General features: G+C 40.5%; 1 protein-coding gene across 1 annotated transcript; it reads right to left on the bottom strand.

The window, feature by feature from the left end:
- Positions 1-19,748: 19,748 nt before the first annotated feature.
- LOC145397517 (uncharacterized) lies at positions 19,749-55,916 on the bottom strand. Its single transcript, XM_080270588.1, has 3 exons — positions 55,889-55,916; positions 20,769-20,879; positions 19,749-20,524 (listed from the first exon to the last, which is right to left on the bottom strand). The coding sequence occupies exons 1-3, from the start codon at positions 55,914-55,916 to the stop codon at positions 19,749-19,751; spliced, it is 915 nt and encodes a 304-aa protein (XP_080126714.1).
- Between the last annotated feature and the right edge of the window lie 16,173 nt (positions 55,917-72,089).

The raw sequence follows: 72,089 nt of genomic DNA, 5'->3' as shown, positions 1-72,089 counted from the left end.
CACACCCAGCACCACACACTCTAGCCATCCCTATTACTACATTCACTCTAACCATCACCACTACTTTCCCTACCCCCACAAACACACTCTAAATCATCACCACACATACCACAGTCACCACACCATCACCACACACTACCACAATCACCACACACCTCATACCATCAACACACTACACTTCTACACACTCACCTCCCCCCTCTTTCCCCCCCACCACCTGTATACCACTTCCATAATTACACACACTATGTCTCCCCTCCAGCACACACACACACACACACACACACACACACACACACACACACACACACACACACACACACACACCTCCTTTGAGACTGCCAAATCTCCTCTGTGCACTGATTAAACCTGACTGAACCTCTCTCTCTCTCTCTCTCTCTCTCTCTCTCTCTCTCTCTCTCATTCCAAGCTCTATCACCCACACAGCAAAATACAGTAATATTATGGTTATCTGATTGTTCTCTCTCTCTCTCTCTCAGGCATTATGGTTTATCGGCCCTTAATTACCTGGCCGTGGGAGTAATCAGTGAATTTACCTGGGCATACCTGATCGGGGGTCGGATGCGCTTTGTAATTAACGTTTATGAACTCGTGTGTGTGTGTGTGTGTGTGAGAGAGAGAGAGAGAGAGAGAGAGAGAGAGAGAGAGAGAGTTAATCAAGGCAACACATAACCAGCTACAGAAAAAAAAAAAGAAAAAAAAAACAGCAACTTGACTAAAGAATCTGAAACAAAGAAAAAATAAGTAAACTAAATAGGGATAAAAAAAGATAATAACACCAATTTTTCACTTTGTATCGATCACGTTTTTTTGATGTGGTGGAGGGTCGTGTAGGTGATTCTGGGGTGTCCTTGTGCCTTTTCCTGAGCGATTTATTTTGCTTTAAAGCCCATTATTACAGCCTGTTATTTCAGCCTTTTATTACTTCCTATTATTACAGTCATTTACTCTTGTGTGTGATTGATGCAGTTTGTATGGGTATTGAAAAATGTATAAATATCATACGGAGAGTGTGAGGTGTGGTATGCAAAATAAATCACTTGGGGAAATTTGCTATGGACCTCTCCTGCGCCTGAATAGTTGCGTAAGATATGCAAAAATAAATCACTTACGGAAATTTGCTACGGACCTTCCAACACTAGAATAGTGTCGTACGATATGCACAATAAATCACTTAGGGAAATTTGCTATGGACCCCTCCTACGCCTGAATAGTTGTGTACGATGTGCAAAATAAATCACTTAGGAAAATATGCTAAGACCACTCCCACATAGGAACCCCATGACCCAGGCTTTGAAATGCAAGTAATCTCGTAGCTCCTTCACCCAGGGCTTCCTTTCTCCTTTGATTCACGTCCCCAAGAGAGATCAAAGGGCCTTACGAGAGATTCGCTTAGTGTGTGATGTGAACGCGGCCAATGGAGTAGGAAGGATGATGAGATGAACATATAAATACGTACTTAACAGGCTGACGATAAGGTGAACATACTTAAGAGACTGACGAGAGGATAAACACATACTTAACACCCTGTCGAAAAAATAAATACACACTTAACAGCCTGACGATAGTATAAACACACACTTAACACCCTGGCAGTAGGATAAACACATACTTAACACCCTGACGACATAATAAACACATACTTAACACCCTGACGAAAAAATAAACACACACTTAACACCCTGACGACATAATAAACACATACTTAACACCCTAACGACATAATAAACACATTAACAGCCTCACGACAAAATAAACACATACTTAAACACTCTATCTAAGAAATAAACAAACACTTAACAGCCTGACGATGAGAAATGGAATGTGAATTAAACTTTGACCATCTCCAAACAATATTATTTACAATAAATAAATAAATAAAAAGGAATAAAAACTCCCATCATACAAGGGTTCAATACGATGTCGATTCGCACCACGATTTCTGTTTACCGTGCGATTTTGATTCAGGACGAATTGTGATACGATTTCTGTTCACGATACGATTTCTGTTCATTATACGACTTTCATTTACGGTGAGATTTTGAGTCACTACGATATCCCATACGATGTCTGTTCGCTATACGATTTTTATTTACCGTGCGATATCGATTCAGTACGATCCTCTACATGATTTCCATTCTCTGTCCGATTTTTATTTACTGTGTGATTTGGAGTCTGTACGATTTTTGCAGTACCATTTTTGTTCGCGATACGATTTTGGTTTACTCTGCGATTTCGATTCAGGACGATTTGTTATACGATTTCCATTCACCGTACGATTTTTATTTACCGTGCGATTTCGATCTAGAACGATTTGTCATACGATTTCTGTTCGCCATACGGTTTTTGTACACGATACGATTTTGGTTTACGATAGCGATATATGCTGATTTCCTAAACATTCTTCCTCAGGGGTATAACCAGCTGTCACTACTCTTCTGCTATGGGTCAGTCCTGTGGTATACCTAATATGCGCTGATAGACACACCTTCAGTGCAGCCTAACATATTGCAACTTACTCCTGTTTTGAAACGTAATTTCTTTTTTTGCAAGTTATTTCGCATTCCTGCAACGTGTTTTCCCTTCTTGCAACTTATTTTCCCCTCTTGCAGCTAAATTCACCTTTCTGCAACCTAACTTGTTTGCAACTTATATCACTCCTACAACTTAATTCATCGTTTTGCAACTTCATTCATCGTTTAGCAACTTCATTCACCTGCATGCAACTTCATTCATTTTCTTGCAACGTCATTCACCGTCTTACAAATTCATTCACCTTCCTGCAACTTCATTCACCTTCTTGCAACTTCATTCACCTTCTTGCAACTTCATTCACCTTCTTGCAACTTAATAAACCTTCTTGCAACTTAATTTACCTTCTTGCAACTTAATTTACCTTAATGCAACTTGATCATCCTATATGCAACTTAATCAACCCATATGCAACTTAATTCACCTTCCTGCAACTTGATCATCCTATATGCAACTTAACCAATGTGCAACTTGATTCACCTTCCTGCAACTTGATCATGCTATTTGCAACTTAAACCAGGCTTGCTCTTAATTTAATCAAGCGTAGAATTCAACTCCTCACTATTCAACTCTTGTAATTCAGTCCAATCTCTTTTCACGCCAGTGCAACACCTCGCAACACTACGCCTCCTCACACGCTCTGTTAATGGAGAGAGAGAGAGAGAGAGAGAGAGAGAGGGCAAGAAGGACGGAGAGGATGTAATGGAATGTAAACTATGGGAGAGAGAGAGAGAGAGAGAGAGAGAGAGAGAGAGGAGGGTAAGAAGGACGGAGAGGATGTAATGGAATGGAAGCTATGAGAGAGAGAGAGAGAGAGAGAGAGAGAGAGATGATAAAGTGAGATTATAGGATTTGAGAAAGAAATGGAAAGAGGAAGGAAGCGAAGTAATAAAAGAAGATTGAAGGCTTTTAGAGAAAGTGAGAAAATGGGGAGAGAGAGAGAGAGAGAGAGAGAGAGAGAGAGAGAGAGAGAGAGAGAGAGAGAGAGAGAGAGAGAGAGAAATTAGCTGAATAGGAAGTGCAGAGAGAGATAGAGAGGAGATTGTAAAAGAGAGAGGAGAGGGTAGGAAAGAATTTGAGAGAGAGAGAGAAAGGGAGAGAGAGAGCATGAAAAAGAAAATTGCGATGGAGCGATTTCATTGAGAGAAAGGGGAAAAAGAGAGAGAGTGAGAGAGTTAGTGTGTGAGACGAAATGGAATCAAGAGGCCAAAGGATTTTCTTGAGAGAGAGAGAGAGAGAGAGAGAGAGAGAGAGAGAGATGGGAGGTAGGGGGGAATATGTAGGTTCGTGATTATAGTGTGTGTGTGTGTGTGTGTTTTCTAGTTTATCTGTACAGTATATCCAGTGTGTGCTTGTGTTTGTATGTGTTTGCAGTGTGTGTGTGTGTGTGTGTGTGTATGTGTTTTCTAGTTTATCTGTATATCCAGTGTGTGCTTGTGTATGTATGTGTTTGCAGTGTGTGTGTGTGTGTGTGTGTGGTGATTTTCAGGCCCACTAGCGCTATAAATTTCTCATAACAGCCCCGCCGGAGGGGTGGGGCGATGGTTAGGGGGAAGGGGGGAGGGGGAGTGTGTGTGTGAGGGGGAAGGGTAATATGTATGCGTGTGAGGTAGGGCACTCTCTCTATCTCTCTCTCCCTCTCCCTCGTGTGTGCGTTTAGAATACACACACACACACACACACACACACACACACACACACACACACACACACACACACACACACACACACACACACACACACACACACACACACACACACACACACACACAGTCAATGGTGTATGCAATCGCCGTCATACACAATGCACACACATATATGCATACAACAGGACTCAGTACCCAGTAGGTTGTGTCCAATATTACACACACACACACACACACACACACACACACACACACACACACACACACACACACACACACACACACACACACACACACACACACAGTCAATGGTGTATGCAATCACCGTCATACACAATGCACACACATATATGCATACAACAGGACTCAGTACCCAGTAGGTTGTGTCCAATATCACACACACACACACACACACACACACACACACACACACACACACACACACACACACACACAAAAAGGACCTACATCTTCTTCCTAATTACATAAGCTCTTATCATCATGATCATCATCATCATCTTAACCCTATCCATCATCATCATCATCATCATCATCATCATCATCATCTTAACCCTATCCATCATCATCATCATCATCATCATCATCATCTTAACCCTATCCATCGACATCATCATCGTCATCATCATCATCATCATCATCATCATCATCATCATCATCATCATCTTAACCCTATCCATCATCATCATCATCATCATCAAGGACGTATAATTAGCCGTATTTCAAATTTACTCATTACATTTTATTTTTATTTCCTCTTTCATGTCTAAAAACCTTGTCTCTCAGGTGGCATTGACCCCTGAGCCTTCATGTCGGTAAAGGAAGCTCCCTAACACCCTTTCCTAAGCGATTTATTTTACTACACTTTGCAATCTGATCTCTTCCATGTTCTCGTTGGTTCAGGAAGCTCCCTAACACCCTTTCCTAAACGATTTATTTTACTACACTTTGCATTTTGACCTCTTCCATGTTCTCGTTGGTTCAGGTACTTCCCTAACACCCCTCCGTAAGCAATTTATTTTATTACAGTCTTATATCTGTTCTTTTCCGTGTTCTTGTGGGTTCAGGAAGCTCCCTAACACCCTTTCCAAAGCGATTTATTTTATTACACTGATATCTGTCCTCTTCCGTGTTCTTGTCGGTTCAGGAAGCTTCCTAACAGCCTTTCCTAAGCGATTTATTTCATTACACCTTGCTATTCTCTTCTGTGTTAAGTCATTTTAATATGCCCATACTCTTTATAAGTAACGTACAAAATTATATAAAGTGTCCGTATCCAAAAATAAATCGCTAAGAAGAGGTGTTAGGGAGCTTCCATGCCCCTCTTCCTTATAACATTCTTACGACCTTCTTAAGTCAAATTTAAGAAAGGTCTCTGGAAGGCTGCCTGTACCCAACTTAAGTTCGAAAAGTCCTAAGCATTAAAAAGAAAATAAAATAAAAACAAAGGCGTCCTCGTAGTGAAAGGGTTGTCTTGAGTGTTACTTAATGGCTCCTTAAGAATTTTGGCTTCTTGTATTTCTATTTTTCCTTTTTTTTTTTTTTTTTTTAATGGATAATTTTAAGTGACAAAAATTTCAGAGTAATGTATAGTTAATTCCGTTTCACTCATATTTAATTGTTGAGTAAAATAAGATGACGACCAGGTGTAATAAGCAAAATAAATCGCTTAAGAAAAGACGTTAGGGAGCTTCCTCAACCTACGAGAATAGGAAAGAAAGACGCTGGATGATAAAATGTGATTCAGAATTCTTCGTACTCTTTCAAAATAGATCATAGAGGTAATAACGATGCTATATTAACATTGTTATCGGCGTTATTATTATTCGTTATTCCCGGTACCACATAACGAATTTACTTTATTTGGGAGAGAGAGAGATTGGAATTTGAGGGCTTGAGATAATGAGAATTTTCCCGAAACCAGTAAATAAATAAATAGATAAATAATATCGTGGTAATAGCATCGTAACGTAATAATACAACATCGTGCTGACGGGGTTATAAAATTATTCTTGTATTTTCAGAACAAAAAAAAAAAAGTCTTTCAAAATAGCAGACTGATGACGAGCCTTATCAGACCACGTGGTTTTGTTTACATCCAATCAGCTGACTCCATCTTCGACCACGTGGTTTTGTTTACATTTTTTCAGATGATCCTTCTTTGAGCACGTGGTTTGTTTACATCCAGTCAACCGATCTTTGTTTGGGTTGAGTGAGAGGGAGAAGAATGTGGAAGGAAAGCGTCTTAGAGAGAGAGAGAGAGAGAGAGTAAATGTGTACCTGAGATGCACTTGTGGTCATACAGAAAATGGAGGAAACCGATTGAATGGTAAGAGGATCGTACTCTGTGTGTGTGTGTGTGTGTGTGTGTGTGTGTGTGTGTGTAACGAATATTTTCACTTGATTGTACACCAGAGAATAAGATGAAGGGTCAGTCTAAGGTGGTGTATGAGGGAGGATGGTGTGTCGTGGGAGGAAAGGTCGTTAATGAGCAGTGACAGGTAAATAGTGAATCATTTTATCCGGTCATTTCAGGTAGCCGTAGATTGATGTATTGAAATGTATTGGTCATAAATTTACCTCAAAATAAATGAACCTTTTTTTAATATGGTAACGATAATTTACTGTATCTTTAGTTATCTGGTATTTTTATTTATTTATTCCTGTGACTTGACGATTATTTTTTTGAGATCATCAGTTACTTTCTTCTCTCTCTCTCTCTCTCTCTCTCTCTCTCTCTCTCTCTCTCTCTCTCTCTCTCTCTCTCTCTGTCTCATGTGCCATTTACTCATTCTCGATTCCCTGTTTCTCCCACTCCCTCTTCCACACACACACACACACACACACACACACACACACACACACACACACACACACACACACACACACACACACACAAAACATTACTCCTCAGCCTCTCTCTCTCTCTCTCTCTAACCTTAAATTACAATCCCAGTTACATACCATCATTATAAAGGTGTTTCCTATGTACACAGTGTATTAATTCGACTATATATTTTTTTTCATATAAATCATCTATCATAAAATATCAATATAATCCCTAAAATCCTCCTATATTGGTGCTCAAGGGGCTAAATCCCCCCTCCCCTCCCCCCCGGATTTATGTAATTACGTGTGTTGGGATTTTATATGCTCTTATTAACAGAATTAATCCCATTGCCATTCTGAGTGTGGAAATTAGGGAAGTGTGTGTGTGTGCGTGTGCGTGTGTGTGTGATTGCAATTCTGAATATGCTAATGTTAATTCTGGATGTGTGTGTGTGTGTGTGTGTGTGTGTGTGGATATAGGAAACGCGACATGTACACACAGTAACAATAATTAAGCAAAAACGTTCCAGCAAATAGTAGCATAAAAAGATCTACTTGGGTTACCCCTCTCCCCCTCCCACCCCCTCCCCCTTACCTACCCTCTATCTATCCACACTAACACCCTCTCTAACACCACACTTTTCTAACACCACTTTCTAACACATTATAGTCCTTTGATTCTCGGTTTCAACACTTGTGCCTTGTTATTCAGTCTAGCACCATAACACACCTCCCTTTACGCTTCCAAGCCTGTGTCACCATCACTTATCACTTCTCTTCCTTCTAACACACTCTCCGATACGCATCCAAGCCTCTAACGCCATCACTTATCACCTCTTCTCGTAACACAACGCATCACCCGACCAGTCATTCATTCCAGCTTCCTAACACAAGTCTCAATACGTTTCTGTCTCCTAACACCTCCAGTCTCTTTCTCCTCTTCACCCTAACAACCTAACACACTTCTCGATACGGTTCTAACTCTCTAACACCACACCTTATCACCTAATCCCTTGTTAATAGTACTGAACACCCTTTTATAACAGAAACCACAGTAAATATTCTTGTATAACACCATCCTCCTCCAAATATAAGATTGGAAACTCTTTTCAACATCTCTCTTTAAGCATTCAGACACCTTTATCCAGGAATCCAATTTCTGCTTCATTATCTTCAATACCTTATAATATAAATCCAATGCTTTATCCTTGCATTCCTGACACCATCTTATAACAGGTCAGCGTAAGTCATCATCCTCTCCTGACACCATCTTATAACGGGTCAGCATAAGTCAACATGCTTTCCTGACACCCTGATACTGTTTCCTTATACCGTATACCCCATTTCAACTTCCTGATGTTCCACCCTTGCACCCTAGCACCATGCCTATCACCTTACCTTCCTCTTCCATCCTAACACCATATTCTAACACTTCATCACCTTCATTTGCCTTTATGAGAGTTGTATTCAATCAGTTCTTAACCCTTGTTCCTTAGCGATTCGTTTTGCCTCTTGGGTCTCGTATTTTCTCACTATTTAATGACACGATATTTTTGCATCAGTGACATGAGGATATAGAGGCGTTTTGTGCGGAATAAATCGGTAAGGAAGAGGTGTAAGGAAATCTCGAAAGCTACTTAGAATCCGGCCATATTTCCACTCAGTACACTAGCTTACAACACCTTTTATTAACGATCTAACAGCCTAACACCGCTTAACACATTTCTCGAACCTTTAATACCTTACCCTATTCAAGTACATTACACCTACACCAACACCTAACACCATAACATCAAAATCCCTCTAATAATCGATCAACACCGCATATAAACAATCCAACACCTTATCCTAGCACCGTAACACACTCTTGGAGATCTTACCCCCTGTCTTAACTCTTCAGTCCCCTATCTTGACCCTATTCCAGTCCCTTAACACAGTATTTTAACACTAGCATAATGTTGTGGCTTTCTAACACCTTATATAAACAATCCAACACCTTATACTTTCAATATAAACAATCTAACACCTTATACTTTCAATATAAACAATCCAACACTTTATACTTTCAATATAAACAATCCAGGACCTTATAATTTCAATATAAACAATCCGGCACCTTATACTTTCACTGTAACACCACCTTTGAACACCTTATACCTCATCCAAAGTCCATAACACCTTCACCAATTCCAACACCCTATTTTAACATCAGAATATCACTCTTTATTAGGCAACACCATGTATTAACTATCCAACACCTTATCCTAGCACCCTAACACCAATTCCAGACTCCCTTCACCCTGTCTCATCACTCCAGCACTACCTTTTAACACCCTAACTCCTTTTTTCAGCATCAAAATACCACACCTTTACCCATAACATCAGAATTTAATACCAATCACCTTAACATACATCCAACATCCCCCCATAACAGGTCTCTCAAAAAACGCCACATTACCCACAAAAATATCCCCAAAATTACCCCCTTCCCCAAAATGTAACTTTTCAAAAATGGAACTTGGCCCCCCTCCCCTCCCCCCCCCCCAAAAAAAAAAAAAAAAAATGTGATTCCCAGCCCCCAACATCTAAAAATTACTATCACACTCATTTAACAACGACATAACTCTCTCTAAAATTACGGACTACGGTCATTAAAACACGTACAGTGGATGAACAGTGGTACTATATTTTTCTCTGAGTAACCCCCAGTAATATAATTTACTTTGAGTTACCCCTTAAGGTGCTGTGGCGTTCTTTCGTTTTCTTTGTCATCCCTTCTTCAGAGGACATTGTTTTGATATTTCGTTCTTGCTTTTTTTTCCCCCCGAAAATTTCAAAGTAGAGGAGTTTTATGTATTTTATTTTTTTTACTCTGATGATATTTAATAGTGGAGAAAATTATTTATACTTTCCTTTAACCATTATAAAGGTCCTGCCAAGAATGGAGGAATTATATTTATTATTTACCAGTTTCTGCATTATTATGACCGCTGCCACCACATGTATACAGCTTTACCAAGATCAGTCCAGGTGTACAAATGTAGTGAATCTTGTTATGTTTCCAAAATTTAATAAAATGATCTGGATGTAGCAGTGAAATCCTCCGAATGTGTCTTTCAGAATTGACTGTCTTTCAGAATTGACCGTCCTTCTGAATTGACCGTCCTTCTGAATTGACCGTCTTTCTGAATTGACCGTCAGCAGCAGGAACGAAATACAAATGGCGTCCTCTGGTAAGGGTTCAGGCATGAGTAAAAGTTCGTCGACAGTCCTCTGCCAGCATCGTGTCCTGCCTTCCAAATTTCTCCTTCCTCCCCAAACGACAGGGTATCCTTCCGTCTCATACTTTTTTATTGTCCGCGACTGTGTGTCTGTCTGTCTGTTCCCATAATATCTCTAAATCAAATGGGCCAATTGTATCCAAACAGTGTGGGTAGTGTCCCGGGATATATGGCTTGTTTGTTAAGAATTTTGGTGAATCTGCAATTATATGCCTCCAATCGCCAAGGGATTGCTGATCTAGTTTTTTAGTGATGGCGGGCGACATGCATTCGTGGGCGGATGCTTTGGCTTTTTTAATTTGTTGTGTGTGTCATATTGCCTTCCATATTTCTCATTCTTTCCCATGCTTGGGGTTTCATTCTCTCGGGATTTATCATGGAAAGATCATATTACCTCTTGTAAAATCTGCTTCCAGGAGATTAGGTGTGCTAAGCCGACTCTGCACCTTCTTTACCCCTGCACAGTTTTTAGCTTTATTCACGGGTTTTAGTCGCCCCTGTGTAGAATTCAACTCTCATGTGTGGGGAGGCTCCCCACATAGGCTACAGCTCTTCTCAACAAGGTGGAGTCAAAGGCTTTTCTTCTCATTAACTCTCCTCCTCTTATTGGCTCCTTTCAACCTCTGTCTCTTTGCCACACTGTTACATCTTTATCTCTTTTCTATCGCTACTTCAATGGTCACTGCTCCTCTGGACTATCTGTTTTCATCCCTCCACTACTACGACTGGCGCAGAGCACCCATCATGCAACAAACTCATCCCTTTTCTGTCCAACTCTGTACTGTAAGAGTTAACTGTTACTTCCAGTCCTTCATTTATGCAACAGGTCAGCTCTGGAACTGTCTTCCTCTGTCTGTATTACCTACTGCGTATGATCTCCAGTCTTTCAAACGCAGTGTGTCCAGGCATCGCGAAGTGAACGAATCTGGAATTTGGTTCTTTGTTATCTTGTTTTTGTTTTTTTCTTGGAGGGAACAATCTTGCCGGCTTCTGGACTTTGGTTCCTTCTTCCTTGCACTTAAAAAAAAAAAAAAAAGCAAAGTATCCTTCCTTCTCATACTCATTTGCTGTGTCCTCCATATTGCTGTCACAAAAATACTGAAGCTCATGTACCACCTTCCATCGCCACAGCCAGCAGAGGTTGTCCCTGAACTTTTCCTCACGCCTTTTCATAACACGGGATTTGATGTTCATTGGTCATTGGTCCCTTCTTCTGTGTAAGGTCGATTGTTCCAGAGAGATAACACCCCGGACAACACTGCCTCGACTGGGTTGGCTTGTCTTGGGTTTGGTGTGGTAGGACGTGATGTAGTTTGTGTTGGGTTAGGTTGGTTTGGGTTGAGTTAGGTTAGGGAAGGTTGGGTTTGGCTAGACTGGGGTGAGTTGGGCTTTTTATATGTAGGAATTGACCTTGATGAGGGTTGGGTTAGGATAGGTAGGGTTAGAGGTGGTTGGGATTGGATTGGTTTAGATTAAGCTGGGTTGGGTTAGGATGGGTAAAGTAAGAGTTGGTTTGAACTGGGTTGGGCAAGATTGATCTGGGTTAGGTTAGATTTGGATGGGCTGGGTTACATTGGACTCCATGGTTGGGTTAGGTTGTGTTTGGTCTGGATTGGGGTATGGTAGGTCTGGTTTGGTTGGGTTAGGTTAGGATGGGTTGGGTTGAGTTAGACTAGGCAGGATCAAAGTAGGCTAGACTGGATGGAATGGGATTTGGTTGGGTTAGGTTCGGCCTTGATTGAGTTGGGTTTATGTCTGGGTTTTGCCTGGTTTTATTTTCTTAGTATGAGTTGGGTTGATCATGAGGTTTACTGGTGTTTGGTTGAGATTGCTTGGTTAATTTTAAGTAGATATATAAAGGTGAAGTTACAATACATCACGATGGTTTAGATTAGGTCTGCTTAGGTGACGTGAGGGTAGAATAAGCTAGACATAATTAAACTGAGTTAGGACTAGATTGTTTGGCCAAGTTAGCATAGTTAGGGTGGATTAAGTAGGGATTTATTTATGGCTAGTTCAATGAGGATAGTTTGAGGTTAGGTAAGGATAGTCTGAGGTTAGTTTAGGTTAGTTTTTAGTTAGGTAAGGTTAGTTTAGGTTAATTTAGGTTAGTTTTTGGTTAGGTAAGGTTAGTTTAGGTTAATTTAGGTTAGTTTGAGGTTAGTTTAGGTTAGTTAGAGGTTAGTTTAGGTTAGTTAGAGGTTAGTTTAGGTTAGTTAGAGGTTAGTTTAGGTTAGTTAGAGGTTAGTTTAGGTTAGTTAGAGGTTAGTTTAGGTTAGTTTGAGGTTAGTTTAGGTTAGTTAAGGATAGTTTGAGGTTAGTTTAGGTTAGTTTGAGGTTAGGTTAGGTGAGCTTCGGCAAGTTTGAAGTTAGTTAAGGATAGTTTGAGGTTAATTTAGGTTTGTTTGAGGTTAGTTTAGCTTAGTTTATGTTAGTTAAGTTTTTTTGTGAGGTTAAGCTGTTTTAGGTTTGGATTATTTAAGTATTATAATGATGCTTAAGTTAGGCTGAAAAGTCACACTATCGTGACCATGAAATAGGATACAAAAACCCACACTGGCAGACGAAAAAAGATGTATTCCAAACAGTTTCGGCGACAGCTGTCGCCCTCTTCAGTGGATCTACAGACCAAGAGTGGTACATGCAAATGCTGAGAAGCTGTTTATATGCAGAGCGAGGACACGTTTTCCCAACCACACCTGATGTGACCTCACCTGACTCTCCCTCTACTCTGTCCACGACCTGAGTGAGGGATTACAAGGGGCGGCAAGGACCTTGCCACTAATCCTCTCATCACTGGATCTAATTTATACATTCCTTCACTATGGTTAAAATTATTATATCTCTCTATACATACAGCTTCCACAATCCTACGTTTCTTATAGTTACTACATTTGTACAATATTTGGCTAGAATTCCAGTCGATTCTATTGATGATGTGTTTTCATTTTGGCCAGACGTATACGCTAACTTTGACGAGTTTCTTACAAAATTAAATGCCCTGGTTCCCTCAATTGAATTTAAAGTTGAATGGGAAAATAATGGTTCCCTTCCATTTTTAGATGTATTTGTGCACAGGGATGAACTTGGGACACTTAGCTTTTCTGTATACAGGAAACCAACCCAGTGCAATTTGTATATAAATTATTATTCATATCACCACAGTTCCACTAAAATGTCAGTTATTTCTTCTATGTTCCTTAGAGCACTCAGAATTAGTAGTCCCCAACATCTGGATACGGAAAACGCCAAGATATGGAAAATATTTTTAGATCTAAAATATCCCAGTTGGTTTATAAGGCAAGCGTATTTTAAAGCCAGAAAAGCCTTTTTTGTACCTAGACCAACATCACAAAGTCAGCAAAATAAGCCATACATCACAGTTCCGTATGTGTCAAATCTTAGCTTGGTGAAGTCTGTGAGTCATGATTTGGATGTAAACATTGCATTTAGATATACTTCCACCTTAAGATCAATGCTGGTAAAGAATAAACCAATTAGTAACAAAACTGCAGGGGTATACAAAATTCCATGTAGAGACTGTGTTTTGGTTTGTGTTGGTGAAACGGGAAGGGATTTGGACACTCGCATTAAGGAACACAAGTATGCTTGTAAGATAGGCAACATAAATAACGCAGTGTACGTTCACTCTTCGGAAAACGACCATAGAATCGACTGGAATTCTAGCCAAATATTGTACAAATGTAGTAACTATAAGAAACGTAGGATTGTGGAAGCTGTATGTATAGAGAGATATAATAATTCTAACCATAGTGAAGGAATGTATAAATTAGATCCAGTGATGAGAGGATTAGTGGTAAGGTCCTTGCCGCCCCTTGTAATCCCTCACTCAGGTCGTGGACAGAGTAGAGGGAGAGTCAGTTGAGGTCACATCAGGTGTGGTTGGGAAAACGTGTCCTCACCCTGCATATAAGCAGCTTCTCAGCATTTGCATGTACCACTCTTGGTCTGTAGATCCACTGAAGAGGGCGACAGCTGTCGCCGAAACTGTTTGGAATACATCTTTTTTCGTCTGCCAGTGTGGGTTTTTGTATCCTATGCTTAAGTTAGGTGAAGTTAGATTAGGTGAAATCAGATTAGGCGTCTTTGAATTAAGGTTGATTTACAATATAATCAGAATGAATCAAGGGAGTAATGTAGGGTAGGTTAGGACAAGGGTATGGTTGGTTAGATTTATGGATGTTAGAATTAGTTAGGTGAGTTTGTTAGCCAGGGATAGGACGATTTGTGCTCAGTTAAGTTAGGAGGGAAAAATCTCTAACAGTCTCCATGTTAGACAGATAATAGCTAACAGGGACGAAGTGTGTTAGACAGGGGTAGGATAGGTTTGGTCAGGTTAGGATGAGGGGAAGCTCTGTGCTCATGACTTGTAAGAATTATTTAACCATTATATGAGAGGGAAGAGTATGATGAATAAATTATATATACTGGGTGAATATCGATGAGGCGGAAAGATTATTGCAAGTGTATAGTTGGTAGGGGCAGAAGACAATCTCAATAAAAATAAGAATAAAAAATAGACTGAATAATTGCGCGGAAGCGACATCCAGGAAGAAGAAAAAAAAAGTTATATATAAGTAGAGGAAAATTTGGACTTTGAAAAAAAATATCAAGACAAAAAAGATAAGAAAAGGTAAGTTGTATGAGGTAAAAAAAAAGAAAAAGAAAAAGAAAGAAAACGTGAGGTTAGAGGGGGGGGGGGAAGAAGGAGGGGAAACTATAGGCAAAGAATTGGTATTAAAATGGGGGGAAAAAATGGAAAAAAATAAAGGAAATCGATGAGCTAAGAAATGGTCCTGTGAAGGGAATAGAGAGCAGGAAAAAGGAAATTATAGAGGGTGAAAAAATAGGGGAAAAGAGGGATATTAAGGCAGATAAAAGGTACAGGAGAGAGAAACTGGGAAGGAAAAAGGAAATGCAGAGTGATACCAGGGAAATAAGCAGGAAAATGGTATGGTTAAAAAAATACTGTAGGGAAAAGGAAAATTACACAGGATGAAAAATTAGGGAAAAAGGGAAATTTAAGCAGAAAAATAGAATTATGAAGGAAACAGAAATTGGGAGTGAAAAAGGAAAACGGGATGCAGAGTGATACCAGATGTAGAAAGAAGGAAAACTGGGCAAAGAAATGCTGTTGTAAAGAAAAAGAAATGCTGTTGTAAAGAAAGTGATGACCAGGAATTTTGAAGGAAACAGAAATTTAGTGGAAAAATGGAAATACAGTGTGATACGAGGGAGAAAAAGAAGGAAAAATGGACAAAGAAGTGCTTTTATAAAGGAAATGATGTCCAGGTATTTTGAAGGAAACAGAAATTAGGAGGGAAAAAAGGGAAATACAGCGCAATACCAGGGGAACAAGGAAAAAAATGGGCCAAGAAATGCTGTTGTAAGTTAAGGGATGTTCATGATATTTAGTGATGTCCAGGATGTTAAACTCGAGACCCAACATCGACAGCGTTGACATCTTTACCTGCGAGGATCCCAATTCACTCACAAATTTACGACCATTTCCCTCTTGTTATTCGATTTTTTATTTTGTGCGAAGAACGAGGGACTTGGAAACAGCTTTCATTCTCCTTACCTTATTCTTCCTAATGGGTAAAATATATATGTAAAATTTCTCCCGTAACTCAGAAAATACCTCGTGATTATATTTCTCACGATTAAGATTTCTTTTCGCTAAAACAAGATGTATTTGAAGGTTCTGAACTCTTTCCATAGTCTCAACTCTACTTTCCTAAATCTCTCTACAGACGAAAAAATATATATAATTTTTTTCTCTTAATGAAGGGTGCGTCCACACAATATGCGTACTGGTGCGTGCGGGTGTGGGCAGTAGTTCCACATTACTGTAAATAAGATAAAGTCTCTCCCACACACGCCCTCGTCAAGTAGGGTCACCTGTATGCGTTAAAATGATGCAGAACGCCCTCCTCCACCCGCCCGCACCAGCAAGCATATGGTCTGAACGCTCACTAAGAGGACAAGAGATATTTGATGATTCTGAATTCTACAGCCTCAACGGGGAATCATCGCAACGTATGTGCTTGTGAATCGGGAACAAGGCTCGTTGTATGCGAAGTGTATTTAATAGTCTCACGAAAATTAGCGCCATTGGTGTAGAAAATACCATGAAACGACAACCACAAAAACCACAAAAATGCAATGAATGTAACCATCTTTTTTTTTTTTTTAATCCATTTCAGTACGGTGACGCCTTATAGTTATTCTTGCAGCTTCCAGACGATTTCATACAGTTTACTACTACCAGACGGTTTTATACAGCTCAAAAGAACCCCCTCATAAGTGATCGTTAGTAATAGTAGTGGTAGTAGTAGTTGTGTTGTTGTTGGAATCCCATCTCATCTGAATCTGAATCCGGTTGACGGCAGGCAAAAAGTTTCCCTTCTTTTCCAGTCCGGACCTGCTCTTGGATTTAGGGACGTTTGTATAACCGGGCAGCTCCACCGGCCGCTCATATCAGTGCCACCACGTGAAGGTGTCGCTCTCTTAAGTTAAGGTCAAAGAGTGGTATATCAAATTCCCCATGTTGGAAGTCAATGCGAAGCTGAATGAAAATGGTCTGGGAATAACAAGAATCAAACGTCATCGTACTGAATGGATGAACACTCAACACACTACAACATCCGCTATATTATTAATCTGTACAGTATTAACATTAACAAAATATCAGTCAATATATATATCATCGTTGGCTATTTCTAACCTTTCTCATCCTGAACCCTAAGCTAACACTAGGATTCATCTAGCTATGCCATCTCTCTCTCTTTCTCTTTCTACCTCTCTCTCATTCTCTTAAATCTACAAATCCTGGAAAGCCTTAATTTAAAGCCCTCCTCTTCCCAGCTTCCTCTTCTTCCTCTTGATCAGTGTCATCCTCTTGTGTGTCCTCTTCCTCTCCTCCTTCCAAGAGTAGTCTCACCCCCAATGTGTTTCCAAAGACAGACAAAGAGTTCAAGAGTTGCATGACCTCCTGAAGACTTGCATTGGTCCCAAGAATTTCAGGGAATAAATATACGTTTTTATTTAAGGAGCTTGTGTCAACCTAGGTAAACTCTGTATGACCCGACCTCCCTTCCAGCCTTGGATTATAGATTTAAGTCATGAAGTAATTATGTAACTCAAAATTAGCTTGTGTGTTCTTTTAAGCACTGTATTCGTCGCCCTGAACACAAACACACACACACACAAGCAACTCAGATTGAGCTTTGTTTTCTTCTAAGTTTAACAGCAACAGAAACACACACAGCAGCTTAAAGTTAACAGGGTAATATTTTGTGTTTTATTTTTTTTTCTGAATTATGTGAAACTCAGTACCGTTCCACCCAAAACAAACACAACACAAAACAACAACACACTGGGCGGCCAAACTGAGCACTTGAGATGAGAAACTGCACAGACGGGTCGACGCTTGAGCACTGAGGGACCTCTTGTTGATGGGACCCTCATCCTGTCCTTCCACATTCTTTCCTCCACTCCTTATTTTCCCTCCACTCCCCTCCTCCTCCCAGCCGCTGCACTAGAAGTTTTTCTGGGTTTGTGTTCGTGGTGGACTGGATGTGTGTAGGTGGTTAAGTGGATTTTGTAAGTAGTAATGAACTTCTCATATCTCTTAGTACTTTAGTTTCTTTGGTGCAATAAGTAGAAGATACAGTATATTTAAGCGATGGTAGTTTTGTATACGTGTGTAGATTGTGGGGATGATGTAGAAGTGTATGCAGGTTTTTTGTAGGTGTAGGTGAGATGTGAAGAAGGGAGGGTGTCCTTAAGTTGGTGGTTTTTGTATCTGTTGTAGAGGTTGGTGGATATGTAGACGGGCACAGCTGGGTCTGGTGCGGAACTTATAGGTGGTTACAATAGGATCCTGTACATGAGGGAATAGAAGTGTAATATGGTGTTTAAGCCTGTGGAATACCCTTCTGGTGTGTTCTAGATCTGTGTAAATATTGCATTGCGTGTTCGGGATGACGACAAGTGTAATGTAATTAGATGTACACTAATGATTCACAGCTTCTGCATATCTTGTAATCCTGCTTCTGTGTGGACGGAAGTAGTCGGGTTTTCACACCGAATGAAGGCTTATTGTCCTGTGTTAAGGTGGTTTTTCGAAGCTTTCTAGACGGCACTGGGAACGGCTCATGATGACAGGGTTAGGGTGCGTCCACACTAAATGCTTGCTGGTGCAGGTGGGGGCTCTGTATCACCGTAGCCCATAAAAGTTCTCGTTCACTTTCGCCCACGTCCATTGGGGTCACTTGTTTGCGTTTCAGTGATGCAGCATCTCCACCCACACCCGCAGTCATTTGGTGTGGATGCAGCCTTACTCTTGCGATCTAGAGAAGCTTCAGACCACCAAGAACAGGTCTTTATTTGGTGTATAACCCTGGCTTTTGACTTCCCTTCCTCATGAGACACAGGTAAATGGTGAGCAGGAACTGTAGATCACGACTGTACTTCTGTAACTCTGTGTAAAATACTGTAATGGTGAACTAAGCCATGTACCGACTTGGATAACAGGATTTTGTAATGGCTGTGTTGATATTTATGATTATACACTGTAATTATACGGGATTTTCCCCTGGCTCTGTTAGTATATTCGGCAAGTCAGATAAATGTGAATGATGTAAAAATGATTTGTGAATAATGTGTATAATTTTGAGAAACGAATTCCTTGAGTAAGAAGATGTCTTTTTCAATCATTCAAGCCACAAATCAGAGTACTGGAAGAAGGATTCATGAGGTCTTAAGTGGAATAGAATCGCCAGGCAAAAGCTAGAAGGAATTTTAAGACATCCTCAGACTGTAGGTGTATAAGGCTTATGAAGACAGGTGTGTTTGTTGATTCAGTGTGGTGTAGTGGTATTGGATGTGGGTTGGTAGATTGGTCAGTGGTGTGTTGTCAATTGCTAATTCCCTTCAAACATGGTGGTATATTGGAGTACTTTTGTGTGTTTTGGTTAGGGCGTTGTTTTCTTATGTAGGTACTTGGTAAAATTTGAAATGTATAATAATCTAAACGTCAACTATTGGAATTTTAAAAGAGTTGTTGTAATCAGGTCATAATGCTCCTGGCTTGTTAGGTGAATTATGTAATTTAAATGATAACAGTTTTGTTCGATCCTATAATTTTTTTTTTTTTTGCTATTCCAGTAGCAGAGAAAGAAATATGTAATCAAAAACACATTACTGCCTTGAACAGTTTGCATTCACCCACTCATTCTGCCACACTGCTGCCTTGAATCATGGTTGGCTTGCCCTACACATGCATAGGATTGGTCGTGGTGGAATATAAGCTACATAGGTAATTCTAGTGTCATGTCATGGAAGGTAGTGTGTGTGTGTGTGTGTGTGTGTGTGTGTGTGTGTGTGTGTGTGTGTGTTAGACAACAGATGATGATGTGTGTGGTTCAGATAATGATCGGTGTGTGTATGAAAGGGAGGGTATGGAGGCAGCTGCAGCACGGGCCAGATCTAGTGTGGAGCTGGTCTGGTCATGTGCTGCCAGCCTATTGGCAGCGCCACGCCCGGCCACCTCCCGCACTGCCCGTGAGGACGTCATGGCTGACAGTGTCAGCAGCCGTGGCCGGCCGCCCTCCTGCATACAGTTCAGATTCATTAGACGCTGTGGCCGGTACACATCAGCACGGGTGTTGGGTTGACTGGGAGGGGGGCGGCGGGGTGGAGGCGGGGTCAGCATGTGGGGCAGCTCTCCACCTGGAGGGCCTCGTGGTCGCCCATTAGGCAGGTGTGAGGCCAGCAGTGCTCGTGGCAGCACTGTCTCTCGCCTCCCAGAAGCTGACCTGAAGCCACCCTCCAACACACTGCCCACTGACACTGTACGCCCAGCGTCCACCAGGCGGGGTGGGCGCATGGCGGGCGTGTTGGGCTCTGTGAGGCTGTCCCGCTGCACGGGTGGCACGTTGGCCACAGGTGCTGGCTGGGATGGTGGGCGGGGGGCTGAGGTGGGCAGAGTGTAGATTTCCCGCAGGATCTCTGGCGTCAGGCGCGGGTGGTCACTCTTGATCACGTGGTAGCGTGGGCTGTAGTCGATCTCCTCGGCTGGACCACAGATCTTGTAGGCGCAGCAGGCCACCACACACAGCGCCAGGAGGGCACCGAAGCACATGGCGGACAGCTGCATGGCCAGCACGATGTCTGCCGGAGAGACACACCTGCGTTAGCACACCTGACACACACCCGGCAGGTAGGGCAGGTCCACAGCACTACCACCCGCCCGCTACTGCAGTAACTTCCACTAGCAAGAATAAAGAGCATTCCTCGAACTACGGGAGGTGTCTTGTGGTCCCGGCCATGTGTCAGCCAGCCAGGTGGGGCCGTGGCAAGGCAGGTGCATTTATTTTTCTACACTTTTTGTGAGGATTCGAATGTGGGCGCTCACCTTCCCACGTCATCTCCCGCGCCCTGAAGTTTGTGAAGCCATGAGTCCCGCCGTAGCCGCCTCCTGCTCCCTTGGCCGCCTTGCCGCCCCTCGCACCACCCGTCGGCACACCTAGAGGGGGAGACGGAGGGGCAAGTCGCGCGTCAGCTTTCTCCACACCCTCCTCTCCCTCCGGTGCTCTTCCCTCCCTCTCTCTCACTTGCCTCATTTTTTTTAATAATACACTGATAGCCAGGAGGAGGGTGGGAGAGGATAATGAAGTTTTCAGAGGAAGGGAAGATTACTAATGGAATACTGACAAAAGCAAATGAATGGAAAAGTGGAATAGTACAAGGCTAGAAAGAAACAGATTTGAAAAACGCAAAATAATAAACTGAAATTGGGAGAAAACTGAAATTAGGAAAAGAGCACGTAAAGGAAATATGGGAAAACCAGGAGAGAGAGAAAACACTGCACTCTGAGGCACCGAAAGTGAGAAAACAAGGAGGGAAGAAGAAACTGAGAGGGAAGGAGGGGGGAGCAGTGGGGGGAGGGAGAGTGTGGGGGTATATTGGAGGGGGAGGGAGAGGGGAGGGAGCTGAGGGTAACATTGGGGTAAGTTGGGGCAAGGGAGTATTGTAGGGGAGCTGCCAAAGTAGGTCTATCCTTCAAGGTCCTGTATGTTTTGTGAACTGTCAAAAGTTAATAGAGTTTACATCTGTCCTTAGTTACTTGGGGACTTGGTAATTGTCTTAAGTTATGAGGGGCTTCTTAAGTGAGTCTGGAATTATTAGGGAGCTTGGAATTATGCTAGAAGTTATTAGTAGATTAGGAACAGTGTCAGTAGTGATTAGGGAGTGTATATTTTTTGACCTGTTACCTGAGATTGTAACGTCAGCTAGTATTACGAAATTGTGTCAAGTGTAATTGGACGCTAACTAGCTGTGTTGTCATAGTAGGGTCTTTGTGTCGTGTTCTCAGTCACTTAGAAGGTAAAAGCTGTCAGAAATTAATATAGAACACGAATGGTTCTTAGGAGACTGTTCAGGAAGTCAGAATGAACATTATCAGAAGTCAACTGTTGGAACTGAACTGTCTGAACATTAAGTATTAGGAAATGTCACGTAATTTTGTTCCGTATTATGACTGTGTGTGAAGCAATTAGGGAGTTAGTATGTGAGCAGAGAAGGCCCTGAAGTGTTGGCATGAAGTGTGAGATCCCTGAAGTGTTGGCATGAAGTGTGAGATCCCTGAAGTGTTGGCATGAAGTGTGAGATCCCTGAAGTGTTGGCATTAAGTGTGAGATGAGAGAAGATCCTGAAGTGTTGGCATTAAGTGTGAGATGAGAGAAGATCCTGAAGTGTTGGCATTAAGTGTGAGATGAGAGAAGGCCCTGAAGTGTTGGCATTAAGTGTGAGATCCCTGAAGTGTTGGCATTAAGTGTGAGATAAGTGTTGGCATTAAGTATGAGATCAAAGAAGGTCCTAAAGTGTTGGAATATTTCTCTAGTGTCCAATAGGTTACAAGATCATGGCGTCACACAGTCATGGTAATAATATAATAATAATAATAGTAAAAACGTATATTCGTCTCCCTATGTAAAAAAAAAAAATACTAAGGCTAAAGGATGTCTCAAGTATGTGGTGTAGTGTCATAGTCAGTCTTGCATTTATACTTACAGTTTAAAACTTATAATTTAGTAGTGAAGTAGGGATGCTTGGATATATAAAAAATTTAAGTGTAAGTGTAGTGTGTTTGTGGTGTTTGAGTATTTAAATGATTATTTCTTGACAGGTGGTAGTCAGTCTTGCCTATATACAATTTAAAACTTATATTTTTAGTAGTGTAGTGGGTATGCATAGGTATATATAAAAATTTAAGTATATAAGTAGTGTGTTTGTGGGGTTAGAGTGAGCATTTAAGTGACTCTTTTGACAGACAATTAACTTACAATTTAGTAGTGAAGTGTGTATGCTTAGATATATAAGAATTTAAGTACATAAGTAGTGTGTTTGTGGTGTTTGACTAAGCTTTTAAGTGTCTCTCTTGACAGGCTGGTTAGGTGCCGTTAAGCTGGACAGGCAGTGTAGTGAACAGCAGCTTATTATACTTGACAGCCAGGGTGCTATTGTTATCAGCTGTTTAGTCCGTCTGACAGCTGTGTAGGTACATTTAACACCTGGTATTTGACAGTTGGGGGGGTATATTTAACTGGTGTAGTGGTATGTCAGCTTGAGTGGTATATTTGACAAGTGTAGTGGTGTGTCAAGTGGTGTATTTGGCAAGTATAGTGGTATGTCAGCTTAAGTGGTATATTTGACATGTATATTTAACAGCTGGTATTTGACAGCAAGGGTGGTATTATGGACAACTGAAGTGGTATATCAGCTAAGGTGGTATGATTAAGTGCTGGGTGGTATTAAGGACAACTGCCTGGTCATTTGGGCAGCTGATCTGGTATATTTGACAACTGAGGTGGTGTACTTAACTGCCTGGTATATCTGACAGGTAATGTGGTGTAACTGGTATTTTTAACAGCGAAGGTGGTATATTTGAAGTGGTATATCTCACAGCCACTTGGTATAATTGACACCTGGAAGGGTATTTTTGAAAGCTGAGGTGGTATATTGACAGCTGGTGTGCTATTTAAAAGTGGTATATTTAACAGTTAAGGTGGTATGATTAACATTTACCCGGTATTTCTAACAGATGAGTGGTATATTCGATAGCTGGGTTGATATATTTGACAACTGAGGTGGTATTACTGACAGCTTGAGTGGTATATTTCACTGCTGCTATATATGTATGGGTAGAGGTGGTATTATTGAGTTTGTGTGTTATACCGGAAAGCTCTTCTGATATATTTGATAGTGGAGATGGTATATTTGACAGCTGGAGTGGTATAGTCAGTGGCAGAGGGTGGTATTTTTGACAACAGGGATAATATATGTGAAAGAATAGCGTACTGTAGTGGTATTCTGACGGTAACTGGTATTATCTGGTAGTTAACGTGGTATATATAAAAGCATCTGGTGTGTTTGAGAGCTCGAGTGGTATTCTGACGGTAACTGGTATTATTTGATAGTTAATGTGGTATATGTAAAAGCAGCTGGTGTGTCTGAAAGCTAACGTGGTATATTTGATAGCATGGTATATGTGTACGTCAGCAGCTGGTATTTTTGATGGTGGTATTTCTGACATTGATGGTGGTATATTTCCAATGTGTTGTATATCTAAATAATGGGTGTATCAAAGCTGGTGTATGACAGAGCTGGTGTGTTTATATTACTAAGGTGGTATATTTGACTTCTACTGGACATCCAAGGTGGTATAACTGGTATATGTTTGACAGCAGTTGACAGGTATAATGGTATATTTGACGGTACTGGTATACCTGGGAGTCTGGCTGGTATTAAAGCTAGCAAGTTGCGTGCCTGGGAAGTAGAGTGGTATATTTTAGTTATTTGGCGGTGAGAGTGGTGTAAATAGCTCTTGTGGGTTGTTTGATACCAGGTTGAGTGGTATAGATTATTCCTGGTGTGTCTGGTGTGGGTATATTGAGGGTATATCTTTAGCAGGATTGGACTGAGTGGTGTATTTGAACGCAGAGTGGTGTACTTAACATTATCTGGTATATTTGACAGCTTGGGTGGTATATATAGTCATTTCTAGTGTATACCTGAGCAGCTGGTATGATTGACAGCGTGGGTGGTATAGGAGTGGTTGGATGTTGTATAGTGGCTAGTGATATACCTGACATAAACTGGTATATCTGACAGTTTGGGCGGTATGAACAGTCTAATTGAATATACCCGGCATGAACTGGTATAACTGACAGCCAGGGTGGTGTGTTAGTAGTCTGGTATTACAGCCCTGATACTATATGTAGAGCTGTACCTGGCATTAACTGGTATAATTGACAGCCTTTGTGGTGTGTTAGTAGTCTGGTATTACAGCTCTGATATTATATGTGGAGCTGAACCTGGCATTAACGGGTGTATTTGACAGTTTGGGTGGTATGTTAGTAGTCTGGTATTATCATATGTAGAGCTATACCTGGCGTGAACTGGTGCATTTGACAGTTTGGGTGGTTTGTTAGTAGTCTGGTATTATTATATGTAGAGCTATACCTGGCATTAACGGGTGTATTGTACAGTTTGGGTGGTATGTAAGTAGTCGGCAATTCTGTAGTCATGCTGGAAAGAGTAGGATTAATAGACTCATCCTGGAGCACAAGAGATGCCAAAATTCATACAATAAGACACAAGCGTTTTATTTTGTCATGAAACACTTGCCATTCTAGCCAGAGATTGAGCAAAAAATCGTTCACTGGTCAAAACACACACGTACATCGAGAAAATACATTCCAGAAAAAATATACAGCGATCGAGAGCATGCAGAATCAAAAAGTTGCCTTCAAGATGTTCGAAAAAGTAAACAGGAGAGGTGGAGGCTGAAGCACTTTGATATGGAGGTGCATTTATCAAAGTGCTGGTGACGTTAAAGGTAGATTAGTTGTGTTTATGCTTCAGTGCTTCATCCCTTCATTCAGATGGCCTGTTATTCATTGCTTCTTTGCTCTCTACAGACGATTTTTTTTTTTTTTCAGCCACAGAGACGTATCTGAGTTAATGAAGGCTGTATCAAACCCCTCCATTTTTTTTAATATTTTCCCAGCTCCAATGTAATCGTCTTGAAGTAGCAATAGAAAAATGAAAAGGCCTTCTCTGTCTGAAGGGATAATTTGAGAGTATTTATGAGGAGTAAATTAATTAGGGCAAAAATTAAGAAAAAGTGCCAATTAGTCTTGTGAAAAGTGCACTTCCAAAAAACGGATGATTTAACTAAAGTATTTATTATAATCATAGTGGTTAATAATGGTTTAGGAAGATGCTGTGATTACTAGTGAAATTCCAACTAAGATTATTTAATGGTGAAGATTAAGATGCTGAGTTACAAGTGTTTTAGGTATGGTTTAAGTAATCAGTAGAGCTTTAGTTACGTTTATAAATTCAGTTAGTTTATTATAGAGTTACATGACTGAATTATGCTCTTGTTCATGAAGGGTTGCGTGAAGGGAAGCTAACTAGATGAAAGTGCACAAAAGGACAGCTTGCATCATCGTTATTTAGACCCACAAGCAGTGTTTATTCATTTTAAGCCATATCAGTATTTGGTGTGTTAAGATGTATATTCAATGTGGATAGGGAAAACAGGCACAGAATGTTAATTTATGTTCAATAATATTGTCTAATTAATGGACTGTAATTGTTAGGTCTTGCAAAAATACAGACCATGGGAAGAAATGATTTTAATATCAATGCGATGACTTTTTAAACATTCCATCTATATCCAGACTATTTTATTCAGCTCAGGGAAAGTCTCTGGTACTGAAAGAGTTCGTGAAGAGATTTAGATATGTTGATTTTCTTAAGCTGTAAAAAAAATGCTGATAAAAGTCTGGAGGTAGGAAGTTTACAGTAGAAATGCCATCGTCGAAAGCAGTCATTGGCAATTACCATACAATTGTTACTTAAGAAAAATTGTGGGTAAGTAAGGTAAAAAGTGAGATATGAGAAGGTTTGCATTTATGAGTTCTGTGTAAAGAGTGTGGCTTGAGGTTGGCATGAGTTTGGTTTATTTAGTTCGTTTGAAAATATAGCAAAAAGGAAGAGATTGGATTTCGTAAAGTGGTGCAGGTTAGTTTGCAGCTTGGTTTAGTTGTGAGCTTCCATTATTTAGATCGTGTGAAAATGTATGGATGGAAAGATTTGTGTTATTTAGTAATGTGGGAATAAAGGACTGTTTGTTTTAAGTTTCGTACATATTGTGGGTTTAGGATTAGGTTTAGATTATTTAGTACAGCGTCTGTCACTTGTCGAAATCAGAGTCCATAATTACCACCGTTATCACCAGGTTAATTAACAGGTGGAGGAGGAGGCTGGAAGGAAGAGTAAGTCCTATTCTAAGTGGCTTTGGAGGTTTCGTAACACTTGTTCCCCAGTGATTTATTTTTCACATTACACCTGTATTTCCTCTTTTATGTTAATGATACCAAATGTGTCAATAGCAAAGATCAAACAAGTCGATAGTAAATAAAGACAATGCTGAGGTGTAATATGCAAAATAAATCGCCAAGGAAGAAGTGCTACCAAGCCTCTGACGCCTCGTAGAATATGGCTCTAAGTTACATAGCATGACAGTATCACCACACGTGGAAATCAGATTGGCGGAACATACTATGGGCAGGCCTAAACACTAGACACTAAGAATCTCTAGGAACAACACCACTAGAGAGAGAGAGAGAGCTGGCTAGATGCTATGGTGATAATTGCTAACTAAGACTCTAGGACACTGTGAGAGAGATATCTAGTAAGGATCTGTGGCTCTGAAATGATAACAGTAATTGCTAGCTATGATTTGAGAGATGGTGTAAGCTTAACTACTTTATAACTCCTTTTTTTTTTAATCTATGGAAACACTACTTAGATCACTAGTAATTAAGTACATTTAAGTCGACAACATCAGTCAAAAAATTTACTTAATGGGGATTGGAATGGAGCATTTAAAAAGAGTACATAGTGGAGAAGTTACAGTGGTGGAGTACAGTACACACAAGTTGATATAAACATGGACACACTGAAAGAGAGATGTTGAAGTGAAGGTAGTACATATCTACGTAGTCTACAACAGTCTAATTAGAAGAGTCACAAAATCATGTAAACATCCTAGTATGATGAGGAGCATAATATATCTGGGTAGTAGTAGTAGTAGTAATACAGTACATAAAACATAGTACAAGTGACACCAGTTTGATAATATAGTACTTGAGGATGTAAAGTACCAAAGGCTCGAAGAGTACATCACTGAGAGTCAACAGATGGCGGAGCAGATGGAAGCGTAAGGCGAGAATGAATCATCAGGTTGGAGGTTGGACTACACGGAAGCACAGACACTAACTTAGGCCGGTCACGACGTTAGTTGCACGAAACAGGAGTACCACACCGACCACGAATGACCAGACACCACACACAACACGGGTCCTATTCGTGAGACCCGAGAGGAATACAAAAATACAAAAACAAGGCCATAAATCATGTACCGAAACCCAGCTCTTTAAAGTGAATCATGGAGTTAAGTGAAAGAAAACGACTTTAGCAAGGGGAAACTGAAGCAGAGTTGTTTAGGCATTGGGTTATTTTTTTTTTTTTAGTATTTTGTTTTAATGGTGCTGTCAAAAGTGGCCCCGTGGATGGAAGAATTGTTGTGCCGTCATGACCTGCCAAGCCACGAACAGGCTACTACTAGACACTAAAACAAACTGTCCAGCTCAACCAAGAGATGAAGATATTAGAGTACACACCTTGACCGTACGGGACGGCTGTGTGGCGATGTTTTTCCTGGCTATGGGAGGAGAGGGGGTACCTTCTCTCCCACTCCCTCCCTCCGATGATTTGACACCCCCCACACACACCTCTCCCCTCCTCTTCCGGCCTCTCCTCCTCCTCCTTAACCGCTCATACACTGGCATGCACATCAACAGGCACAAGACTGACCAAGCACAGACAAACAGCAAGCCTCCATCAATACAGAAAGCACCTTCAGTTTCATAGTAAAAAAAGGTTTAAAGAAATATACGACACGAAAAAATTACACCAAAAAAGGTAACACTGAGTCAAAAATGCCCATAGACCACAGTAATGGTAAAAAAAAAAAAAAAAAATTATAGCCTAACAAGCTCACCACAAACGACCTAAGAAGAGTGAGTGGGAGAAGAAGCTACAGAACGAGTGAGACGGATTGCAAGAGAGATTGAAATTATTACGAGCAATATCGCTTTCCATTGCATCCTGAAAGATTGAGGACTGAACGGACTGCAAGAGAACTTAAGAAGTATTTACGACTGTTTTGCTTTACATGTCCATCCTAAAATATCGAGGACTAACGACTGTCAGTTTCTCGCCTTTTTAAATTGTTCTAAACTGGGACTTCTCATGAAACGGCACAATTATTGGCGTTGCGTCGCTTCGATATATTACGATGAAAGTAGAACCAGGGTTGGGTTATGTGTTTCTGCAGTTAATTGGTGTTCTTTCTGCAATGCCTGACTTCCATCATTTATAAATGGTTAGTAACGAGGTCAGGCCATGATAATTTTAAGTATACAAAGCCCACAGCTACTCAATCCAAGCAGTATTTGTGGTAAGTGTGTGGTTTTCTATATTTCCCATCTTCAGTGGCTAAAATCGAAGCAGTCTTTTTGGTCATGATTTCAAGTACACGTAGGACTTGTGATAATATTAAGTATACAGTACGCAGAACTACACATTTATGAATATCTGAAAAAGTTTCCTGTTTGTACATAATATCATTCTTCATCGGATCAGTAGGAGTGGTTCAGAATAGGCTAATGATTTCAAGTGCGTGTAGGGTTTTTCATAATACGCGTACGGAGCCCAAATTACATATCATTATTCAGAGATATTAGAAGGATAAACTTCAGATCTGTAAGGCACTCCGCTGATTTTACAGGGTACTGAAGCACAAATTCGCTTTCCAACAATGTCTTTCCTGGAAGTGGCATAATTAGATTTGCCTAATAAAGATCCCTTGGGGCATATTAGAATTTCAAGAGATTGTTCCTTCACGGTAAATGAACAAAGATTTACTTTCACAAAGTTGGCCTTGGTTAGTAGGTTATTATTATTATTATTATTATTATTATTATTATTATTGTTGTTGTTGTTCTTGTTGTGAAAATCATATCTCGAAAATCGTTGAACACTTTTTTGTCATGTAGTTATGGACAAAATTTCCCCCCGTCTTACACCTCATCTGCTTCCCACTTCCACCAGAGGCTGATATTCTTAAGCTGAGAGGAGCTTAATGTATTTTTTTGTGATAGACAAATTCCTTTAATATGATCGTCAGGGTGGAAAGTGGCGGACATGCTGTAAGTGTAGATGCAGTGGGATCAGCGTCGATTGCATCCATAGTTTTACATACTTGACGATAATTTTTAATGTATATTTTACATAGGTATTGCACTCTTTTTTCTAATAACGAAGGATGACATACAGATTCCTGGAACAGTACAAAATATTCCTCTCTTCTATATTTTTTTTTTTTTTAACTTATGATTTGCCACTTAACAAGGTTATATAGTTCAGTTAGTAAAAAAAACTTTGTATATATTTGCTGTAGTAGATAATAAATGGATATTGCTTTATGACTATTGCCTTTAAATTCTGTGTAGGCCTACTCATGAACTTATAAGTATGCTCTCACATTTCATTGTAAGTTGGCCATGAAGTACTAATCTGACATTTAAAATCTGTCTTTAAATTGTTACCCTTGAAGCTAAATTGGATCCATTAGCTTTTATAATTCTTAGTTCCAGAGATGAATTTCATTTGGTCATATCATCACAGTTTTTACCTTAAGATTTCATACCCTCCCAGATGTGTGGCATTTGTTGACAGTAGTTGTTCTGTTGTCATAGTTAAGATTATCTGCTCCTTTAAGTCTTGTTAGTTTAAAGTATCTGTCGACTAAAAATCATACCCTCCCAGTTGCGTAGAGTAAAAAATATTTTAACTTACGAAATATCTCCACTCAAAGTTTGACATCATGCAAATTCGTGCAGAATATCTACTAAAATTGTATGGCTTTATTCATAAGCATAGAATCTCAGTTCACACTTCAGTTAATCCATCGTTTTTTGTTTTAATCAGTGTCATATCATGTGTACCTCAGTAAAAATTTTTGGACGCCAATACTTTTGTCTTTTAATATCTTTCTTGTTCAAGTTCACCAAAACTGATTACAGCTTATAAGTCGCTTCACTCCCCCCCCCCCCCTTCTTTTTTTTTTTTTTTTTTATATATATTCAATATTATTTTTGCTGCATGGTTGAAAATTTGCCACTGTTGACTCGTGTATGGTCTTGAAATTTTAGGGAGAGATATCAATATATATCTTATTGTTATTTCACCTGTATTATAGGTTATTAGTAACTGATTAAAAGTGGTGGACCTTTACAATTATTTCTATTATTAATGTGCATCTTATTATAATTGAAAGACAGAAATATTATTATATTACAATCCGTTTAACATTGCACTTTCCCAGACAAAGGCCCAATTGTGCCGTCCCTTCCCCCACCTCTCCCAAACCCGACCCAGAGGCTCTACGAAGCTGTTTCTCGCGATTTAATGCGTCTTGGGCCAGAATACTAGTAGCCTAATTACGGAACGCCGTGTTGGGAATGTAAGGAGGCCAGAATATTGCCAAGCCACTTCCGACTGCTAAGTGCGTTGGTGCTTGAAATGTCTGAAGTACTTTGGGAAACTTATCTCGTTTATGATTTATTTTTCCCTTGCCAATATTTCAGAATCTAAATGCCATCTTTCACCGCCTTGATATATACCGATAGCTGTATTATTTCTTGAAAGGCCTTTGATGATAATGTAATAATACCATGACTTTTGTTCAGGAAATGGACAAATTATGAAAATTGTACATAACTGCATCTCGCTATATTGTGCATCTCGCCCCAGAATATTAGTGGCCTTATTATGAAGCCACCAGTTGGGATTGCAAGGATGGCATTATTGCCAAGTGAAGATAGTGATCACCCTGCCATATCTAATTAATGAGCAAAATCGTGCTTCACCCAATTTCTCATTACTGAACAAAATCGTGCTTCACCCTGCCATATCTGATTACTGAAGACAGTTGTGCTTCACCCTATTTCTGATTAGTGAATGAAATTGGTCTTGAAATGGATGAAGTAATCTTTGGAATATTTTAAAACTCTCTCGCTCGGTTAACTTTCTGAAACTGTCTCTCACTTGGATGACTTTTCAGAACTATCTCTCACTTCGTTATTTTCTTGTCTCAGGTACTCCATTTTTTTTTTTCAACACCTTTATTTACATCTATATAATGCCACCTTCATATACTCGTATGCCTATACTGTATGATTGAATCAGATTTTTAAAAACTGATATTACACTAAAACTTTTGTACTAGAAATCCATTACAAGTGAGAAGTTTGATCAACAGATTAAAGGATTTTTTAATAATCAGTTGAGTTACTGAGAAATGTGTAGCAGGCATGACTTAATGGAAAAAAAAAAAAAAATGCTGAGAGTAGATCATGGCTTGGAATCCTGAACTTGAAATCAGTTACTTAGCCGTTGGTTCTACAAATGGATAAGTACTGACAAATATGCACAAGAAATTTGAAGCAGTACAGTACAATCCATGTTATAATGAAAGTATTAAAAAAACCCACATTGAAACACGTATACCGAAGCATATCAGATGTTCCGAGATTTTTGATGCTTGAAATAGCCATAGTTTTTAATCTTGTACATAGTTTGTTTGCTTAGAATTTTGTGTTATGATCAGTTAATATAATTGCGATTATCGATATTGCAAAATGTCACCTGGCGTTGCCATTATTTCTGGTAATTGTCACAACTAAATTATTAATAAACTTAACTTTTTCATATAACAGATTTCACATACTTTACTTTTCCAGTGTAATCAGCTGATACTCTTTACTTGCGATACATTAGCCATTTCTGATTATTTTTACTTATTGTGAAATTATATAGGTTCATAATGGATCTGTTTTTTGTATTATTATTATTTTCACCACAAAAGAGTCATGTTTTGCACACTGTGGTAAAGAGTTAAATATTGTTTGTGTTCTATGGTCAAGAGTTGAATATTGTTTGTGCTTTAGTGGACAACAATACCTTTTTTTCGAAACCACTAAAAAAATGCTGTTAGTGTCTTCATAATGCTAGAAGTTTTCATCTTTTGCATTACGGCCAAAAGTCGTCAGATATTGATAAACCATAAATTCTTTACTATAGTTAACAACTCAACTACCCAGTTTATATGGAAAGTGCTTTTTGTTTCAGTTACATTTTTTTTTTCCGACAGCTAGATATTGAGATGGCTCTAAATTTGTGACCGTCCTATCGAATATCACAGCTTTTGATATTTGAAAGACCTTTTTTTTTTTTTTTTTTTTTTTTTTTTTCTTCAGTGTCTGGTGATTCATTCTGTTACTTGTGCTATATTATTCAATGTGTCAACTTAGATAAAGGGTTACATAAGAGGAAATGGTTTCAGTTCGAAGAAATTCTGTCTTTCACTACTCATATATGTTTTAGTTTATTGTTATTATTATTATTATTATTATTATTATTATTATCATTTATTCTTTTAGGATTAGTTCAGTATCATTTACATCAGGCAAACGTTTTCTATTTGCTTTACAATGGGTGTTATTTAATCCTTTATACACACTGTAAATGTACACGTAGTGGTGACATTTGAATAGCCTGTTTAATTTAGGTAACTCTGCATTATATTATTTGCCTTACTCTAAACAGCTTCATAACCATTAATACGGAAGTGAACCTCGACAGTTACTCTCTGCAACATTATTATTATTATTATTATTATTATTATTATTATTATTACTAGCTAATTTTTAGAAATGTCACTACGTACCTTGCATTGAGTAACTTTCTGTCACGCGTTTTTGATTAAGCAACTCTTTGTCGTTGGTTATACACTTATCTTTTTATACTTGGTTTTAACATGTGTCTGAAGTACTACGGTGGTATACAGTGTGAGGTGTGGTGTGCGGCGAGGCAGTGGTGTGGTGGTCATCCAGTGCGGCCACAGACAAGCACTTACTAACACCAGAGCACCTACACTAAACAGAGGAAGGAGAAGCTTGAGTCACTGTGATGTGTCAGCCTCCCGTCGAGCCATTTAGCCATATTCATCGGCAAAGGACATTCGTAACACCTCTTCCTCAGTAATATATTTTGTACAGTACACCCTATTCTCCTCTAGTACGTTACTGATTCAGCAGTTTCACTGTAGATATAACTAACATTCCAGAGAATATCAAGGATGTGCAAAAACTCGCTAAAGAATAAGTGACGCAAAGAATCCTGTGTGAATGAGGACGTAATTTATTTAAACCGTATGCTCGTTCACATAGGACTCACTGTGGCACTTTTTCATTCTACTCCTTAATATTCTCATGTATGTCAGTGTGCATCAGTACCATGCCAGAGGGTAAGGCATAATAATAATAAATCACTGAGAAGAAGTACTACAGAGTCTCATAAGCCAAGTGTATTGCCTTATGACTCCACGTATGACACACCGCAATGACTGTAGGATCTCCAGCTAACTCTATAACACTACTAACAATCTTCTAGAACTAGCACTAGCGGCCACTACCTAGCCAGGCCTGAGAGAGCCACTAACAGACGCTACGACCCGCATCCTCATCGGGTAAAGAGGCTTCCCGGCACCTTTTATCTTAATGACATGCTTCTGCGTATGACACACGAACATTCTCTTGTATGTTATTATTATAAAATATGTCAGCTGTAGACAGAAGTAACATACAAAAAAATATTGGCAGTAAAGTATGCAAAATAATTCATTAAGAAAAAAGGTGCTACAAACCTTCATAGGTCAAAATTTAAGTCGTTTTGAAAGATTCTGTGACATCATCTCCCTGGTGATATATTCTGTGCATTGCACCTCAGTTTAGTCTTGTACGTTAATGTTTTCGGAATGACAAGTAGCACACAAGAAACTGTTAAGGTGAAATGTGGAAAATAAATCGATAAGGAAGAGATGCCACAACCTTCCAAGCCGCCTAAAACCTCCTGTAACCCTCTGAGAATGCGGATTTGAGATGATGGTGGTGGTGGCGGCGGCACGACTTAGCCAACTCATCCTAGACATTCTTTGACGACAGCTTAGAATGCACATATAAAGGAATCTTCTTTTATCTGTGCATTGTAGGAGAGACCAAAAAGACAACACGATATATACACACATGATCACTGCTAAGCTAAGGGAGAAGTGCAAGCAGGGAAACCGGAAAAAATCATCGGACTTAAAAATCAGAATCCATCTCGTTTGCTTCCTTACATTTCCCCCAAAGGACAACAGTGATCATGTGTATAAAGTTAATTCTCTGGCATTGTTTGTAATCCCATGTACATAAACACACACACACATGTACACATTCAAGGAACTATATGTGCGTGATTATGTGCAGGGTAACCATGGTAACAGAATAGGCCATAGGAAGTAACCAGCGCTAATACATTCACTCTGATATCTCCTTGGCCAGCACACGTGAAGCTTGGGCTAGTGTCTGATATTAACTGGTTAGAAAAGATAGGACGATAAACAAGTCTAGGTAATATTTTAGTGATCTGGGTAATAACAGACCTGTGATGAAATTATGATTGATGTAAATACACTTCAGGAGGGTGTAGTTAATACTAGACTAATGTAATTGCAGTTAATATCACCACCAGCTAGCTAGTAACCAGGACTAACCACAAGTAATTTGAAGGAGCATTTGGTTAACACCTGATTACTGTATTGCTGGCCAGTAGTCGATATTACCCACACTATAGTCAAGCTTTTGTTTTAGTTAATATCAGCTCTAGTATATTGCATGCCTAGAAAATATTAATCTTGCACTGGTGGTGGGGGGTGGGGATATGAGGGGAGGTGAGCCAGCTCCCCACACTTAAACACCTGAGACACAGATATAGTAAAGTTAACATCACACGGGTAAAACATCGGGCCGTATATCTGTTGGACACGGAGAAGTCGTAACCTCTCTTCCTAAGTGATTTATTTTTGAACGTCTTGCCTTAGTCCTCTTGTATATTACTGATTCAGTGTTGATATTCAGTAAAGTCTATAATATACAAGAGATATATAAATGTAAGATAAAAATAAATCGCGAAGGAAGAGGCACTACGAACTTTGCAGTCAACGAGAGTACGGCCATTACAGCACACCATCATGAGAGTAACACAGTAACGCTGGGATGTAACATGTGACGTGATGTGACGATGCAACAGAGGCACGACGGACAGTAGCAGTAACAGCCTAGTGACGCCACAACTAATTAATTCAAACAAGGCACAGGCAAAATCCACAGCCATTAATGACATCTGTAACATTGTCTAAAACCTTTATGCACCTAATATCTTGTTAGTTGGTAATTGATGGTACTTAGGTCATGCAACTCAAAGTTTTATGAGAATTTGTTCCATATTTCATTAAACTTCAAAATAATAACAAATCACTTCAAACTTACTTGTGATCTTAGTGTATTTATGGATTGCAGTTATGTATGTCAGCTTAACAGTAGCTGCTTTATAAAGGTTTTTGTGTATAATTAAAACATAAAGACGTTATGCCAGTAAAAAAAATGCATTAATGTAGAGGAGAACAAAATCAAGGGTAGTACTCACACACAGACACCCATACTCACATAGACACAGCACTTAACAATATCAACATTCTTAACATATCCACACACACATACACAACGTTTTCAGCTTAAGCTATGCATGTCCAGCCCATAACAACAACACAACACTGCTCTAGAGAATACGAGACGATTTAATGCAATATAACAACACATCCTCTTCAGCGCACGAAATACTTAAGGCCATCACAGCACGACAAAATAGTATAGTCAATATTTTCCCATGCACTTATTTGTTTCCCCTTTGTGAAATTAAAGAGATGGATTAAAATTACCCTGTATGTCCATTATCCTCAAAGTACCGCCATAAAAGTGAACAGAACTTGGTATGTAAGCTAATAACCTGTAGTGATGGGAATGTTATTGAAGAACTATAATCCTGAATAATAATAATAATAATAATGAATTAATATACGGAACATTTAATTAAAAAGAAAATTGTAGATTGTATACCTGATCCATATGAGTGTAAATTAAAGTGAAAAAAAAAAAAATGTATATATATATGGTATTCAGGAGACTAGCACACAGTGTGTATTTAACTCACATAGGTCTTCAAACAACTTGTATTATGAAAACAGTGTATGATAAAAGTATGCAATATTTTAGTCCGCAACAAGGCACACAGCCACAGTAAATCACCCTGCCCTTCATTTCACCTACCCACCCCTTCCCAGTCTAATCACCCACCCCAGACCACACACCTTACCTCTCCCATTCCACCCACCCACCCATTCCCATTACCCCATTAATCTTCACCTCTTAACACTCTCATGCTTATGTGACTTACTCTTGGCAGTATAAAATCCAGTGTTGTCAGTCGAAAGTGTTCACTAGAGAAGTCCCACCCATGGCATACTTAATGTTACTAGTATGAAAATTCACAAGCTCCTATGCTCATATTTGGTTAAAAATAATTATCTGGCATGGAATATAATAAGAGTAGATGCAACCATGAGAGAGTTAAATAGGTGTCTGAAAATGTTTTAATGATGCAATAGTAGACTAAGGAAAAATCTTATGCTCATGCTGAAACTGAAGATGGTAATGGTATGTGGCCACGAGAAGCGATAGTATAATAAAAAAAAATGCAGATATATTAGGCTTGCTTGGCCTTAGGTATGTGCTGAGTAGTTGATGTTAATAATACATTATTGGGAGAAGGTAATGAATTTGTTTGTATTAGTATTGCATTTACTGTAAGCAACTGTAAGAAAGTATGCAGTGATTTCTTGAGTAGATTTGATTGAATTTTGAATATTTTCTTGTGAAATTTTTGCAGATGGAAAGCTCAACTTAACCCTTAAACTTCAAGGAATAGTATTTTGTCCCTGCTGTCCTGTCCTGATTCTGCTTTACAAACCTGTGTGACAGTAATTATGTTTGCGTATTTTAAGCAAGCCTAAGCAGAGATGGATTTAATACTGTATACTGACCACAGGCTTAACATAAAGATTCCTTTATTATCGTTAGCTATTCCGATTTTTGTCCCAAAACTGAGTTATATAATGGTGACAGGAAATGTTTAAGCTGTTAATTGCTAGGATGACTGTCATCTGGAGACAAATGTCCACTGATTGAAAACATCTATTGATGTCAGTAGCAGTAAAAAAAAGTGTTTGTATATATATATATATATATATATATATATATATATATATATATATATATATATATATATATATATATATATATATGTGTGTGTGTGTGTATTTCTGTATGTATGTATAAACAGGTTTTCACCACTTTCCATCCGTATGCTTAATTTAAAAAAAATAAAATAAGACACTATACATTGAAGATCTTACTAAGTCATGGATGATATTTTGGCAAAACTGTGTTAAAGTACAAATGCATGCTGTTGCTGTCAGTAGGAGAATACAAGATGCTGCTTATTAGATTGAAAATATGAAGGCTGTTTCCCCATAAAGATATGTATAATACGGTTGACATTAGCCACCTGACTGAAGCATGTGCCTATCTCCTTTACCTTTGGAATGACTGGGTCTTCCTCGGGTGAGTGACGTTGTTAAGCAGAAGGCATATCCATTAGTGAAAGTTTAAGGGTTAGTATTGGTTTGAGTGGACCATGTCATCAGCTACTCCACGCGTACCCTTGGCTTGACACAACACTCACTGCATCACACATCAAAGCAAACGATGATAGCGAGTTTCCGTGCTACTTCTTCGAATTTCTGTGTGTATATGTATATGTGTTGGCCTGTGTATGTCTGCATGTATGGCACAGTGTAAGTATCTATGAAGCACAATCTCTGTGAAATAAAATTGTGCATTTATGATTTGTATGATTATGAATAAGACAGTATGTATGTATGTATGCATGATGCACCATGTATGTTTATGTGGTTTTGTGCATGTATACAATACCATGTATGTATGCTTGAAAGATCATGTATGTATGTTTGTATGTATGAAGTTTTTTTTTTATTATACAACACCATGTATGCATGCAATACCATCTTTGAAAAGCATATGTATTGATGTATGTATGTGTGCGTAAAGGACTGCAGCAACATGTATGTATGCAGCACAACACACACAGCCCCAGTAACAGCCCACATGCGCTATTTAAAACTCATTGGCGCAATTAGAATGCAAATAAGGAATGTAAAAATGCAGAGTTGAAAAGGAAAAATGATTATTGGATATCACGGGCTGCCTTACCGGAATAAACATTTTAGGAGAGTATACGCAGTTAAGACAATTCCTGTTAACTGTTGCAATGGATAATAATTGTATGGATGTGGCAGTCGACAGGTGTGCGTGTATGCCAAAATATTTACAGCTGCATACACTTCTGCTGTGAAGGATGGGGTATAATCTGTTGCATTGGTTACCATAATATTTACCTACAAACTACGAGACGGATGAATAGTGAGAAGGTTATATGCTGTGTGATATGAAAATTGAAAAATGATGCTTAAGCTTGTACCATTTCAGTTTAATAAGATTTCCTGTAAGTAATGAAAATGACTTAAATATATACATTGTGATCATGCTGTTACTTTTTTCGTTTTAATTATTAGTGTAAATAGTATGATACGAAAGAATAAACATGTGACACAACAGGTTATGGTTACTTCATGAAAATTCACCCTTATCACCGGTACTCATAAATTCATTAACCCCTCACACACTCCCTCAGTCTATTTTTTGCAACTCTTGTCTCAAATAACCCTCATTAGCATAAGAGCAATTTGCATATAGATGAGGTTAATGTTTGCAGAAGTGGCAGTTGGGGTGTGGAAGTTACAGCCTGACTTCAGATGCATGAATGATCAAATGCAAAAGTGAAGTGGGAATGAAAAGATGTCGGCTTACTTTTGCATTATATGAAAAAGGTAATCCATCAAGACTGGCAGTTTTAGTAAGATGTAAAGTAATATCTTAAAAATTATTGAATCCTCCCAGGAATTACTAAATGCATGATGTTTAAAATTGTAAGTCCGTGTTTCAGTCACTTGTAAATCAATGCTAGCAGGTTCAGTTCAGAAGAAATATTGATAAAAAGAACTTTCTGTCATCAGTGTGGAATGGTAAGAAGTTCTTTTTCTTGCATGAATTAATCGTAGTTCAGGTTGAAATAGATCGATGCTGACAGGTTTCATATGGTGAAAGTCAGGTTATTAAAAAAATATCAGACATCATTTAATAACTGGATACTTTTTTCCAAATTCATATCTAGTAATGCAATGTAAAGAGAAAAAAAACAAAGAGCATCTTAGTAAAATACCAAGCACGTGTTGTATAATTTTTCGGTTCATTCTAGACTAACAAGGTAAGATATAAATAGCCTATTTCTCCTGAAATTGTGTATTATTGGAAAATATTGAAATACAACAGGTCTTCATTAAAAGCAACAATATAAAGACTCATACTTACATTTTTCATTTATAAGGTTTTGGTGAGTCATGTGTGTTGTCATTAGGTTTTGGTGAGTCATGTGTGTTGTCATTAGGTTTTGGTGAGTCATGTGTGTTGTCATTAGGTTTTGGTGAGTCATGTGTGTTGTCATTAGGTTTTGGTGAGTCATGTGTGTTGTCATTAGGTTTTGGTGAGTCATGTGTGTTGTCATTAGGTTTTGGTGAGTCATGTGTGTTGTCATTAGGTTTTGGTGAGTCATGTGTGTTGTCATTAGGTTTTGGTGAGTCATGTGTGTTGTCATTAGGTTTTGGTGAGTCATGTGTGTTGTCATTAGGTTTTGGTGAGTCATGTGTGTTGTCATTAGGTTTTGGTGAGTCATGTGTGTTGTCATTAGGTTTTGGTGAGTCATGTGTGTTGTCATTAGGTTTTGGTGAGTCATGTGTGTTGTCATTAGGTTTTGGTGAGTCATGTGTGTTGTCATTAGGTTTTGGTGAGTCATGTGTGTTGTCATTAGGTTTTGGTGAGTCATGTGTGTTGTCATTAGGTTTTGGTGAGTCATGTGTGTTGTCATTAGGTTTTGGTGAGTCATGTGTGTTGTCATTAGGTTTCTCTTTCACGCGCCGGTCATAAAATTACTTGAAAATGTATAATCGGTACAACCACGAAATGTCGGCAATGTCTGTGGCGCGAAAGGTGGACTAGAGCAACAACGATTTGCTTTGACATATTTTTATTGTATGATCCCTATGACAAAGACAGTACAAATGGTACAGAGTACACAGTACTTACAGAATTCTTGAAACACTTTGGGTGGCAGTCAGAACCTAGTCAAGTCAAACTTACGCTAAAACTTACAATTTAAAAACTGCATTTGAACTAATCCTACTCCACTAGAAACCATTTTTAGAAACATTAGAGGTGCCACTACGAGAACACTGACTGGTGAGAACGGCAAAATCTAAGACCCTACAGGCAGAATCTTACACAGAGATTGCAAAGATGTATACAAGACCCAGCTTCTGACAGTCATTTGTGAAAACATAGAAGAGAGTAAAGTTTGATTGGTTTCTGTACTTTGCTGCTGGATGCACTGAGTAACCTGGATTGTAGACAGACTCATTTAATCCTTTACTTTTGAATAAATACTTTGCATAAGCATCAGAAGACTTTACTATGCTCCAAAGAAACCTAGTGCACCAAAAATGAAACTCTCAGTTAATGTTTCGATCTGAAATAAGGAAATTATCATGTTTGGGCATTCTCCAGATGATTTGCTTAAATTCATAGATGTCAAAAACTATCCCCATTATTGTTTCACCTGTTTTAGTTGATGCCCAAGGATTTTCTTATGCTCATATCAACTCACCACAACCAGAGTTAATGCATACAATTGTTTTAAAAATGAGTTTTGGAAATTGGAGGCTTGTACACATCTGGCCCCTCTGTTTTAAGAATACAGCTGTTAGGGACCTGCCTAGAACTGCAATATAGGTAACAATCGGAGGGTGGCTTGCGTCTCCCTCACTGGTGCATGTGAGACTGGAAGTGTGTTGTGGGTTTAGATATTTTTATTTTCTAAGTGCACTGAAGAAAGAACATTTTAACAGAGTGTAGTGATTCAAGCTATAATTTGATTGATGGTGTGTGGTATGGAGATACACTGTCAGTATAGAAAGAATATTTTTAATACATCATTATATTTTGCTGCAAAATTTTGTAGTAAAATTAATACAAATATCATTGTATAGTACCTTTGCACAACAGGAAATAAACCAGCAGTTTTATGATAAAGGGGTGAATGATGTAAAATTAAATGAAATTTTGTAAAATTTTTTGATCGTAACAGCGATTTTCCCATTCAGTGACTTGAATCAGTGGTGTAATTTGACATTTATTCCTGACTGTCATTGAGGGAGAGAGAAAGAAGAAAATGTGGGAATCATTGGATTAATAGGAGACTGTGTGTTAGTATGGCTGCAAAAACTGTACCGGTAGCCTAATAATTCATAATTCTATTAGTGCATATGCAGGTTTTGTATAATAGTTATTCGAAAGCGTATAAAGAATGTAGGGAATAAGAGTTCAAGAAATACCACTTTTCAGTGAGTGCATTTGTGAAAACACATCATTAGGTAAATATGCAATACACTGCTTTTAAAAAATCATAATAAGTATCAGGTATATTTAGCCATCTAACATGTATATATAAAATGTACCAGTATGTAGATATAAGCGTATTATATCATTTTTCTTCAGTACGAAAATTTTGAGCCAAACGATCTGCAGTGGGTCTGAGAAATAATGCATGAGCGTATCAAGGCATCAATATTCTGTTTATTTTTTTTTTTTATAAATGCTTTTTTCATTTTTCTTAAATTTTTTGTAATGGAGTATTTATTTTTCGATGAACCATTAAACATGTCAAGGTAAAGTTTCTCATCTACCTAAACCACTTCAGTTGAATGACGTCTTATTTAATTTCTGCTTCATTCAGAGGTCTACATTCAGCATAGGAGAGACTTTCTATATTGTTAATGCTGGATATAACTTTCACTGATCTCCAAATGAACAGGGAACTCTCCTGTGCCAAATAGAAGTGTCTGGAAGTAGCAGAAATGATGTAAATGACATCCCCAGGCTGAAGTGGTTAATTCTTAGCCATGCTGAAGGGGACGTAGTGGTGTGTGGTTGCCATGGAAACACTAACTATGGAAGAATCGTGAGAAAGAACAACACTCATAGAAACGATCACATACACATACTGTCACCTGTCAAGGGATGTTTTTTTGTAAGTACAGTATAGATCTTACAAAATAAATTCAAAACACGGTACATTTGAGGCAATAGTTATAAAGCCTGAAATATTCTATATGTAAATCGCTTAATCTCTATACAAACAACAGTCAAGTATATACATCCTATAACCTAAACATCAGTAAGCACTCATTTAACAACACAAATTAACAGTAGAGAAGGAATGTGTTTACTGCAGTATAGTTAAAGTCAGTCATTTCTATCCACTCCTTGTCATCTGGCTTATTTTGTCTTGGATTATGAGTGTTTGAAGTGTTTTGACAATTTCTCGAAGCTGTCTTGAATCAGTATGAGACGAAGCAGCCGCAATTCGTGATGCCGGGGGTTTGAATTATAGCCATAAAGCTGAATAATTTAATATATGGCTTGAGATCTGGCAGCAGTTATTCAAAGTCTCGGTGCATCAAGGTTTCATTAAACTGAATAAATATACTAATGCTAAAAGTCTAGCTTCATCGGTTCAGACTTGTCACATATGGTATTGTTGTCTTGATCCTAAAAATCGTGTGTGATTGAAATGATTATTGTAGTTGTCTAGATTGTTTTTTTTTCATTGTTGACGTTCTGAAGCGTCGTATTATTAATGCAATATAAAGTGTTAGTCTTAAAATTATTCATTGTAATATTCAGTCTCATATTCATTGAAAACTAATTTCAGAGACTTCAACTCACGTGTCAGTGGTTCAGAACGTTTTTGTGCCTCGAAATCTCGGGAGTGTTCAGAAATAAATGACCCTAACCGTACATTATCATAGGTAGAGTACAGACACTTACGGTCCCAACAAGTGTACAGGTAAGTATAACCGAGCGTATCGCCGGGGTATACCCTCAGTATAAGGCCTAGAATTGGTTCCTTCTCCGGCCGGTTGCGTGTGTGTGCCGGGAAGTATGCTAGTGTAATTTCTGTGGTTATTCTTAGTTCTTCTGCGAGGATCTTATACCACCACAACAACAGGTCTGTGAGATAATTGTCACTTATGTAAATTATTAAAGACAGGCTCATCATTGATCCGTAATTTGGTTTTCCATTTTCCTTTCGGTATAGTATTCACTAATAAACCACAAAGCATTAGAACTTCCACTCTCACCATGTAATTAATCGTCAGTGTTCAATTCTAGAAGCAAATTTTCTTTTTAATTATGTTTCAGTATTTTGCTCCATAGCCTGTCATCTGTTTTACCGGATATCGACCTGCAGACAACTGTACTGGAGTCAGTGTTTTCGGTATGCTTTGTTTTTCAGAGGGTTTGAACCACCACTGCATATAATACTGTCTTATGGTGTACAGTTCGCAGTTTGGGGTATGGTAGAGTAAGAATGAGACCAGTAAATGAAATGCAAAAAATTCGTAATATCGGTAAGACTGTACAACGATATTTCCCATGCAGTAAAATCACATGAGTATTATTCTTAAATTATTCACACACATTTTCAGCTATGAGAATCAGTGGTGAAGGAATATCACAAACACAACACACGTATATCACATCTTTGGGCGCCCTAGTACCAGTGGCGTTACAATTACCCTACGTCATTCAGCACCGCCCACACCCACTCCCATTACACAAGCTGCCCACTTTGTATTATTCGATTCCGAGGCTATTCCCATTTTTACCCCTGCTCAAATAGCGTCAGGAGGAAATAACATAGAAGCCCTGCATCACCCAGACCACCGGAAGTGAACTAAAGTCGGCTGTATTTTCATTAGAATTTTCACTTGGGCACAGCTTTCAATAAATTCAATTATTTTTGTGGTGATTAATAAGAAACGGTGAGTGTCCAATACATTCACGAATCCCCTCTCAGATATTGTCCAGAGGAATGGATTTTGAAGCTTTTAATCGTACAGAACACTTAAAGAGAATAACAATGCCCCATTTTTGTGCTAACGTTTGCACTTCTGACAAAATTCAGTATTTCTTTCCCCAAATACTTGAGGAACAGAAGAGCTTTTTTATACTTTTACAAGAAAAGGAAAGTATGACTATGTGGAATAAATTTAAGCTTTCCTATAATCTATGAAACGAGAGGAACATGTTTTACTATGCGACAATCACGGAGCCTTGGAAATACATAAGAAACGAGAGCTAGATTCGTATAATACCTATTTCACAACATTCAAAGAGTTATGACAATTCTTGAAAAAACTACAAGATTTCGAACAACTACACCAAATTATGAAGTTTATCTGCTAGTTCACAATAGTAGGCATCAGGTTTCAAACATCACTGGCAAGATTCAAAGTTATGCCATTTTGCAAGATTCAGAATTATGCTGTTTTTTAGGTAATGTGAGCCAGAATTACACAGTTTAATGCATTTTGTAGTTTTTTTAAATAAATGAGAGCAGTATTTCATATAAGTACACATTTCCAACCACTAGAGTTAATGACATAATCAATTGTTGGAAATAAATGAGCAGATGCAAAGTGTGAAATTATTGTTTACGAAATCTCACACATATTACTGGTGAAAAATAGAAAATCAGTCTTTGTACACAAAATATAATGCATTCTGGAAATTGCGAAATCCAGAAGAGGTCTGCATGAAAAAATACTGGGGCCAGAATTTTTGTAACGTGAGACACAGAGAGTTACGCTTTATACGAGGCCCAATAATTTTGCTTGTGAAAGTTTGTCCGACTGTCAAGAAGTTATGTAATGGCCACAAAATTTCATTATCTGTGAAATCCACAAAACACACACTGAAAAAAAATTGAGTCCTGAATTCCAAGCATTCAACTTAGATTTTATCCAGATTGCCCAGAGTGTATAAATAATAGAGGAAATTCTTGTTAGACCCCACACACACACACACACACACACACACACACACACACACACACACACACACACACACACACACACACACACACACACACACACACACACACACACACACACACACACACACACACACACACACACACACACACACACACACACACACACACACACACACACACACACACACACACACACACACACACACACACACACACACACACACACACACACACACACACACACACACACACACACACACACACACACACACACACACACACACACACACACACACATAATCCACGTTAGTCATTAAGTCCAAACAACAACCCGGTATATGAGTAACAATTTTCCCAACTACATAATCCAGAATCGCCGAGCCAGTGGAAGTAAAAAGATTGAAGTATATATTGAACTGACACCGGAAATGCACCAGTGAAGCTGTCCATTTAGCGGGCCGCATTACCACCTGTCTAGGCACATAACCACCTGTCTGGGCACATTACCACCTGTCTCACCTGGCACGGTATCCATTATTTGCTACCTGTTTGACTCGGCACGGTACCCATTAGTCGGCACGGGAGATGAACCTGTTTGCTCGTTCCAGTTTGGCGCAGGTGTGTGTGTGTGTGTGTGTGTGAGTGAGAAGAGAGGGAAGCAGGGGCGAGGTGAGAATCTGTGATAGTGTGCGTGTGTGTGTGTGTGTGTGTGTGTGTGTGTGTGTGTGTGTGTGTGTGTGTGTGTGTGAGGGGGAAGAGAGGGAAGCAGGGGAGAGGTGAGAATCTGTGACAGTGTGTGTGTGTGTGTGTGTGTGTGTGTGTGTGAGGGAAGCAGGGGAGAGGTGAGAATCTGTGATAGTGTGTGTGTGTGTGTGTGTGTGTGTGTGAGGGGGAAGAGAGGGAAGCAGGGGAGAGGTGAGAATCTGTGATAGTGTGATAGTGTGTGTGTGTGTGTGTGTGTGTGTGTGTGAGGGGGAAGAGAGGGAAGCATAAGAGAGGTGAGAATCTGTGATAGTGTGTGTGTGTGAGAGAGAGAGAGAGAGAGAGAGAGAGAGAGAGAGAGAGAGAGAGAGAGAGAGAGAGAGAGAGGATATGGAAGTTTGATTAGTTTGATTGGAGAATAGTAACTGAGAGTTTGGGTTGGGGAGGTGTGTGTGTGTGTGTGTGTGTGTGTGTGTGTGTGAGGAGAGGATATGGAAGTTTGATTAGTCTGATTGGGGAACAGTAACTGAGAGTTTGGGTAGGGGAGGTGTGTGTGTGTGTGTGTGTGTGTGTGTGTGTGTGTGTGTGTGTGTATAACTTTACTGACAGGGAAACGTGCAATGGTATCCTCAGTTCATATTTTTAGGAAGAATTATAAGGTAAATACGCCCACTTGTGCATGTATATCTTCACTTTTTCCAACTCAGGCAGTATACACACGGATTCTCTCTCTCTCTCTCTCTCTCTCTCTTGCAAACACCCACGCTTACATTATATTTTAAACTTTCTCTTAACTTTCTCCTCGATGCCCAGACAGACATACACAATTGCTCCCACACACACACACACACACACACACACACACACACACACACACACACACACACACACACACACACACACACACACACACACACACACACACACACCACTGCTATTCCAGAAGTAGTTTAAAGCAACCAACTCTCTCTCTCTCTTTCTCTACAAACGTCGCTGCCACTTTGTACAGCCTAAAGTAACACCATGCAAGAAACATCACAGTTATGGTAGTATGTACAGAATATTACATCTATAGAGTACATTCCTATAACCCTAGGCGACTGTGCTAATGTACTTTTAGCCGTGCACACAATTACAAATATAAGATTTTTTTTTGTAACAAGAATTCGTGAACCTAACATTTAATAGTACATAGAGAAATTTGAAACTTATTTATATTTTATGTTTTTGAGGTAATTTAATCTACTTTTCAAATCTAGTGGGAATTTTTGGTTAGTCACGCATCTACTAGTATTTTTTCTTTAACATGTTGATAAGTAAAGTATTTCAAAATCCCATGAAACGAGGTATTTTGTATATGGAATTTAAATACTCGTCATCATTTACTGTACTTTTGTAAATAGTAAATAAGTGGCTTTGTGTTCCACTGGCCTGGTAGAAGTGGCAGTGCCTTATTATAGTCTTGATCTTCGGGATAAAATTGGGATAGTTTACAATATTGATTTTGAGTATCGAGTTTCTTTTGTTTTTCCTGCCTTATCCTCATTACCTTCAGCTCATTTTACTGTAGAGCTTCTATTGGTGTATTTTTTAAGTATCTGTTTTTCAGTTTCTTATCAGTACAACTATCACAACTAACTCAAATCTAAATATTCTGTAAATTTCAATATGTTCATTTTTTGTAACCATGCATTACGGGTATAGTTTGCTTAGAAATGCATTTAGTACTCCTAATTTTTGCCTTACTTACAGCGGTAAATACAGTATTGTAAGCTAAGCATGTCTACTAGTGACCCACATCTCAGCTCATCCCCTGCTGCCATTCCCGCATCAGAGGTCACAGCTAAAATTTCACAGTGATCAAAGGCTGTTGGGAGTTTGAAGCTTTACGTTGCGCGAGTAGTACCAGTTAACCTCGCTATATGATCGGGTTGCATTCATGAGAAGTTGATTGGATAACTAATAATCGTATATTGAACATAAGGGATAGTAGCAGTCACATAAGCAAAATCAGTCATCACACATTGAATATGCTTCCTAGGAGACTGTATAAACGGAAATGGCTGTCATATAACGAAAATGGTACTGTATGTTAAGATCGTATAAGCAAGTGATCACAGAAATGGTCATCATATACTCAGACAGGTAAATGAAACCAAACCACCACCTGTATACCAAACAATAGGCCTTTGTTCGGTGTGAAACCCTGGGAACAAAATCCACCCAGCCTGCGGTGGTAACAGAAGTTGAGCTGAAACCGTGATCGGAAGGTGTGCCAGTGCGTAAGCGGTATCTGTAAGCAGTTCTTGAATCCCATTTTGTTTTGTGTTTCTGGCGTTGAGGAGTATTGGTCAGCGGAAGCCATATGTTTGATTTCTTTAGAATTTAATGAATGACTTTATATCACACGCGGGTATTATATGTATTGGTCCTTCGGTTTCAGTATATACATTAGTCATATCCAAAATATTGTGGTTTCTCCGTATAAGTATTTGATTATCTACTAAAACTTATCGTCTGTTTTTAGAATATTTGACCCCATATCATCACAAGAGTTGAATTTGAGTGTATGTAAAGGCTTTTCCATTATATGAACCCTTAAACTTCGGCAAATCGGTTTTCAAGCCAAAAAATTTAAAGACCTACCTAAGTTTAAGGGTTTCTTCCTCTAAGTTAAGCCGCACTTATAAAGGCTAGACTACCACCTAAGCATGAGGCAACTTAAGCACATATCTACTTCAAAACACTAAAAAATCATTGGTTAATTCCACGTTCTTTGTTAATATCCTTTTTTCCTCTTCAGTAAAATACAAATCACAATAGGCTTTATATACATAGAGGTACATATATACACAGATTTCCCCTACATGCACGTACATTATGGGGAGAGGGTTATATGGTACTGAAAATCATGTTGCCCCGTAAAAATGCCTCTGGTCCCAATTTACACATTGTCTTCGAGTATAAACCTTTATTGGTCCATAATTCGTTTTCATTTCACAGTTCACGTAATCAGCTATATACATCATCCTTCATAATTACCCCAGACTCTTTCTAGCTTTACCAGAGTTTCCACAAGCACAGGAATCTGCATAGTGCTGTTTTCCTATATTTGTTTACCAGTAGGTTTGGTATTATTTATCTAGTATTCTGGGCGTCTAATAAGTCAGATAATATTCCTCGTTTAACATGATTTTGTTGCATCTCTGTGACTTTGCTACTTTACAGCGTTTCTTGCGTATCATTATACAAGATTAAGAAAATATACCGCAAGGATTTTTCTCGTCCTTAATTAGTGAAAGAGAACCAGGTCTCTCGTGGGATGTAGGAATTCTTAAATGAGCCAGGGGAAATTTGTATTCGTGTAGAGAAAATCTTTTATTGTTCTGTGTTGTATGTGAAATTTGCCTTCTTTTTACGTTGTGCATATTTTCAACCACTTAATTCGTTTTTACCAGAAGCATCTTGTATCAGTGAATAATTCTTCTTATATATGTGACACAGTATTTAAATATCGTGTGCTTACTTATTTTAAAATGTAGAAATGTATTAGTTTTTAAAATCACTTTGTGCACATTTTCAGCCACTTAATTCAACCCTGCATCTTGTATCAGTGGCCAATTCTGGTTGTTTATATGTGATGCAGCTTCGAAAAATTGTTTGTGCATGTTTTAAAGTATAGAAATGTTGCAGTATTTTTATTTTTTATTTTTTTTTTATTTATTTATTTTTTTTTTTATAGAAAAGTCAGGTCTTTGTTTGCTGGGCTGTAGCGTTATTATGACTTCGATTTTTCTTTCCGGAGATGAGATTGTTGGGTGTAATACGAATACCGTTTCAAAACATACTAGAAACATAGGATTTAAATTATAACTGAGATGTACTGATAACATTGTCGTAGTTGTTACGCCTGTGGTTTGCTGCTGTTCTGCTTAGATAAATAAAATCACCAAAAATATTTAAAATTTGTCTTTTAGAGTATTGATAGCTACGAGTGGTTTCATAAGGATAACTTCAAAATGCTTTAATATATTCCTACATTTTTCCTCTCATTTCAAAATCAAAATTATATCACACTTCTGTAATATTTAAAATGTCGTCTTTAGTAATAGCAAGGAGGGCTTTGGGGATCAGGCTTCAGAATTCTTCAGTATATATAACTACATTTTTCTTCCACGCATTTCGAAATCGGAATTATACTTAAGTTTCACCCGCTTTATGACCTGTTACGTAGCATAGAAATCTTTGTCTGTACTAAGGTAAAAAGTAAACAATAATCTTAGTTTCGCAAATCCCCGCCAGGTGTAATTCCCTTCAACAATAGACGAAGGGTCCTGCCGCCCTGGAATGTAACAATGCCTTTTATTTTCGTATTCGTTAACGTGAACAAACACCTGGGCCAAGTTAGCCTTTTTTGTTTATTTCTGTTTATTTTCTTTCATTGGGTTTTAGTGTGGTGGTAAGCGCTTGTGTTTTGTTTTATATGAGCTGATCCTCTTTGGTTATTATAGTTGCGTCGCTTGGTCTGCCTGGCTCTCCTTCTCTCTCTGTCTGTCTGTCTCTCTCTCTCTCTCAAATGAAAATACAAAACAAATGGATTTATTCTTCCTGTACCTGAGAGATTTTTTTTTCCTCATAATCTCTGAAAAATTCCTTTCTTATAAAAGTGGAACCTGGTATAAGTAAGCATTATAGTATATTTTATGATAGTGAAGTTTGGAATCTCTGTCTTTGGAACAAGGAATTGTTGAAATAAAAAATCTCCAGGTACATCTGCCTATTCTCAGTAATAAATTCATCCTTAAAACACACACACACACACACACACACACACACACACACACACACACACACACACACACACACACACACACACACACACACACACAGCCAAAGTACTATCTTTAATAATCCATGTTTGCGTCCTACCATATTTTTGTCTTCATTTTTACATGATTCACCTCAATTGATATTACCCTTGTCAGTATCGCTCCTCGACATTTTTGCAACCCCAAACGCTGCGCAGTTTTACCAGTATGTTTTAGGTTGTTGTCTTAATGTTAACCTTCCCATTCACTACAGTGATGTTATATTCTTTTCATTCTAAATCAAGACTACTTTTTTCATCGTAGCAGACATTTCAGATTGGCAGGGTTAGACAATTTCATTCACCCGTTCACCAGGGAACGTATGCCAGATGGTAAATGATTTTGTGTGGAGGTGACAAGAATATATGCATCATCACTGGGAATTATTAAAGTTACGTATTATCACCAGAGAAAGTCCTACTACCCCTCCTTTTTGTCTTCCCCCAAGAACTTGAAGATCAGTCTCGTGAAATCGAATCAGATGGTATTGATAAATGACCAAATATTCACCAGCGTCGGTTGTTGAAGATCCGCTGGACTGATTTTCAAAGTTCATGGTCAGAAATGTAGCAAAGTTAGGACTGTTGGTGATAATCCTTTAGCATATATTTTTGTGTATCTCAGGGGGAGAGGAGGGGAGGGAAAGTTGTTGTAATCCGAAAGCATTGGCCAGTTCTTTATATTTTTTAAAGGATTGTTGAAAACGAAAATGCCTTCAGTACAAACTCGACCCTTTGATAATAATGTGAAGGAATCGAGCTTTTACATTTCTTCAGAGTCAGGCTACTCAGAATCACCAGCAGTGTGTCTGAAGTGGTTACATTCTGAAACTGAGACCCTTCCAGTCCAAGTATCATTAAAACTTGTGGACGAAGAATGCAAAACTTTTCTCGTTGTGTTTATCGTCTAGCTGCCAGTAGTTGTGATTGTGTTGTTGCTGAGGAGTAGGGTTTGCTGTCAGAGTGCCCGTGCATGGACTCGAAACTTGATACACTTAAAACAGGACACTTTTTCACCCTGGACAGGAAATCTTGTTCTGTCACTCAAGCTTGCTGGGTTAGGTATAGAGTTGCCCCTGGAAAATGTGCCAGACTTCATGAGGTTATTCTGATTTTGAGTTATAAGTATTAATAAGGGTTCGATTCTCAGCCGTGTCAGACTATGATTGGGCAAGATTTTCTCCATCGGGCAAAACTGTCTCCACTGGGCAACGATTCTCTCCACCGGGCAAGATAGTGTTCACCGAGGAATATATGTCTTTAATAACCCGACGCGTGACACACTGTTCCCCAGACGCCTTTAAAAGTGTTGGGATACTAAACAGGGCGATGGTTTACACATAGTTTACAGAAATGATGTTAGGTAAGCGTAGAGGCTGGGAGTAGCAATCTTGTTGGTCCGGGAAACTTGTCTTCCACTGTGAATTTCAGTATGACGCCCTACCTTTCTCTTGTATGACACGAGAGTCCTTTTGATACGACAGGTTACATTTCTCCTGTATGGCATGAGAGTTCTTTTAATACGACTGGTTACATCCTCTCTGTATGGCATGAGAGTCCATTTAATACGACTGGTTACATCCCCTCTGTATGGCATGAGAGTCCTTTTAATTCGACAGATTACATCTCTCCTGTATGGTATGAGAGTCCTTTTAATACTACAGGTTACATCCTCTCTATGACATGAGAGTCCATTTAATACGACAGGTTACATCACATACAAAAGAATTACGTAAGTGCAGAGGCAGTTATAGCTCGTAGATGGTGAGGTGTCAGGAAATCTTTAAAATTCTCGTAAACGAATGGAATGACAACCCAGTTCTGGTTGTATGGATTGCACTTTTCCATAATACACAAAGATGATGGGTTGTGCAGTGCCGTTAAAGTGAGTGAGCTTTGTTGTGACTTTTATCTTTTTTTGAATTAGTAGCGAATAACTGAATAATGCTGTATGTCCCTTTCCTTGGACTTAAAGCCTTATTATTTCTGTGACCATTATTTTTTTATATTGATTGACTTCTTTTCTTGACTAATTACCTTTTTTTCTTAAGAAGTGGTATATTTTCTGAACCTAAGATAATTTTCGTGTGACTAGTGTTTCGTCTTCTATTTAGTTCCTTAATCTCTTGTTGATGGATGGCATTGTTTCTTCTGTGGTTGATTTTATTTTATTTTTATTTATTAGTGTTTTCTCTGTGGTGTATGGAAGTTTTACGTATTAGGATGTGACTTTTTTTTCTCTTGATCCTCATAGCTCAACCATTTCCTCATTTGAATATATGATTATCTCTCTTGATACTGTAAGGTGTTCTGTGTATGGTATGGATTTCTGAGGGTAGTGTATGACGTCTTCTCCTTTCATGTATTGCCTCTTCTCTTGTTAGTATAAGGCAGTGTTATGGATTATTAATTAGGTGGTATTTTGGATCTAGAGCACATCCTTCAATTATAGAGAGGAATTCCTTTGTTTGAGTGTTGACTCTATATGACAAAACTGCAGATGTAATATTCTGAAGCAAATCCCTGAAGTGTAACGAAGATTGATTTTTTTTTGGTATTTTTTAACATTTTCCTGGCTGTAAGTAGTTTTTTTTTTTTTTTAAGTTGTGAATTTTGGAGAACTCTGACTTCCAGGTGTAATCCAGGTAGCGTAGGACACTCAGTAACACCTCTTCCTCGGCGATTTATTTTGCATTTTACACCTTAGCATTGTCCTGGATGTTGTTTGTCTCCTTTTAATATCGAGAAGGTTTGCATCAGGAACATGCAAGAGTTACCGAGGTGCTTTGTGCATAAAAAATCGCCAAGGAAAAAGTATTACGAAATGCCCTAAGAAGTCAGAATGCAGCCCTAAACAAAGACTGTATTTCCTTGAGTTTCCTCCTTCACCCCTAATGTAAGACTGTATTTCCTTCAGCTTCATCCTTCTGCCCTAAACAAAGACTCTGTTTCCTTAAGTTCCATCCATCAACCCTAAACAAAGACTCTGATTCCTCAAGTTCCATCCATCAGCCCTAAACGAAGACTGTATTTCCCTAAGTTACATCCTTCATACTTTGACAGACAGCACATGACGGCAAAACTGCATCATGTCAACACGCCACCCAGACTCACTTGGCATTCAGCGAGCAGGGGTAAAGTTGCCTTGGCTTTTATTGCCTGAGTCTCGGGGAAGGGAGATTGTAACCGGGTTTAGCATGGAAAGAGTTACGGTGAGTGGATGAGGACAGTTTTCCGAGACAGAGACGCTTTGTGAGTTTTATTACGCATCTCCGCAGCTTTCGTCCCTTCTCCATCCAGCGCGTGAAAGAATTATTAATCTTCCTCTCTCCACTGTCCTTAATTCAAAGCGTGAAAGTGTTATTATTCACTGTTATCTTTACCGTGAGAGGACAGTTTGCCGAGATGCAGATGCTGTGTGAGTTTTATGCACATCCTCTGCATCTTCCATCCCATCTCCATCCAGCGCTTGAAGGTATTATTATTCATTCTTCACCAAAAGAGGATGAGGACAGTCTGCTGGGATAGGGATGGTGAGTGTTTTATCATGCACTTTCTCCATCGTCCATCCCTTCTCCACTTGAAATTGCCGCCTCCATTTATGTAGCTTTATTCGTTATCTTCATCCTCCTATCCATCCACTGGAGGACTGTTTGCCGAGATGTGGATTCACTGAGCTTTATTTTGCATCTTCTCGGTTCATCTCTCCTCCACTCAACATCGCTGTCTCCATGTATGAACTGTATGCTGCATCTTCCTCCTCCTCCTCCTCCTCTTCTTCCACTAGAGGAGAGTTTGTGGAAATGGGGATTGTTTGGAAGTTTTGCTAAGTGTCCGCCCCATTTCACATTGTCGTCTCCCTCCTACGCACTGTGTGGAAGTATTATTATGCCTCCTCCTCCTCCTCCTCCTCTTCCTCCTCCTTCTCTTCCTCTTTCTCTTCCTCCTCCTCTTCTTCCTTCTCCTCTTCCTTCATTGGATAGTTTGCAAGAAATAATGATTTTGTCAGTTTTTTAATGTATCTTTAGAATCATGCATCCCTTATATATTCACCATTGCTGTCTTAGTACTTCATGGTGGGATTTGTATTCTTGATGGCAGAGGAGGTCGCAACACCATTTTCTTAGCTATTTACTTGCGTCTTACACCGTGACACTCCCTTGTATGTTAATTTTGTCGGTTTAATATCCGTAGACTTAGCCTTGATAACATACAAAAGGATACTGAGGTGTAATGTACAAAATAAATCGCTAGGGAAAGGGTGTTAAACATTCCCCAAAGGCTCACTAAATGTAACCCAGTGAGCAATGTACTTATTCTTATTTTTCATTCTTTTCTCCTAATTACGTACAGTTTCTCTTTGTAATATGGAAGTGTAATTTCTCCTCATCATTTAATTGTGTTCATGATTTTCGTTAATGTTTTGTAAAGCCAATTTATGCTTCCTCTTAACTGCTAACAAGACCCCTTCCCACACTCACCCCTTGCCCACACACCCCTACCCACGTAACCCTACCCACACAGCCCTACCCACAAGCCCCAGCCCACACACCTCCACCTTTCCCCACCCAGTCTTTACCTCTTATGTTTCGACAGGTGCTAAATGTGGGCTTTGTTACTCTGGGTTACTAGTGTTCATTTCCTGTTTGGGTCGTTTCAAGAAAGTATGCCTTCCTCTCCACCCCCGCCCTGTTCCGTAGGCCATCTTAACCCACTGCACCTGCGTTAATTTTTACCTGTTGGGTCTGGGGGTGTCTTTTTCATCTTACCCTTGCCATTTCCTGACGGTTATCATCAGTTAGACTTTCCGAACCAAAGGGGTTAAATACTGCCCTAATATACCCCTTCAGTGGAGTGGTTTAAGTTGGATAGAATCATTTGAGAATAGAAAGAGTGAACCTCAAAGCAAGTCACTCGATGTTTGGGGTTTAATATTTGTATGGGTCCTGTTTTTACTCTTGGTTACTGTTACTTTTGTCCCCTACCATTGGAAACTGTTACTTTGTTCCCTACTCTTGGTTACCGTTACTTTTGTTCCCTCTCTGGGGTTGTTAGAGGTTTGTTATGCATCCCTCAACCCCCACCTCCACCCCTCCCACCACCACCCTCTTCCCGTGCCATCTCCACCCGCCGCGTTTTGGTGGCACTCTGATTAGAATCCTATTTTCACACTGCTTCACGGAACTCTGATATAAAGTCTGTTTTGATATTTTCCGATGACGTGGGTGAATATTGTCCCGATACTCGTGTTCTGAGTAGGGAATTGCAAGGTGTTTATTATGCAGTCCCACTACACTCACCTCCACCAATGTCCCCCAAGCCATTTAATCCCACCGCTCTGTGACAAACTCCGGTGTGATTCTTTCTCCCCCATTTTCTGATATTTTCAACGCCAGCACTTGTTTTCTTTTATGTGTGCCTGTTTTCTGCTCTTTTTAACTCATTTTTGTTTTTATCTCATGATGCTTAGTAGCCTTTTCGGTTCATTTCTGTTGTTTCTTTGTTTTTGATCAATTGACATGTGTGCGCAATTTTTTAGAGGGCGAGAGCTTGCTAACTTCTTGTGTATACTTTCAGATCTATTTTCCGTGGGTTTTTATAGATATTTACCGATATAAATAGTGTCTGGATATTTAGTTTTTAGTTTAACTCGTTCTTTAGGTGTTAAATTATCGTCTCCATAGCTATTTGGAACGTAGTGCATAGGTTGTTGGGCATAGTGTGGTTTGGAAATAGTTTATCTCTCATTTTCTTTTAGTTCGAATCACCTTTTTTGCATCCCAGGTTTGCAAAGATTTACTCTGCGTGTCCTCTTTGTGTTGATTTTCAAATTACTTGTGCATAGGTAATTTCCATGATTTTTCTAGTTCATCCTGTTTCAGAGTCAAATTTCTTCATCGTTCCTTCATTATTTTACCACAGAAATTGCTAATGCTTTATAAATCAAAGTGTGTGGTCAGAATGTTAGGTTTGTGCATCTACACACATCACCTCACATATTTTCCAGGTTCAGTTTGTATTTGTAGTCAATGCTATGCGTTTCTCACGAGGAGGCAAGTTCAGGGTGAGCCAAAAGACAAGACCAAGTGTAGACTATGTTCCGAGATATCAAGTGTCGTGATTTTTGGTCCACCCTGTATATGGATTTATTAAAAAAAGACAAAAACTTATTCCTCCTTTCAAAGCATAGAGAGGCGTGAGGCGTGGCTGTGGTGGTCTAGATCATGTTAAAAGTAAGCGACTGACCATTTTCCCTGGCAGCATTTTACATGATAGAAAAACCACCAGTGACCTCGTGGGGGTATGAGCCATTGTACATGTGATGCTCTTCCACCTTTCCTTGGGGGTTCTGCCACGGGACCACCAGGCAGCGGGTAATCACTATAAAAGCGTCATATTGTGGTGTAAGGCATTGTTAATAGTCCTAGGTTAAGGGAGTCGATGGCGTGTGCTTACGAGGTTAGCAGGCCTTCTGACACCTCTGCTTCTGCTTCAGCATATATTTTGCACTCCATACCTAGTTAGAATCACCTATATATCGACATGGGTTTTATGAATTATATATGAGAGAGTATTCAGAGTGCCATATGCAGAAATAAACTGGTAAATAAGAGGTGTTATGGAGCCTTCGTAAGCAATGAGAATACAATCTCCAATGTCTCTGACCCTGAGTATGCTGTCTCTGTTCGTGTCGTAGAGCGTTGAATCCTGGGGTGTGAGGGGTTTCGTAGGCAACCTGGATTAGTTAGAACTGTTGCTTGGGGTCGTCAGATTTGCCGGGGGGTTTGTGGTCAGTGGGTGGGGTTGATGCGGCGGCGTGGCGGCTTGGGTGGCGGCAGATGTGGGGTGGAGGTGTAAATGGGATGCTAGACGAGGGCAGTGGGTGGGTAGTAGCGGCTGCGGTATGACAGTGGTGGGATGGTGGCTGCGGCACGAGCCAGGTCCAGAGTGGAAGTGTCTTCATGGTGTGCCGCCAGCCTGTTGGCTGCACCGCGCCCTGCCTGCTGTCGTGCTGTCCGTGCCGCCGCCAGGGAGGACAGTGTAGGCAGGCAGGGCCGGCCTTCCAGAATCGCAGCTAGACCAGGCAGGCGTGGCGGCCGCCGCATGGATACCCTGGTGCTGTGTGGAGTGGCGGGGCGAGGTGGGGCAGGGGGCACCACATCTTCTAGGGGTGCCTCTCCTGGTCTGCCATTGGGTAGCTGGGCCAGACCAGGCATGTCCACCCCTGTGTCTATGCCCACTGAGGTCACCCTAGGGCCCCCCTCCAGCATCATGCCGGGGCCTGTCATCTTGTCCTGGCTGACGGCAGGCGGTGGTGGCGGTGTGGTCGGTGGTTTGGGGCGGCGCGGTGTGGTGGGGGCAGCAGTGGCGGCGGGAAGTGTGTAGATCTCCCGCAGCAACTCAGGCGGCAGGCGTGGGTATGGCGGTGGTTTGAGCACAGAGTAGCGTGTACCCCAGTCCTCCTCCTCAGCTGGTCCACATATCTTGTAGGCACAGCAGGCCACCACACACAGTGCCAGCAGTGCGCCAAAACACATGGCAGACAGTTCCATGGCCAGCACGATGTCTGGGGGGAAAGAGTGTCAGCAGGGGCCCTAACCCATGCCCCTCACATTATACCAACAGCACAGTATATACCAACACCCCTACCCAAACACTGTGCCCCCACCCTAACCCACCCCCTCCCTTACACCCCTTCCCCCCACCCTCTCCCTTACACCCCCTTCCCCTACACTATACCAAATCCGGTGCTGTAGCTTCCATATTTACACGTGTGGATGCATTAATTTCCTCACGTGTAAATTTAACACCCTTCTCTTTTCTGTTTGACATCTTCCCTTCCGTTTGACACTCTCCTCTGTGTGTCTCCCTCACCTCCCTCCTATTCCCTCCCTCCTGTTTGACACCCTCCCTCCCTCCTTCCTATTTGACGCTCTCCCTCCCTCCTTCCTATTTGACACTCTCCCTCCATTCTTCCTATTTGACACCCTCCCTCCCTCCTTCCTATTTGACACTCTCCCTCCCTCCTTCCTATTTGACACTCTCCCTCCCTTCTTCCTATTTGACACCCTCCCTCCCTCCTTCCTATTTGACACCCTCCCTCCCTCCTTCTTATTTGACACTCTCCCTCCCTTCTTCCTATTTGACACGCTCCCTCCCTCCTTCCTATTTGACATCCTGTCTCCCTCCTTCCTATTTGACACTCTCCCTCCCTTCTTCCTGTTTGACACCCTCCCTCCCTCCTTCCTATTTGACATCCTGTCTCCCTCCTTCCTATTTGACATCCTGTCTCCCTCCCTCCTTCCTATTTGACATCCTGTCTCCCTCCTTCCTATTTGACACCCTCCCTCCCTCCTTCCTATTTGACACCCTCCCTCCCTCCTTCCTATTTGACATCCTCCCTCCCTCCTATTTGACACTGACATCCTCCCTCCTTCCTATTTGACACCCTCCCTCCCTCCCTCCTATTTGACACCTTCTCTCCCCTCCACTTATTTGACACTGCCTTCCTCCCTTATATTTGACACCTTCTCTCCCTTCCACTTATTTGACACTGCCTTCCTCCCTTATATTTGACACCTCTCTTGTTTGACACCATCCCTTCTTCCTGCCTATTTGACACCCTCCTGCTTGATATTGTCCTTCCTACCCTCCCTCCTATCTGACAGCCCACATTCCTCCCACATACTTGACAGCCTATTTTCCTCCCTCATATTTGACAGCCTCCTTCCCTCCTTCACATTTGACAGCCTCCCTCCTTTCCTTCTAATTACACCCCTCCTTTCATCCTACAACACTTTCCCTCATGTAACACCTTGCCCCCCCCCCTCTCTCTCTCTCTCACTCCTGTTGTCTCGGTCATACTCTTCTGCTCTTTTCATTATTTGTATACATTTACACCTTTAATCACGTAAATCCAGTGACGTCATTGGTAGATTATTTTTCTCCTACTTCCAGACGATTTTATCTACTTTTTAGGAGTGTCTACTGATGTGGAGGGGGTTGATGAAGGCTGTATTTAAATTCTCCTTTTCGATAAACCTCTTCAGTCTTTCAAAATCCATATCTCTGTATTTTTCCTCTTGATTCCACTGATGTAGTTTCATTTATAGCCTCTGATTTTTGCTCAGTTGGTCCAGGATGTCCATGCTGATTAAAAACACTCTTCTAATCTCCAGCCCACTAATTCATTGCTAAATAACCTCTCCATAGCCTCTCCCATCTCCCTCCCAACCTCTGTTCACCCATACACATTCCTGCCACACTGAACAGACTGCTGCTTCAAAAACTCCAACACTCCATTCATGCTTGTCCACTGGCTGAGTTTTGTCACGTTACAATCACTTCATGCCTTGTCCAATGTCACTGCAGGCCTAGATCTTGTCAATTTCCCCTTTTTCTTCTTAATCCCCTCTTCCTTACTTCAGTCTTTCCAATAACCTCGGCACAATTCCCACGTTTCATTGAATTCCCCACTTCCTTTCGCCACGGTTCCGTTCGTAAGCATCCTTCAGTATTGTTTGAAAATATGCTACCATCTCCTCCACACTTCAGCCTTCCCTAAATACTTCATAATTTCGAGGCACCCTTGAACTCCCACTCTCTCTTCCATCACTAGTTCAGTCCGGCACCCTTCCTACTGCCCATGGAGCCCTAAAAATTACCTGTAAATAATCCACTACCATCTCTCACACTCACCTTTTCATCATAATATCTTTTTTGATCAAGGAACTCTCTCCTATCGCCTCTCTTGCAATTTTCAACTTCTCATCACCTATCCATTTGCTTGTTCAACCTTTCCCCTGTCAAGCACGCACTTCAATTTTTCACCACAAATCTATTCTCTGCTTCATTTCCCCAGCCTTCTTACTTCTTCATCTCTGACGTCTTCTTCACGACTCAGTCTCTGCCCTCGTTCTTCCCCCTCACTCTTGCTATTCCGAGAAGTGTAATTATAGCCTCTCTCGCTCTCATTGTTGGCATTTATCACCTTCTTGTGACACTTTCTCCCACATAGACACTTTCATACTCCACCAGCATAGTTTCATGATTTTATGCCCTCTTTTTCTCTCTTTGTACCTCATTCTTCATACTCATTCGCTCCTCATGTGTATTGTTCCATTGCTTAATATTTTCTTCATCTCTTATGCTTAGTTCTTCATACTCCCTCACTCTTCACCTGCTTAGTTCCATTTTTGTATACCCTCCTCACTTATATACTTAATTCCTCATACTTCACTTTATATCTCCATCTATTTCTTGTACTTTTTCCGTCTCAGATACACGTCTTCATTCTCAGTACCATGGATGTATTTTCTTGCCTTCCAGCTTCCCCATTTTGATAATACTTCTATCTCACCTTTACATTCTTGTGCTTGACATTCACTTTCTCCATTCCATACTTACTGCCTTACTCTCTGTCTCTGTGTTTACCTCCTTGTTTATCACTTCTACCACTCCATTGAGAATTATTCACTTTCCATCCCATAATACAGAGTTGTCTTTCACTTTCATCATTCCATACACACATCTGTCCCTCTCTTTCATAAACGCTTTTGTCTGTCCTTCTTTTTTTTTTTTTTTTTTTCATTTATTCATTCTCCATCCACCATCATTTTATTTTACACTCTCCCAATTCCATGCATACTTTTCAGCCTTCACTTCTTGTTTACACTTCTTTTATTTTCTCCAGTCCATATTTTCTCCTTTCTTCTTTGCCTCATTTACATCGTCTTCACCCCTTAATTCACTCACCTCTTCTGACCTTTTTCACGTTTTTTCAGTACATCATGCCTTCTCTCCAATGTTCCTTCTTCATCTATTCCTCTCCATCGTCTCCTCAGTTTGTAATGACTCTTCCAAATTTACTTTTTCTAGCTCACTACCCTCTCACTACACTACTCTTTCTCTCACTACTCTTACCTATCTCTAATATGTATACCTCCTCTTTCATTTCATCTTACCTTTTCACCTGTATTTGCTCAACTGATATTTATTTTTTTTCATATTCATTGTTTGTATCACGTAAATTTCATGTTTTGTTTACTACCCTATTCCCTCTTTTGTTCAGGCTTTTAATATATTTTCTTGCCGTTCACTGTTTCATTCAATGCTTCGTTCCTCAGTTCTTCCATTCACTGTTTCATTCACTGCTTCGTTCCTCAGTTCTTTCATTCACTGTTTCATTCACTGCTTCGTTCCTCAGTTCTTTCATTCACTGTTTCATTCACTGCTTCGTTCCTCAGTTCTTTCATTCACTGTTTCATTCACTGCTTCGTTCCTCAGTTCTTTCATTCACTGTTTCATTCATTCCTGCCTCAGTTCTTAATCTTGTCATCCCATTCACTGTTCCATTCACTGCTTCCTTCCTCAGTTCCTTATCTTGTCGTCCCATTTACTGTTCCATTCACTGCATCCTTCTTCACTTCCCTTGTCGTCTCATTCACTGTTTCATCCACTCCTTCCTTCCTCAGTTTCTTATCTTGCCATCCCATTCACTGTTTCACCCACTGCTTCGTCCCCAATTCTTCATTTCGCCTTCCCCTCCTCTCCTGTATAATTCTGTACACACACACACACACACACACACACACACCACTGACTCCGACCCTCTCCCTGCTACAGACTCTTCATATATCCTCCAGTGCAGTCCAGCCTCCTCTCTCATATTTCCTCAATCTTCCCCCTCCCTCTCAAACTTCCCTAGTTCATCTTCTTGTAGTTTCTTGGCTCGTAAAATGTGTCTGCTTCATTCTGTGTCTTTTTTTTCTTTCTTATTTTTGTCACTGTTACTTTACTCATACTGGTGTTTCTCCCCCAAGCTTTCTGTCTTTCATTCTTTCACACACACACACGCCTCTCCATCGCCTACGCTTTGTTTTCCAGTTTTTCTAGTTGTAAAATTGGTTCTCTCTCTCTCTCTCTCTCTCTCTCTCTCTCTCTCTCTCTCTCTCACACACACACACACACACACACACACACACACACACACACGCACACACAATTTCATTCCAATTTGTCCCATTCTGTACACTGCTCTTACCCTGATTCTTAAACCTTTCTAATTTAAAATCTCTCTCTCTCTCTCTCTCTCTCTCTCTCTCTCTCTCTCTCTCTCTCTCTCTCTCTTTTAAGGTCCACTCCTCCCTTCACTTCCACTATGTATACTTTATTAACCATCATCCAAATCCTAACACATTTTTTTTCCTCACTTCCAGTTACTATATATCTATCTATCTATCTCTTGCCAGACGCCTTAATCCCGTACGGGGTGGCCACAAACAATTCGCCTCCACGTCGCCCTGTCCCCCGCCATTTCACTGCCCTGCTCCCAATTCACACCCTCCTCTCCCATAGACTTCTCCACTCCGTCCCTCCATCTCATCCTCGACCTCCCCCTCCCTATCCCCCCGTCCACCTTATTCACATACACTCTCCTCGTCAGTCTCTGACCCTCCATCCTCTCCACATGGCCAAACCACCTCAGTGTGTTCCTTCTAATGCTTCCTAACACATCCACATCCACAACACAATGCTTCTTTATATCCTCATTTGTCAGCCTGTCTCTCCATGTGACTCCACAGGCTCCTCTTAAATAACTCATTTCCACTGCTCTCACTCTTGACTTGTGTCCTTCCAACAACGTCCAAGCTTCACTTCCATACGTTAGAGTTGGTATCACAATACTGTCATGTAGTAACTTTTTCACTTCCATGCTCACTTCCATGTTTCTTATCACTGCTTTTAAGGAACCAGCAACCTTTCTTCCTTGTTGTACCCTTTCAAACACTTCACCCTCCAAACCTCCATCCGTACTCATCACACTACCTAAGTACTTAAATGTACTCACATTTTCCATCTCCTCACCATCCAACCTCACTGTACTTTCATTGAATTCACCTCTCTCAAAGACCATCACTTTACTCTTCCCTACATTCACCTTTAGATTCCGTTTCTTACACACTCTCCCAAACTCATCCACCAAGCCTTGCAGCTCCCTTTCGTCTTCACTTAACAACACAGTATCATCTGCAAACAACAGAACAGGGAGTTTCCAGACACTACCCTCTCTCACCAGGGCAACTCCAGTATCCACTACCCTACCTTGTACCTCTTTTATTACCCCATCCATGTACAGACTGAACAACCATGGAGACATGACATAGCCCTGTTTCAACCCAACCTTCAAAGAGAAAAATTCACTCAGTTCACCATCCACACGCACTGCAGCCTTAGCACCATCATAAAATACTCTTCACAACATTCAACAACTTCCCATCTACTCCATATATTCTTTATATTTTCCACAATCCTTGTCTATCCACCCTGTCATATGCTTTCCCCAAATCCATGAAAGCCGCATACAACTTCTTTACCTTCTCTAGAAACTTTTCCACTAAAGGTCTAAGAATGAATATCTGATCTGTACCACCTCGTCCCTTCCTAAAGCCTCCCTGTTCTTACCCAACTAATTCCTCAGGTATTTCCCTAACTCTGTCAATAAGTATCCTACCATACACTTTTCCTATTACTCTAAGAAGACAAATGCCCCTATGATTACCACACACTTCTTTTTCCCCTTTTCCTTTGTACAAGGGAATAATTATACCTGACTTCCAATCCTCCGGGACTCTACCTTCCTCCTAGGCCAATCTGCACATCTTCCACATCCATTCTACTACTATCTCTCCCCCATACTTCACCATTTCACCACACACTTCATCAATTCCTGGGACTTTCCCCAATTTGACTTTCTTCATTGCTTCCACGACTTCTATCCTACTGATTTCTTCCTGTCTTCTCACCTCCCTCCTTCTCCCAGCCATTCCACAACCACTTATACTTGCATTACTTCCATTCTGTATGTTCAACAATTCCTTAAAGTGTTCTCTCCATCTGCTCACTTTTTCTCCCTTCTCCACTAGTAACCTACCATTTTATCTTTCACTCCCCTGCTAACTTCACTTCCACCCTGTCTTACTCTCTTCACCTCTTTCCAGAACATTTTCTTACAGTCCCTCCACTTTACACTCAAATTCCTTCCAAATTCCTCATCCACTCTCTTCTTACTTTCTCTTACTAATCTTTTCACCTCTCTCTTCCTTTCTACATATAACTGTCTCTTCCGCCTCTCAACTTCTTCCAAGCCCCTATTTCTCATCCATTCATTGTATGCTTTCTTCTTTTGTGCCACAGCCTGTCTCACCTCTTCATTCCACCATGCTGTTCCTTGCACCCCCCTCCGTCTTCTCTTCACCCCACACACCACATCACATGCTGCATGTGTTTCTTCTCTGAATATCCTGCACACACCTTCCACGTACCCCATCTGCTCCAGTTCGGTTTTTTTTTTTTTTTTTTTTTTTTTTTTTTTTTTTACGTGTCCGACTCTGGGCAAAGGCTCAGGGCCTATTTCTTGGGGGCAGTGGCCCATCCCAAGGCCCAGTAGTCCTCCTACACCTCCACATGTCACCACTTCGGCGCTAACACCCACCGTCCATATTGAATACAAGCTAGGGCTGTCTCATACAGGACTAGTGTACTGGTATTAGCGGGGGTACTTACCCAATCGTTCCTCCACTTCTCTCTTATATTCTGCCTTTTTCTCATCCTCTTGTAACCTTTCCACTCTCCTTGCAACTGCATCTTCCTCCCGTCCTTCCCTTCTTCTATTTCTCCATCTTACTTGGATCTTGATTCTGGCCACCACCAAGTAGTGGTCAGAAAGTTCACTCCCCCAGCCTCTATAAGCTCTTGCATCCATTACACATCTTCGCATCCTTTCATCCACACACACATAATCAATCATTGCCTTCCTTTCATTCAGTTCACCACCCACCCTTCTCATTACTAGCCATGTATACCTGTGGATCATTTTGTGCCTGAAGAGGGTATTGGCTATCACCAACCCCCTCCCAGCACAAATGTCCACTAGAGCACTGTCATTCTCATCTATCTCAGTAGGCACACCCCACTCACCAACTATTCCATCCACCTTCACATTCCCTACTTTACCATTCATATCACCTGTCAAAATCATTCTCTCATTCTTTCCAAACATTTCCATGCACACTTCCACACTTGTCCAGAACTCTTCTCTCACTCTGCTTGCACGATCTTGCGTTGGCGCATACACGCACACAATCGCCCACATTTGTAGTCCAGCTTTCAGTCTTACCCATACAATCCTTGAGGCAGTTACACTTTACACTTTATCATTTATTATCCGAATTTCAACATTTTATTTATTTATTTATATTTTTCGGTTTCCTATGGCCCGTGTCTCGCATCCACACAGAATTATTGGCACCATCATCCTTTAAAACTAATTCTCCTAAACAGATTAATATAAATTCTCCTGGACTGATACATACCTTTCCTTCCACACGCTTATCAAGGCCCCTGATACCCTATACCCCTCCCTTATCCTGTACCTCATACCACATTCCTTAGTTATATTTTCTGTGTCCATTCCTGTATGCTGTATTAGGGGCATTTCACTTCTGTATTCTTCCTCATTCACACTTACTTTCATGTTATTCTCGTCCTTTTCTCTATATTCATACCATCAGTACACACGCCTACATGATGATTCAGATTCTATTCTTCTATCTATTTATCTGTCTGTCTATCTATCTATCTATCTATCTATCTATCTATCTAGAGCCAGACGCCGTAATCTCGTAAGAGGTGGCTGTTTGTCTCGGAGTTAGTTGTTTTACAGGGAGGGGCACTAACCCTTCGCCAACCCACTTGCTGACACCTAGGGAACATGTATGGGTTGGTTATATAGTTACCACCCAGCGTTGTAAGTGGTTTTCCTGGCTCCTTTTGTTTATTCCTTTCTTTTACGTCTCTCCCAATGTACTTCGTTTTTATTTCGTTTTCATTTTCTGAGGGAAGATTGTGTGTATAATTTTTTCAGCCTGGCAGTGTTCTCTCTTTTGATTTTGGAAGGGAAGATTTTGTGTATATAAATTTCTCTGCACCTTGACGTATTTTATTCATTTTGGCCGAGGTTTTTAGAGGTACAGGGACGGATGCAGCCTTCATTAACCCTCCCACGGTGTGAAGAAGTTAAAAAGAAATACATGTTTCTCGCAAGAATAAAATTCACACGGGATTATCGTTGAGTTAATTGAATCTCTCTTCACCGTCTTCGTTGCTTGTTATATCGTCCTCTGATAGTTAGAGAACAGATTAAAGAACTGTGATCCACCCTCCAGCCAGTTACCTCATTCATCTTTGCCTTCCACCTCTTTGGCACTCACGTCCTCCAGGCTATTCCAGTTCTTTCTCTTTGTCACAATTTGCCATTCTTCTTATTACGTCATTCAGAAAATCTGCTTGACAGTTCATCCCCTCACACACACACACACACACACACACACACACACACACACACACACACACACACACACACACACACACACACACACACACACACACACACACACACACACACACACACACACACACACACACACACACACACACACACACACACACACACACACAATACCTGTGTGATGGTGTACCTGACGCCACACCCTCTTTACACTTTCACTTCTATCCTTTACACTCCCCAAACTATACACAGAACACCTTACTGGAAGAGTGTACATCCCACACTGTACCCTATGCTCACACCTCTACACCCTAATACTCATGGTACACCTCATATCCTCCTCCTTACTCTCTCATACTTCCTCATACTTCTAGCCACAACATCAGTACTCCCTACCCCTATGTTTTCCTTCTACCTTTTCAATCCCTGTAAGTTACCATCACATGCCCAGATCCATACCAAATATCTTACCTCATCCTTCTCATATCCTGCCTATGTTCCACCTTATACCTTATCCATGCTAATTGTAGTGTCTGTAGTACCTCATACCACCTTCTACCCATATATCATACCTACCCACACCATATACTTATACCAGAGTAGTTCCAGTCTACCTAATACTCCGTTGTACTGTCCAGGAATTATTGTATGTTACTCTTATAAATTCCAGTCCATTCCACCTGACTTGATACTCGTCCTTATACCTCAATACCCTAATACCGTCATACCCCCATACCTCACCTAATATCGCCCCATCTGATATCTTCAAATTCCACCCAATATCGCCATAACCTATCCTTATACCTCACTTAATACTCTCAGACTTCACCCACAGTAATATTCACTTACCCCACCTAATACTTCAATAGCCTACGTCTTTACTAATACACCACAACACTGAGTACTCTCCCCACGCCCAATACTCCATCTAATACCCACCTGTTCACCCCTCATACCTCACCTAGGGTCCAACTCAATGCATCTATTACACAAGTCAATATCCACTCAGATTCACCAACCAATACCTTACCTAACACTCCACAAATGCAGTACCCTTTGCTGTATACCATGTCCCCTCTTCTGCCAGTTCAGTACCCCCTAAGACCTCGTTAAATATCCGTCAATGACTCCCCAAATATCCTACCTAATTCCCACCTAAACACTGCATACTGATTTCTTATTTCGTATTCCACATCTTCCCTGTCCTACCCCACCAGACAAATGTAACCTGATCTACAACTACACTGATATCCCACCTACCCCATTCACTATACCCATTACCCATACCCTGCCTAATACCCCCATTCATTGTACCCATTGCCCTCTCATTCCCAGTACCCCGTCACCCAATTACCTGCTCTCTCTCCCACCTAGTACCCCATTCTCTGTACCCATTACCCACCCATACCCTACCTAATACCCCATTCATTGTACCCATTACCCACCCATACCCAACCTAATACCCCATTCATTGTACCCATTACCCACCCATACCCAACCTAATACCCCCACCTATTGCCCTGCCATTCCCAATACCCCGGCACCCAATTACCTGCTGTCTAATTGCTTACCTTCCCAAGTGACCTCGTAGGACGCGGCATTGGTGACCCCACGGTAACCATAGCGACCCACACCTCCACCTGCCCCTTTACCTGCCTTGCTGCCCCTCGCCCCTCCTCCCGGCACACCTGGTGGACCGGGCCGGGGTGGTGGGGGGAATGGGAGCGGGGGATAGGATGGGAGGGGTTGGAGAGGAGAGGGGTTGGTTGGGATGTGATGGGAAGGGTTGGGAAGGGGATAGGATGGGAGGGGTTGGGGAGGAGAGGATGGTGGTTGGTTGGGGTGTGATGGGAAAGGTAGGGAAGGGGTTGGGAGAGGAGAGAATAAAGGTTGGTTGAGGGATTGACGAGGAGAGGATAGAGGTTAGTTGTGGGGGATTGGGAGGGGGTAATAGAATGGGAGGGGTTGGGAAGGAGAGGGGAGGAGAGGATAGGGGTTGGTTGGGGTGTGATGGGAAGGGTAGGGAAGGAGTTGGGAGAGGAGAGAACAAAGGTTGGTTGAGGGATTGGAAAGGTGAGGGTAGAGGTTAGTTGGGGGTGTGGTGGGGGATGGGTTGGAAGGAAGGGGATGATTGGAAGGGTTGGAGAGGAGAGGGGAGAGGATAGAGGTTGGTTGGGGTGTGATGGGAAGGGTAGGGAAAAGGTTGGGAGAGGAGAGTACAAAGGTTGGTTGAGGGATTGGAGAGGAGAGGGTAGAGGTTAGTTGGGGGTGTGGTGGGGAATGGGATGGAAGGAAGGGGATGGTGATGGTGGGGAGGGTGAGGAAGGGATTAGGAAAGGAGAGAATAAAGGTTGGTTGGGAGTGGGAGTTGAGAGGGGAATGGAGGTTGGGGGCGGAGAATGGGGAGGTGGATAGGGTGGGGAGAGGAGAGGAAAAGGTAGGGAGGGAAGGAATATGGGTGCGGAAATGTAGGGATGAGAAGAGGAAGGAATGAATTGGGAGGGGATAGGATTGAGGAGAATTGGGAAGAGGTGAGGGAGTGATAAGGGCGTTGAAGACAGAAGATAAGGTGCAATGGGGAGGATGAAATTTGCAAGAGGCATAGATTGGAGAGAATGGGGAGACAGAGAAAGAAGGGGAATGGGTGAGTGGAGAGTTTTATGGGAGTGAGAAATGAAAGAGAGTCGTGAAGAAGGTGGAAAGGAATTGAACGACAAGAAAATGTATAAGATGAAATGAAAAGCGAAGTAAACGAGAATGCAGGAATGGGAAGACAGGGTTAGTGAAGAAGGAAAGAGAGGAAATTGAAGGAAATATGAGGAAAGGAAGGTGGCAGGTGAGAGGAAGAAGAGAGTTTTAAGTGATTGTAATGAGCAGGGACAGTACCAGAGGAGAAAGAAGAGAGGTTGGGGAGAGAAGGGAAAGAGGGGATGTAGGGGTATGGAGGGGAGGGGTTAGAGGTGGAGGAGATAGGTGTGGTAGTGGTGGTGAGAGGTAGGAATGGTGGGGAGGAAGGAGGAGGGGTTGGGGAGAAAGGGAAAGAGGCGATGTAGGGGTATGGAGGGGAAGGGGTTAGAGGTGGAGGAGATAGGTGTGGTAGTGGTGGTGAGGGGTAGGAATGGTGGGGACGAGGGAGGTGGGTTAGGTGAGGTAAAGGCAAGAGATATTGTAGTTGGGGAATGGGTTGGGGTAGAGGCACAGGGGGAAGGTGGAGTGAGGATATAAAAGGTGAGGATAGGTTAGTTTTGGTTCGGTTGTAGGCCAGGGTTGGGTGGGTTTATTGAGGTGGGGTGGGTGTAGGGGAGATGAGGACAGTGTTGAGGAAGATGGGAGAGGAGGATTATGGATGATGGGGGAAGGATTGGGGAGAGGGTAGTTGGGAATGTGGGGTAATGGGGAGAAGGAATGGTGGAAGATTTAAGGAAGGGGTAGTGAAGTAGGGAGAGGAGGAGTATGGATGTTGGGGCCAGGATTGGGGAGAGAGTAGTTGGGGATGTGGGGTAATGGGGAGAAGGTACGTGTGGGGAGGTGGGATGGGGAGTCAGGAGTGTGGGGAGGAGATGGCAGGAGCGGCAAGACCAGACAAGTGGGGAGAGAGGGAGTGATCGCGAGGAGTGTGGGAGAGAGGCTGAGATTAGTGGGGTGCTCAGAAAAGAGAGAGAGATAGGTGAGATAAAGTGAGAGAGAGGAGAGTTGGTGATATCAGACGCAGCAGAAGGAAGAATTAATGTTAGAGCTAAGGGGTCAATAACTGATGATAAACAATAAATAACTAAGAGTAATAACAATGCCAAGAGACGGAAACAGTAATAAAGAAAGAGCTTCAAGAAAAATTAGTCGTGATGTTCCGTGGTCGTCAAAAGTAAACCTGACTTATATTGCTTTTATTTTTGTCAATTTTTGTGGGAGTCAGGGGGGGCAGTCTAGGTTGGGGCCAGTAACAGGGGTACATGCCTAGGACCAGCACACCAGGGCAAGTGTTTTGGATAAGGAGACTCGAGTGGATATCAGGCCACGGCACTGGAGTATAAAGGGCCACAGTACTCAGGTATCAGGGACCGTGATTTGTTTACCAGGGGGGGATGGTATTTGAAGGGGACGTGAGGGCTGGACTTGACCCTCGTGGGGGCCATAGTGGATGTAAAGGAGCACAGTCGTTTTAAAAGCAGCTGCAGTATCTGATGAGGGGATTGGGAGCTTGAAATACACATCGTTAGGCACCACTGCTTGTTACGAGGGCTGTATACATTGCCATGCTGTAGGCCACACCTGGGAATTCACCTGCTGAGCCATATATTACAAAAGGTCACAGTCATGCTACGTGGGGGCGAAGCTTGGGGGGCGAGGGAGGGTTGTGGGACAATTTTTTACAAACTCAATTAACACTTGTATTAAATATATAGATCGTGACTTTGTACATTTTATTTATCTTTATTTTTGTTCATATTATTAGCAGTACCTTTTTTTTTTGGAGGGGAGGGGGAGGATCAGGGGGATAATGATTGATATCCTTATTATTAGCGTATTTATTTATTTCATGGTTTACAGAATTGCATGACAGAGTTAATAATGTAAAAATTATGACCTCA

The sequence above is a fragment of the Coenobita brevimanus genome, chromosome 41, assembly GCF_032717465.1.
Source record: "Coenobita brevimanus isolate Jiangsu-jjx chromosome 41, ASM3271746v2, whole genome shotgun sequence".
NCBI lineage: Eukaryota > Metazoa > Arthropoda > Malacostraca > Decapoda > Coenobitidae > Coenobita > Coenobita brevimanus.
Note: the sequence above shows the minus strand (reverse complement) of the source record. Positions and strands in the feature narration are given on the sequence as shown.

Coding starts and splice junctions, on each gene's coding strand:
- LOC145397517 (XM_080270588.1), bottom strand. CDS start 55,916: ATGAAAAAGACACCCCCAGACCCAACAG. Junction 20,880..55,888: donor GACACCCCCAGACCCAACAG/GTAAAAATTAAC, acceptor CTCCCCCTCTAG/GTGTGCCGACGGGTGGTGCG. Junction 20,525..20,768: donor GCGGGAGATGACGTGGGAAG/GTGAGCGCCCAC, acceptor TCTCTCCGGCAG/ACATCGTGCTGGCCATGCAG.